General features: G+C 40.1%; 2 protein-coding genes across 5 annotated transcripts in view; one reads left to right on the forward strand and one right to left on the reverse strand.

Moving 5' to 3' along the window:
* ptgis (prostaglandin I2 (prostacyclin) synthase) overlaps nt 1-344 on the reverse strand; it is an 11,552-nt gene extending 11,208 nt beyond the window's left edge. For both annotated transcript variants that reach the window (XM_077602389.1, XM_077602388.1), the window contains exon 1: nt 186-344. Coding sequence is in view for 1 of the 2 variants with exons in the window: in XM_077602388.1 (XP_077458514.1) it covers nt 186-256 (71 nt within the window). In the remaining variant the exon portion in view is untranslated. The remainder of the gene's footprint in view (nt 1-185) is intronic.
* A 4,896-nt stretch (nt 345-5,240) lies between these two features.
* Nucleotides 5,241-54,168, forward strand: LOC144076113 (SLIT-ROBO Rho GTPase-activating protein 3-like). 3 transcript variants are annotated; one of them, XM_077603689.1, is made up of 22 exons: nt 5,275-5,676; nt 18,007-18,202; nt 22,903-23,065; nt 26,331-26,393; nt 28,100-28,291; nt 28,473-28,601; nt 28,692-28,913; nt 29,011-29,112; nt 32,137-32,334; nt 32,428-32,512; nt 35,860-35,887; nt 41,779-41,881; nt 42,615-42,675; nt 42,925-43,002; nt 43,239-43,373; nt 46,004-46,109; nt 46,191-46,418; nt 47,008-47,081; nt 47,162-47,342; nt 48,328-48,471; nt 48,553-48,829; nt 51,174-54,168. In XM_077603689.1, exons 1-22 carry the CDS (start codon nt 5,610-5,612, stop codon nt 51,636-51,638), a joined length of 3,297 nt encoding a protein of 1,098 aa, XP_077459815.1. In that variant the 5' UTR covers nt 5,275-5,609; the 3' UTR covers nt 51,639-54,168. The 3 variants fall into 3 exon arrangements, 2 of the variants coding, with proteins under 2 accessions (XP_077459815.1, XP_077459816.1); XM_077603690.1 differs by lacking the exon at nt 41,779-41,881 and adding an exon at nt 42,352-42,382 and having other exon boundaries at nt 5,285-5,676; XR_013300736.1 differs by lacking the exons at nt 42,925-43,002; nt 43,239-43,373; nt 46,004-46,109; ... (4 more) ...; nt 48,553-48,829; nt 51,174-54,168 and having other exon boundaries at nt 5,241-5,676; nt 41,779-42,382; nt 42,615-42,674.
* The last annotated feature ends 1,579 nt before the right edge of the window (nt 54,169-55,747 follow it).

The following is a 55,747-nucleotide window of genomic DNA, read 5'->3' on the forward strand; positions in this document are numbered from 1 at the left end:
ATGAAATAAAGTTCTAACCTAACCTAAATCCAAATCAGATTTTCACTTGCTTGGCAGCTACGCACAACAATATGCTCTCTACACCCATTAATCATTTGTCCTGTCCTACAACATGTTGTAACCTGTTTCAGGAAATTAGCAAGAGAATGTACAGTAAAAAGTATGTTTAAGAATGAATGACCTACCTGCAGCGACGGTAGTAAAAGAGAATTGTTATGAATACACATAAAAAAAGTGTGAATGGCACCCATAACATTTCTGTCAAGTGATACTTGTCCTTCCTCAGGGATACTTTACTCCATAGTCAGAGGCAACTGAAATATATATGTTCTCAAGCTGTGTTTCTTTCTCGTCAGAGGGTGTGGAAAGGTGTGGCTGATGACAGAGACAAGTCTTACACAATGACAGTAAACCACCGACAAACTCCAAAAAGGTGACACAGTAGAATGACTGATGAATAAATAAATAAATCAATACATAAAGTTATGGGGTTCAAATGCAGTTGGCCCTCACTGTGTGGAGTTTGCATGTTCTCCCGGTCTTGCGTGGTTTTTTTCCAGGTCCTCCGGTTTCACCTGACATCCCAAAAACATGCATGGTAGGCTGGTTGAACACTCTCAATTGCCCCTAAGTATGAGTGTGAAGGGTGTCTCGCACCTGGTGCCCATAGTTAGCTGGGGTAGGCTCCAGCACCCCCATGATCCTTGTGAAGATAAGCGGTTCGGAAAATGAATTGATAAATTTAGGGCCATCTGATCAATGTTTACTTCTTTCAACAAATATTACCAGTGTTTATCTTCTCTTATGTTATATTAGAATTTTCCATGCTTTTAAGGTCATTTTTCCCGTGTGTACAGACATCACCATCATCATGAATAGTATCATGTTATACGCTCACAAGGGTAGATGTTGGGACATGCATATTTCCAGGGTAATGTCATTCATAAGATTCTGTGACGCAAGCCAATAACGTAGTGAAACGGACTATATTTAGGAATTCACAGTGTAGATGAGAAGGAAGTAAATACTTGATGACACACTGAATGGCCCCTCAGGGAATCTTAGCCAATTCTAAACTGTATCCAAGGAAGGTTGTTTTTGTTTCTACTCACCTTCCATGCATAGTGAGAGTGAGTAATAGTATTTGATAACATCATTTTAAACGACAATATCTGTTTAAATGATGCTGCCGGTAAATTAATTAAGGTTTAATTGCAGTTCTGTCCACACAATGGTTCTTGTTGTATACTGTACACTGCACCAGCAGAGGGTAGTAACGCACTTCAAAATCAGTTTTGTTTTTGTTGTTGTTTTTAAAATTACCATTATTATTATTATCATTATCATTATTATTATTTGTATTATTATTATTATTAATGTTATTATTGTTGTTGTTATCATTAATGTTATTATATTTTAAATACATTACTTGAACAGCAAACAAAGCTTGCAACACTACAGAAGTTTAGTTCATGGCTGCCATAAGTAATAGTACAGTTTACAGTGTTACATATTACAGTACAAGACACAATAACCAACCATTTATATGCAAATTTTATTCTTTTATTTTTTTTTAATGGCAATTGGAAAAAATGGTGGGCATTCATTGATTCATTTTGCATATCGAGCATATCGGGGTGCTGGAGCCTTCATTCTTTATAAATTATACCATTTAAAATTGTATTTAATGATCAAAAATTATTTCATATGTACATTTTAATGTAGTTCATCTTTTTAAATGGTGAAGTGTATGGTTTCTTTTTGCTCTACTGATGACCAATCCAGGATGTACCCACTTTTCACACAAACTCATCTGGGATATGCTACACTTCACCTTTAATTCAAATAAGGAGAACCAATATATTTTTTAAAAAAAACAGCTTGCCAGATTGATGATTCCTTTTAGAGATACACTGCAGAAGTGTATTTTTCCACAAACACCACACACTGTGTAGTCTGCATATTCTCGCCGGGCTTGTGTGGATTTTCTCCGGGTTCTCCAGGTACTCCAGTTTCCTACCGCAACCCAAAAGATGCAGGCTAGGCTGGTTGAACCCTCTAAATTACCCCTATGTATGAGTGTGAGCGTGAATGGTTGTCTGTCTCCTTGTGCTCTGCGATTTGCTGGCCATCAATTCAGGGTGTCCCTTGTTTTGTGCCCATGATTAGCTGGGATAGGCTCAGGCACCCCCCCCCCCCCCCCCCCCCCCACGACCCTTGTGAGGGTCAGCGGTTCGGAAAATGAATGAATTAAAAAAACCTTCCTACTGTTTCTCGAGGCCTTGCAAAACTAAGAAGCAACATGCCAAGAGGATCCTTTTTAAAGACTTGTCAGAGGAAATAAAGTGTCATGATACCAATAATTAAGGATATATGCTCCATGTGTCGTGGTCAGTAAAGAAACTGTTTGGAACATTTTTAGGACGTGGTGATAATACACAATTCATGAAAGGCATTGTCAAGTTGACTTTGATGGCAAATTTTTATTTGATTATGTCGATAACGGGCAGGCGTTTTGAGGTGCTCGTATGAAAGAGATTGTTTTAAAAGGCACTGTGATGGCAGGATATTAGGATGAGACACAGAGTTTATGATCTTGGAGCAGTGGTACTGCAATAGGCCAGACGATGCAAGTAATTGCCAAGGAACCCCGAGAGATGGCCGACATTGGCCCATATGAACGACAAGACTATGGGACTGCTTTATTAGATACTGCAGCAGCAAGGTGTACAACAGTGTTTTGTTTATTTTACCTGTAACCACAGCTGACTTCTATGGTGACAATTTCAAGTATATGCTACTTACATCTAATAGACTTATGGCATTTGGAGTATATGCATTGAAGAGGAACAAATATAATAGCAGTGGCGGTCTGTGCATTTTCTCGTAGCGCCTTCAACGAATCAATCCAACCCTCAAAAACTATTTTATGGCTATAAAACCTCGACTGCAGCTACAGCTGCGACACATAAAAATAATCAATAAATCAATGCACAAAAACTGGGTAAAATCCACTTCCTAGTAGCATTTAGTGATTAAATACAAACACTGGAGCTTAAATACAAACACTGGAGCTTTTCAGATATCAGAATTGAAATATTATTTAGCAATATAGCCATATTTTACTCACCAAAAATCATTTTTAACTGTACACAATATCCATTCTCCTTTCTTTCTTCCTTCTTTTCTATCGCCATCGAAGCAAATGCTGAAAGTCGAACCTGTCCTGTCGTATTTCTGGCATAGTCCGTCTTGAAAATGGCTTTAAATCAACACAACAATATATTTGCTTGTGCAGCTAGCTCCAGATACAGTTTGGTAGCTAATCATAGTTGGTGAAAGCGATGACGTATCCCTACGCCGGCGACAAGGCAATGACGTATCCCTATGCCTGCGACAATGCATTATGGTGTTGCCAACTCGAAATCTGATTGGTTAAAGCAACAGTCTTATCGACGCTTGTTTAATGCAGCAGAGCCCGCAGAACTGATTGTGAAGGCTTTGAGGCAGATTTCTGACCCTGGCAACAAATAATGGCTGAAATGTGATTGGTTAAATGCTTCAATATGAAAACACACATCTGGAAGCAGTGCAACCAGGGGGAAAAGCAATGAAAGGAAGCTAACAGACAATTTGGAATTATTTAATAAGTATTGATGGACAAAATATAATATATGATTCAGATATAGGCCAGCAGAGAAGGACTTGAAGGCCCTGACGGCCCGCCACTATAATAGTAATTGTAAATTGGGAAGTTGAGTGTTAGTTGCAGGTGTAGCCAGACTATGAAAAAAGCGTGACTTATACATGGTCGCACAAGTCTGCACTGAGCATGCATATGACTTGTACTTGGTTGTGATTTCAATTAACCAAACACATCAGGACTCCTTTTAGGTAAGAGTGAACAAATAGAGACTGCGTTTTAGAATGACTCACAAAGGGCAAATGATTGTCACATATTGTGTATTTTGGCTTTTTCTGTCATTTTAATGGATGCAGTGCATGGATGGCTAGGTAGGCTTGAGTAGGGCAGTAGGTTGTTGAATACAAATGTGTGGAGGGAGTTTCAGGCGGTGTTCTACATTGATTTCCATGTTCTTTCAGTGTTTTTTTCTCAATACATTTGAACTATTTGACGAGGGAGAGCGAGGGACAGAGAGAGGAGGAAGAGAGGGAATGAGAGAGGGGAGAGAGAGAAGAGGGGGAGAGAGAGGATGAGAGAGAGACAATGAGACAGGGGAGTGAGAGAGAGAGAGCGGGGAGAGAGATAATGAGAGGGGGAGAGAATGAGAGAGAATGAGATAGAATAAGAGAGAGAGAGAATGAGATAGAATAAGAGAGAGAGAATGAGAGAGAGAGAAAATGAGAGAGAGAGAGAGTATGAGAGAGAATGAGATAGAATAAGAGCGAGAGAGAGAGGGAAAATGAGAGCGGCAGAGAAAATGGGAGAGAGAGAGAGAGAAAATGAGAGCGACGGAGAAAATGGGAGAGAGAGAGAAAATGAGAGAGAAAATGGGAGAGAGAAAATGAGAGCGACAGAGAAAATGGGAGAGAGAGAAAATGAGAGAGAGAAAATAGGAGAGAGAAATGAGAGAGAAAATGGGAGAGAGAAATGAGAGAGAGAGAAAATGAGAGAGAGAAATGAGAGAGAGGAAATGAGAGAGAAATGAGAGAGAGAAAATGGGAGAGAGAAAATGGGAGAGAGAGAAATGGGAGAGAGAGAAATGAGAGAGAGAGAAATGAGAGAGAGAAAATGGGAGAGAGAGAGAGAGAAAAATGGGAGAGAGAGAAATGAGAGAGAGAGAGAGAGAGAAATGGGAGAGAGAGAAATGAGAGAGAGAGAGAGAAAATGGGAGAGAGAGAAATGAGAGAGAAAATGAGAGAGAGAGGAGGGAATGAGAGAAAGAGAGAGAGAAAATGGGAGAGAGAGAAATGGGAGAGAGATAAATGAGAGAGAGAGAAATGAGAGAGAGAAAACGGGAGAGAGAGAGAGAGAGAGAAAATGGGAGAAAGAGAGAAATGAGAGAGAGAGAGAGAGAAAATGGGAGAGAGAGAAATGAGAGAGAGAGAAAATGGGAGAGAGAGAAAATGAGAGAGAGAGAGAGAGAGAGAGAGAGAGAGAGAGGAGGGAATGAGAGAGAGAGAGAAAATGGGAGAGAGAGAGAGAAAATGGGAGAGAGAGAAATGAGAGAGAGAGAGAAAATGAGAGAGAGGAGGGAATGAGAGAGATCGACAGAAACAGAGAGAGTTAGGATTTCCCCCCTCCCTCTCGCTTTCGATTCTGAAACGCGAGTCAAACGTGACTCGCCTTTGTGGAGGAGTCCTTGCAGGGAGGAGTGGTCTAGACTGCCAGTGCACTTCGAATTCGACGTCGCCTTGAACGCAGCACGGTTGCAGAACGGCAGAAAACGCAGCAAGACGGAGCAGAAAACGCAGCAGGACAGCAGAAAACGCAGCAGGACGGAGCACAACCTGAGGCCGCCGCGTCTTTGCTTTATCGGAACTTGAGTCGGCAATGACGGGTCTTTGATCGCCGCCTCAGAAACGCGGCGACTGCAGACGGAGTAAAGGCGCAGTCTCTTCTCGCCTCGCCCAGCCTCTCTCCAACCATGTCAACGCAGGCCAAAGTGAAGAAAGACAAAGAAATCATAGCCGACTATGAGAGCCAAGTGAAAGGTGGGTGCCTATTTGGATCAATTATACAACTTTACATCACGCTTAATTACTATCTCTCGGTCGTTAGCTGTATGTCCAATGCTGTGGGTGGGTCTGACTCTGACTGCATACAGTAGCCTCTTCTAAACGTATCCCTATGGAAATGAAACCCCTCTTTAGGATGTCTTTGGCGGTACACTTTCGATTGACTTGACCAAACCGGTTCCTTTAGAGGAGGCATGAGGCATTCAGCATGCTGGCTGCAATGAAAAGCTTCTGCAGATGACTTTCAAACTGCAGCTTTTAAGCTGTATACACCAAACTGGGAAGAAAACAGAAATAACTCCTACCTTCCCTAAAATCTGTCATCCATTGCATATATTATAAACAATACTAATGATAATGCAGAGGGACAAAAAGAAAGATCGTGTTTCAAGAGAACCTCGGAAAGGTCATCCAGCAAACAGTTGGGAAAGTGCATCAATAATGGATGGTGTCTGCATCAATTATAAACCATGAAAGGATTTTCCTTTCTGTGGCTAAATGTGTGGGTAAGAAGGAAAAGAGCTAACATTGCAGGATGTGAATGCAGAGAACTTGGAAGTTTTTCTACAGCAGACTGCGCATCGTCCTCCCAATGTCCTTTCTCAGCAGATTGTCACAGTCTATTAATCAAGAATGTTTTCCCCTAATTGTTGTTCTTTGTTCATCACAAAATGGGCACTTTAAAGAAACTGTTGTTGACATAGTCAATACAGCGAATTCTCTGTTGCAGGGTCAACCTATTCACATCGTAAAACCTTTATGGTGCCTTTGAGTCTCACGCACAACCCAAAGAGACAAGATTTTTCCAATTTCTATTTGGCTGCTTTGCTTTTTCCAGCCATGTTAACATGGCCAAAATAGAAGAACAAATAGATCATAGTTTATATGATCACTTAATTCATTCATTTTCCGAACCGCTTATCCTCACAAAGGTCATGGGGGTGCTGGAGCCTATCCCACCCAACTATGGGGACACCCTGAATCGGTGGCCAGTCAATCGCAGAGCACAAGGAAATGGACAACCATCCACGCCCACATTCATACCTAGGGGCAATTTAGAGTGTTCAAACAGCCTACCAAGCATGTTTTTGGGATGTGGGAGGAAACCGGAGTACCCGGAGGAAACCCATGCAGGCCCGGGCAGAACATGCAAATTCCACACAGGTGGACCGACCTGGATTTGAACCCAGGATCCTAGAGCTGTGAGGCCGATGTGCTAACTCGGAGAAAACCCATATAAGCCCGGGGAACATGCAAACTCCACACAGTGAGGACCCACCTGGGATCAACCCTCGTCCCCAGAACTGTGAAGACCACGTGGTACTCACTTTCCACGGGGCCCCCTGAGTACCTCATATTCATTGTATTTAGTCAGTGAGAAACCTGTCTGTCACAAAAATGAAAGAGTAGATTTTTACCGAGAAACTCTTGATTGTGATGAATGCTGACATAATATTCATTCATTCATTTTCCATACCAATTTTTTTTACCTCACGAGCCTATCCCACACGTTGGCTGTCGACAGGAGGACATCCTTAATTGGTCGGCAGCCAATTGCAGGACACACTGAGACAAACTAGAATACATGCTCACACTCATACCTAGGGACAAAAAGGGTCTCCAACTCCGGTCCTCAAGGGCACTTATCCAGTATGTTTTCCATCTCTCCCTCCTCCAACACTCTCCCATCTGAATCTGGATCATTATTAGGCCTCTGGACAGCTTGCTGATGAGTTGATTATTTGATTGTGTGGTAGAGAAGGGAAATATGGAAAACAATCTGGATCGGGGCCCTCAAAGGTACCCGGACATTTCGTCGACGGGCAGTTCGTCGCTGGACACTTTGTCGCCAGACAGTTTGTCGACCGGACATTTCGTCGACGGGCATTTCGTCGACGGACATTTTGTCGACGGACAATTTTCGTTTTATTTATTGCCTTTTATTTTAATGTCAAAGTTGAAGTAAAAACTCTCTCATGATTATAATTTTGAGAGAGAGAGATTACCTGGTTGATAATAATGATTTATGCAACAAAACAATCTTTCGCGAGGTTGAGGTTAAGTTAACCCTAACCCCTAACCCTAACCTTAACCACTAACCTTAACCACTATCCCCTAATCCTAACCATTAACCTTAACCACTATCCCCTAACCCTAATTATAACCACTGACCTTGCGAATTGTCCGGCGATGAAATGTCCGGCGACGAAACGCCGGCGACGAAATGTCCGGTCGACGAACTGTCTGGCGACAAAGTGTCCGGCGACGAACTGTCCATCGACGAACTGTCCATCGACGAAACGTCCGGTCACGCCCTCAAAGACTTGGTGACACCTGATTTAGTTTTCAAGCAGCTTACCATGCATGTTTTTGCTATGTGGGAGGAAACCTTAGTACCTGCAGAAAAGCCACACAGGCACAGCGAAAACATACAAACTGCACAGAGGAAGGTCGGAACCCACCGGGGACTGAACCCTTGATCACAGAAATCTGAGGCTTACATGCTAACCTGAAGAGTGCTGCATTAACATAATATCTCATCTCAACTCATTTTCTGAACCTGATACCTAGGGGCAATTTAGAATGTCCGATCAGCCTACTATGCATGTCTTCGGAATGTGGGAGGAAACCAGAGTACCCAGAGAAAACCCACGCAGGCCCGGGGAGAACATGCAAACTCCACACAGATGGACTGACCTGGATTTGAACCCAGGTCTCCCACCGTGAGGCCGACGTGCTAACCACTCAGCTGCCGGGCTGCCCTGACATAATTTGATAACATATAAATCAATAATCACCGAAACAAAGTTTATGAAATATGAGATACATGATGAGCCATTTACCTTGATTTTAAATAGTATTTGTATTGCATCTGTAATGGAGTTGAACTAGATCGATTCCAAAATAAGCATACACCATTATTCTATGTATATACAGTTATGGGCAAAAGTTCACATACACTTGTGAAGGACATCATGTCATGGCTCTCTTGAGTTTCCAGTTATTTCTACAAATCTGATTTTTCTCTGATAGAGTGATTGGAAAAGATACTTCTTTGTCACAAAAAACATTCATGAAGTTTGGTTTTTTTATGACTTTATTATGGGTGAACAGATAAAAACAGTGGTGTGCCGTCAGGGCCTTCAAGGCCTTCTCTGCTGGCCTAAGAAATATCTGAATCACAGAATGATGTTAATTATATTTTGTGACTTTTATGACTTTATTATGGGTTAACAGAAAAAGTGATCAAATCTGCTGGGTCAAAAATATACATACAGCAATACTAATTAGCAATTTTGGTGACTTAGAAAGTTGTGTCAGTGAAATGAGCTTCATAGCATGGCCTCTTAACTTCTTGTGAGTGATTATGAGTGACTACAGCTGGTGACTTCTCTGAGGCCATTTAAATAGGGCCCATCGGATGCAAACGCCCACAAACGCTACAATGGGAAAGTCAAAGGAGCTCAGCATCGATCTGAAAAAGCGAATCCTTGACTTGAACAAGTCAGGAAAGTCACTTGGAGCCATTTCAAAGCAGCTGCAGGTCCCAAGAGCAACAGTGCAAACAATTGTTTGTAAGTATAAAGTGCATGGCACTGTTTTGTCACAGCCACGATCAGGAAGAAAACACAAGCTATCACCTGCTGCTGAGAGAAAATTGGTCAGGAGGGTGAAAATTCAACCGAGAATCACCAAAAAGCAGATCTGCCAAGAATTAGAAGCTGCTGGAACACAGGTGTCAGTGTCCACAGTCAAGCGTGTTTTGCATCTCCATGGACTGAGAGGCTGCTGTGCAAGAAGGAAGGCCTTGCTCCAAAAGCGGCACCTTAAGGCTCGACTGAAGTTTGCTGCTGATCACATGGACAAAGATAAGACCTTCTGGAGGAAAGTTCTGTAGTCAGACGAAACAGAAAATCGACCTGTTTGGCCACAATGCCCAGCAATATGTTTGGAGGAGAAAAGGTGAGGCCTTTAACCCCAAGTACACCATGCCTACCGTCAAGCACAGTGGTGGTAGTATTATGCTGTGGGGCTATTTTTGCTGCCAATGGAACTGGTGCTTTACAGAGAGTAAATGTGATAATGAAGAAGGAGGATTACCTTCATATTCTTCAAGATAACCTAAAGTCATCAGCCCGAAGATTGGGTCTTGGGCGCAGTTGGGTGTTCCAACAGGACAATGACCCCAAACAGTACACACATCAAAAGTGGTAATGGAATGGCTAAATCAGGCTAGAATTAAGGTTTTCTAATGGCCTTCCCAAAGTCCTGACTTAAATCCCATTGAGAACTTGTGGACAATGCTGAAGAAACAAGTCCATGTCAGAAAGCCATCAAATTTAACTGAACTGCACCAATTCGGTCAAGAGGAGTGGTCAAAGATTCAACCAGAAGCTTGCCAGAAGCTTGTGGATGGCTATCAAAAGCGCCTAATTGAAGTGAAAATGGCCAAGGGACATGTTACCAAATATTAGCGCTGCTGTATGTATATTTTTGTCCCAGCAGATTTGATCACTTTTTTTCTGTTCACCCATAATAAAGTCATAAAAGAACCAAACTTCATGAATGTTTTTGTGACAAAGGAGTATCTGTTCCAATCACTCTATCAGAGAAAAATCAGAGTTGTAGAAATAACTGGAAACTCAAGAGAGCCATGACATTATGTTCTTCACAAGTATATGTAAACTTTTGACCACAAGTGTATATATATATAATGTTTTTTCTTCTTCATGAATTTCATTCATAGACATCAAAATAAATGTTGTTTAGCATTTTATCTGTTTATCTTTTCTCTATTTTTAAAAAAATGACCATATCGGCATTCGCTTGCGTCGTGATGTCACGGCGGACGCACGGGTGCCATTTTGAATGACGCCATTGTGTCACGGCACCAGTTTTTTTGCAAGTCGTGTTTTTATGCGCATATAAGCAGTACCCTCAATTCAATTCAGTTTTGGCCAACAAAAGCGGCTTATATGCAAGTAAATATGGTAATTTAAAGTTAGTTGTTAAACAAAAGCCCCGTGCTCCTATAATTGATGGTTATCTGCTCTTTGGCCTTGGTGACCACTAGAAAGCCATCACAGCCTTGTCTAGAAAGCTTGATTGCCTCCATTTCATGAGAAGCTTTTAAACTGATATGTTAAGATCATTTTGGAACCGGGATTAGATCAACTTGAAGCAGGGAGTAGGATCATTTGACACACATGCTTCAGTAATGCTGACTTACTGGCAGTGCAGCTACACAATTTGCACACATGCACACGTACACACACGCACACCCGCACACACGCACACACGCACACACGCACACAAACACCGAACTAGTGAGTGACTTACTGTTGCAACCGAAGAATTACACACGCTTAAACTTGAATGTGTGAATATTGCCAAATATTTCATCGATGAGGTAATATTTATTCATAAAATGGAAAAACATGTTAGTCATCTACTTTTCTGAAATTGATTATGGCAGTTTCTTTAAACTGAACTGAAAACAAGTTTCCAGTTTATAATAATAACACGAATAACCATAAAGGAAAAACATTTATCAAGCATGAGGCATTTTTTTAAGTTAACAGACTTTTTTGAGGCTTTGAATGCAATTTAACCAATAGTTTTCATAAACACAAACATCTCATGGCCATTTTAGTGTGTTCTTTGACAGCATTAGACACTGTTTTTACTAGTTTTTCAGTATACTATATTTTTGTATCCTATGTGACATTGTCCTTCTTTAAACACCATTTCATCTTTCGAATTTTCAATTAACTTGACATTATTCCATTTTAGGGTTATAGATAAGCCAGGCACTAGCCCCTGAACCGTTATAAACCTACCTACACAGTACAATACGTCTCAGGAGTGATGTTTTTTCCATAGATTTTCTATGAATGACATTTAAAGTTTCAATTTAAAGATGATCACAACAAAATATAGTAATATTGTGTAGAAACTTACCATATTTTGTCACATAAGCCGTATTTGTAACAAAAAAAATTATGACTGAATCAAGGGTACGTACGGCTTATATGCGCACAAGGCTTACAGCGTTGTAATACTCTTTCACTAGTAGATAATGGCAAATTAACATTTGTATTTGTTGATTATTTTCTGTTTTTCAGTAAGAAAACAACCATTACTGGATGAATTACTAACTTCCTTATGATGTTGACCCCAATAATGTGCTTTTGATTCATACAGTATCTCAGAAATACCATGTGCGATAATTTTTCTCAAGATTTTCCCTTCAAAATAACACATTTGTACTCCCTATTAAAATCATGAATATGGAGGTGAAAATTGTGAATCAGAGGGTGGCTTGTACACGAGAAGTTGTAAAATTCAACAATTTTAAGGGCATTTTAAGGGTGCAGGGGCAGCTTAAATGCGAGAAAATTTTGTAAGTAACAGAACATTACCCCATACTTACACACCTTTATCTGTTAAAAATATGTTTTTAAATTAATTCTATTCTGAAACTGATCTTTCATGTAAACCTCCATTTTGCCTTCTTAAATGAAGTGTATAAATAAATACCTGCAAAAGCATTATGGTGAGCGTTCAGTCTACCACCCTGTTGTGTATTGATCACAATAAAAAAAATTGGCCAACGTGACAAATCCTTGAAATCTCAGGGCTAAATTATGATGGCGAAACTGCGTCTTTGTTGCCAGCATGTGAACTTCAGATGTTGAGTTGTTTTGTCATACCATTTGAGTAAAACCAGCTTGAAAAGTCAGTACAGTACTATGTGGATTTTCCTGTCCTGTAGTTGCCCAGACAACATTTAAAGGACTCTAATGAAGGGAACAACACGTGTACTCATGCACATATAGGCCCAAAAAGCGTTGCATGGCTGTGAGTGCATTCAGACGCTCATGGCCTTGATTCGAACCAAATGATGTCAACATGTCAGTCTGGGTTAGGACACATATGACTAGCCAGGCATGGCTAACTGCAGACACAGCCCCAGAGAGCGCCACTAGCTTTGGCGGGCTCCCACGACAATGACTCCTCAAATCTGGGATTTTTTGCACTAGCAGCCTTGCCTTCAAGACAATTTGGGAAATTCTATTCTGTGTACAGCAGAAGTACAGACATGCAATTACATGTGATTGCACAAGAGCATGTTCGTATTACCTGAATTGTGTTTTTTCAGCACAGAAGTGGTACTCAAAAAGGGCTGCTGGCTATTGTTCAAACACAGGAGCCAGTTCATGATGAAACCTTTGTGCTAATATTCGCAAACAGAGCAACAGAGCAAGATGGACGTACAAGATAAAAGAATATGTAAAAATTCAAATACAAAACTTTTGCACATGGGTGTCAAATTCAGTTTTGTTCGAGGGGTCACATTAATGCCAACAAGATCTCATCAAGATCTCCCAGTTTTTGGGGGGGCTGAGGGGTTACCGTATTCGCCGCCATTGGTGCTGCTCGACGTCAATGGCACTGAAAGATGAGCATCCACAGCCAGTTTAAGTGCATTGGACATCTATCACTTTAGGGCGCTTACAGGTCAATTCCGGTAAATTTTGGATCAGTTTCTATTGATTTTGAGAGAAGCTATCTGTTGGTTTGTCGGTTCCTGCAGATTTGCCAGGTTACTTCCTTTTGGTTTTGGGGCATTTCAAGGTTCCTTATTAACTCATTGGCTACCATTGAACACAGTTTTGATGGCAGGGGGCAAATGAACGAATGTGATCGCGGATGGGAAATTGAGCAAGGTGGATTAGTAGACGCACTTGATCATACAACTCACAAACATATTTGGGGCATTCTTGTCGCAAAAAATGGAAGCATTTAATTATATATGTCTAGTATGAATGAGCTTCAAAGTGTCTGTCAGTGAGTTGAGAGTGAGTGAGACAATAATACCTTGAAATACGAGCTTAATGCATTCCAGGAGTGAGCTCGTATATCAATTTATTCGTATCTCAAATCAATCTTTCCCATAGAAATGAACTAAATACAAATTAATCCATTCCCACCCACTTAAAAAACACCAAAAACAGGATATTACAAAGGATTTTTTTAAATATTTCTAATTGGATATCTTTTCTAATTATATATCTATAGGTGTGAAAATATGGTATATACTATTTTCTAGACGTGAGGTTAATGGAGCCCATGATGCTTCCGTGTTGGGCTCTTCTCTTTTTCTCAGTCATGTGGGCTGTGTTATGGTGCTTCAGCTTCCATTTTGAGCTTTGATTCAGTCATTCATCTTCAACTACACTCATCTTTGTCAGGGTCACGGGGCAAAAACTAAACTGGTCGCCAACCAGTCGTTGGACACACAGAGACAGACAACTATTCACACTCACAAGAACACTGCCACCAAGTAGAATCAAACCCATTTTTCCCACACTTAACTCAAACAATAGTCTTTGGGCACAATATATGAAAGATTACGTGTGCAGTTAATAAGTGGTTTGTGACAATGAAACTTTGAGCTATGAACAAATGAACTGACCTTAAATTTTTTTAGGTCCCACTATCATATGTACTGCATTGTAGACATTTCTTTCCAACCTCGTTTTTATGAACAAAAACATTTTTAAAATGTCTGAATCACACACGGACGTTAAGCACAGGGTTGACAGACAAAACAAATTTTAAATAGTTACATTTAGACAAATTAGTCGTCCTTGTGTTTTTGGGCACCTTTATCTTAACTTGAGTTTGGGAACCCTATTGTTACGTGTGATGTAGAGAGTAGCTTTTTTTATTGAGCTGAAATGCGAAACGCTTGCCCATATCCTCGTGTGATTATACACACTCAGTGAAAGCTTGAATCTTTCATTGCTTTCAGTGCAATACTGCACCGTCCCTACTAACAGTTTAGCTTCTAAAAATAACCTGCCCGCAAGAGAGCGAATGCAAATAGTCTATTTGATGTCTAGCTGATGACAATGTGCCATTACAGCAATCTCATTCATCCTCCATACTCACTTACTGTTTGCAAAAGTATCCCACAAGTTGTGGTTAATTTCCGGACAATAGCATTTTGTTCTATTTTGGAGGTGATTGCTACCTCGTTGCTCAGTATAGTCCTGGTTTTATATTGGGCAATTCTAAGCAGAGAAAGTCACCCCTTGTCCTTGACCAAATGCCAAGTCGAGCGACTGGTGCACATGTCAAAAGAGAGGGGAGGCCGAGAGAGGTTTTCTCTGGCTCCAATGCCTCAAGCGGCATGTAACCAAGCAACTACATGGGGACCACGAGGATTGCATCTCCCCTCACATATATATATATATATATATATATATATATATATATATATATATATATATATATATATATATATATATATATATAGTATATATATATGTGTATATATATATATATATATATATATATATATATAGTCTTTGTTTATATTCCTCTTGTATCATTCCCATCTTAACTCACGTGGCCAGAAGCATTTACAAATACAATTTGTCCTAGTTTCCAAAGATTTTCAGCAGAATAAAACCCCTTTTCTTCATTGATGCCCCACAAAGTTCTTTTATATGTAAAGTAATCATATGCTTTTTTGTAAACGGCAAACATCTTTTGGGCCTTTTTAATGCCCCTCAACTGTTTTAATTTCTCATCCAGACAAACTGTACAATAGGGGTTTGTTCATTGTATGTGTAGACATGCGTCAGCAAATGTGCAATCAACATACACTCCGGTTCAAAGTTTGGTCAGTCACTCTGACAATTTTGTGTTTTCTATGAAACATCACACTTTTATTTATCAAAGGAGTTTCAAAATTAATACAGGTACATTTTTTTTATCTGAACACTGCATTTAGGAAAGAAGGCTCCAAGAAGAGAAATTTCACCCCACGTTTCCAGAAGTCCCTCCCATATACAGTCATATTTAAAATTTGGGCTGCCCTGATCATTTTCAAGATTTTCCTTTATAAATCATTGTTTTTTTGAATCAGCAATTTCAGTTAAATATATAGCAAACAAACACAGTGATATTTGAGAAGTGAAATTAAGTTTTGTAGGATTAATAGAAAGTGTGCAATAATTACTTAAACAAAAGTAGGCAGGTGCATAATTTTGGACACCTCTACAGTAAAATTAGATCAATATTTAGTAGATCGGGGCAGCCCGGTGGAGCGAGTGGTTAGCGCGTCGGCCTCACAGCTCTGGGGTCCTGGGTTCAAGTCCCGGTCGGTCCACCTGTGTGCAGTTTACATGTTCCTGCGTGGGTTTCCTCCGGGTACTCAGGTTTCCATTCCAAAAACATGCATCGTAGGCTGATTGGACACTCTAAATTGCCCCTAGGTATGGGCGTGAGTGTGCATGGTTGTCCGACTTCTTGTGCCCTGCGATCGGGTGACCACCGATTCAGGGTGTCCCCCGCCTCTGGCTGGAAGACAGCTGGGATTGGCTTCAGCACCCACACAACCCTAATGAGGATAAAGCGGTTCAGAAAATGAGATGAGATGTTATACTTAACTGAAATTGCTGATCCGAACAACCATTTCTTTTCTAAGGGAAAATCTTGAAAATGATCTCTCTGAATCCCTCTGCAGATTAGTGTTCAGTTGCTCCTTCCTGAGTACTCTCGGGAAATGTAGCCAATGAACTACGGATTCCCTCACCCAGACGCGGGTCACCGGGGTTTCCGCTCACATGGGCTCACCACCTATGAGAGGGGCCAAAGAGGTCGGGTGCGTCGAAAGTTGGGCGGCAGCCAAAGGTGGGATCCTTGGCGGTCCAATCCCCAGCTACAGAAACTGGGTCTTGGGACGTGGAATTGTGCCCCTGGTTGGGAAAGAGCCTGAGCTAGTGCGTGAGGTCGAGAAATTCCGTCCTGATGTAGTCGGGCTCACCTCTTCGCATAGCTTGAGGGGGGGTTGGACACTCTTCCACTCTGGAGTCGCCAACGGCGAGAGTCGCACAGCAGGTGTGGGCATAATTATTGCCTCCCGGCTCGGTGCCTGTATGTTGGGGTCTACCCCAGTAGACGAGAGGGTAGCATGCCTCCGTCTTCGAGTGGGGGGACGGGACCTGACTGTTGTTTGTGCATTTGCAACAAACGGCAGTTCAGAGTACCCACCCTTTTTCGAGTCCTTGGAAGGGGTGCTGGAGAGTGCTCCTTTGCTGGAGGACTTCAATGCTCACGTGGGTAACGATAGTGAGACCTGGAGGGAAGTGATTGGGAAGAACGGCCCCCCTGAATGTTTGGCAACAAATCAAAAGGCTTGATAAAACAGTACATAAATATACTTTCTTCTAATGGCTGGAAAGTAAACAAATAATTAAATAGAGAGAAAACACTACAATTTTCAAAAAAAACACTCAGGAGGTTTTCCAACCTAGTATTAATCTAAAATGCTGAATGCTAAAACTGCAGGAATTAATTAAAAGAATTCTTCATCTTGCTGTTTTAAGACAAATCTTTTTGAAGACCCTCACAACATAATACATGCTGACCCAGTTTAAATTTTCTCTGCTGTCTCCAGCAATAAACAGACATTCATGTCACAATGTACGCACCAGTGACGGGCGGTGCATTTTCTGGTAGCGCCTTCAACGTATCAATCCAACCCTATAAAACTATTTTATGGCTATAAAACCTCTACTGCAGCTACAGCTGCGACACATAAGAACAATCAATAAATTAATGCACAAAAATGGGGTAAAATCCACTTCCTATCAGCATTTCATGATTAAATACAAATACTGGAGCTTTTCAGACATTAAAACCAGGCCAGGGGGTGATTTTCCCGGGAAAAGACAGCAAAATGCTAACGCCTATGAATAATCATTGTGGGGTTGCCAACTCAAAATCTGATTGGTTAAAAGCAACAGTCTAGTTTAATGCAGCAGAGCCCGCAAGAACTGATTGTGAAGGCTTTGAGGCAGATCTGATCTGGCAACAAATAATGGCTGAAATGTGATTGGTTAAATGCTTCAATATGAAAACACACATCTGGAAGCAGTGCAGCCAGGGGGAAAAGCAATGAAAGGAAGCTAACAGACCATTTGGAATAATAAGTATTGATGGACAAAATATAATATGATTCAGATATTTCTTAGGCCAGCAGAGAAGGCCTTGAAGGCCCTGACGGCCCGCCACTGGTACGCACCCACACCAACACGTGTGCTCAGATATGCACACACACATTTTTAAAAGACAAATTCTGTTTGACACCTTTTTTTTATCCAATTAGGATGTATTTTTGTGCTAGTTGGATAGTTTCCTGTGAAACTGTGAAATAATAACAATGAATCCTGGCCGTCATGTATCACCACTGGTTCTTTTCCTTCTAAGTGTGATCTTGTTGATACACAGAGATCCGAAACCAACTGGTGGAGCAGTTCCGTTGTTTGGAGCAGCAGTCAGAATCCCGACTGCAGCTACTGCAGGACCTGCAGGACTTTTTCCGCCGGAAGGCTGAGCTTCAACTGGAGTTCTCCAGAGGCTTAGACAAACTTGCAGAGCGCTACTCTTCCAAGATTCGCACTTCCCGAGAGCACCAGCATTTCAAGTGAGACTTTGCACATGTTGGACTTGGTGTTATTGTTTTATAAGGCACTGTGTGTTGGCATCACTGCAGAGCTGTTGTTAGTGTTTAAGATACTTGGTCAGCTATACTCTGTGAGGTTACGCTCAGGTAATCCGGGTTGCTTCTCAATGTAAAACATGTTCAAAATTATCATTTCCATCCAATTGTGTTAACCAAAATTCTGACACAATATCTGTATTTGGTCCTAGGGTTTCTACATAGTAGTTCTGGATCTGAACCTGGGGTTCTGCATAGTGTTCCTTCCTCGTTCCTAAAAAATTTGCATCGTGCACATTTTAAATCTGGGACAAATGAGAGCAAGTAATAACATGAAAAGACACATTTATAATCTGAATTAGAAAGCAATTTCCTGTTATTCCCAACCATACAGTCACACAGAAGTGATGCATCTCTTTCAGCCCATGAAAGACTCTAGTCACGGTTTAGAGTTAGTTGTTTTTTCCCCTGTAGACTCAACAATATTACACAATGGAAATCCATTAAAAAATAGTATAATTAAACTTTAAACATGACAATGCTGGCATTGAACAAAGGGATGAACAATAATAATTAAAAAAATGATACAAACAGAGAAGAATTGACCCTAAATGCAGCCAGGGCCAAGGAAGTATGTGGCCTAAGGCTCCCATGTTCCTCCCAACTAGGTCAGATGCTCTTTACTCACTGTACCAACCCCCGCCAACCTCATCTTCTATGTGTGCTTGTCATTTCATCTTTTATTCTCAAACAACTTTACACTAGACAAAGACTCTACAATCCTCTAATTTCTATCTTTATTGGACTGACCATTCATTGGCATCATTACAAATGTTGGTCATTCATTGGCATTGGTGGTCAATCCAAATCTGTATCAGTCTGGTAAGGAGAGATGGCCATGGAGCTGTCATTTTTGGGATGTTGATTAATGGAGCATTCAGTTAAAGGGAGACCCCTGGAAGATATTTCCATCACTTCACTTCTCCTGTCACTCGGTGACCCACCCCCTTTGCCCAAACCTATCAGTTAAAATGATCATCATTATAAATATCTGTTTTGATTTCCTTCTCAGTTACTCCACTGACTACAACATAGCTAGCCTTAGTTGCACTTTTTATTTTGGCCATTGTTGTCATAATTATTATAATTTGAGGCACCAAGACTTAGAGAACACATCTGATTGTTATAAATTATGTGAATGATATGGTATTGATTGGCAATATGTTGACACAATGGCTGTTTCGGTGTGTATAAAAGAAACTAAATAATGTTAGTTATGCAACAGTAAAATACTTTCACACAGGCCAAACAGGACTACTCCTATGGGCAGAATTAGTCTTCCCAATACTAAAATTATAACAAAATAAGATATTCCAAGGATTGATTCTCCCTTTTAAAAATCTTAATGATATAATCGTCAATTAATTCAAGGTCTCTAGAATTCATCAGTGAATTGACCAGTATATTAGGCAACACAAAAACATTTTTTCTTGAATACAGGGATTGAAAATTTTATATTGCCTGCATCACTTTTTACCATGCCCGAACCACCCATTCACATACACATTCACAAACCAATGGCCCCTCTGCCAGGCACTGCCAACCCACTGAGAGCAAATGAAGGTTCAATGCCTTCCCTAAGGGCACATGGAGAGTGGGCAGTCATAGCCTGTAATCGAACTGTTGACCCATCTATCCCAGAACAACTTGAGCTACCATCTGCTCCATTAAGAACCATCAAGCATTAAAGACAAGCATTTAACAGAAAAATAAAAGCATGTATATCACCAAGTTTTTATTCATTCATTCATTTGCCATATGGTCCATCCTCAAAAGGGTTGCGGGGGTTGCTGGAGCCTAACACAGCTGACTTCGGGTGAAAGGCAGACTACACCCTACACCGGTTGCCAGTCAGCCGTAGGGCACACAGACAGACAAACAACCATTCCCACTCACAGTCATACCGCCACCAGCAAGAATTGAGGCCGCGCCTGCCCGGACCGAAGTCAGACGAGTGAACCTCTACACAACGAGGCGGCTTATTTTAAATATATCCGAAAGAATAGTTGTTGTACAATTAATAATCTGTTCACATATTTTCTACTCTGCTCATGAAACCAGCCTACTACTTCTACACTTTTGGCTTGTCTCGTGAGAGATCGCCACACCAAATAAACTTTTTTCACTTCATCCTGTCCTATGCATCATCCTCGCCTACAACAGCCACTTTTATGTACTCCCTGACCACATCCATGTAGTTTCCCTTATCCCTTTTCCCTGGCAGTTTCACTATCGACATCTTTTTATCGATATAGTCACTATCTCTTCTCTGGAGATTTTCAAACCATCGAAATCTGGTCCCTCTGGCTTTGTCTCCAAAATGTCTAATTTTCACTGTCGTTGTTATTGTCTCATTTTCTTAATCCTATCCAACCTGGGCACTCCTAGGGATAACCCATCTTTAACTCTGCTACTTCTAGCTCCGCTTCCTGTCTTTTCCTCGGAGCTACTGTCTCTAAGCCATACATCATAGCTGGCCTTACCCTTGTCCTGTAGATCTTTCCCTTCATTTTCGCTGACAATCTCATCACATAAAATACCTGATATTTTCCTCCAGCTGTTCCAAGTTGCCGGCACACAGTACATAAAAATGGTTGTACCGTGTATTAGGTGATAGCCATTAAACCTGCAAAAAGGAAAAGCAGTTCCACCTTCTAATTGCACTGGGAAGAAAGGAATATAAGAAAGATGGTGATCCTCAGCACACCTTACTTTGCATCTCATCTCATTTTCTGAACTGCTTTATCCTCATTAAGGTCACGGGGGGTGCTGGAACCTATCCCAGCTGACTCCAGAGGCGGGGGACACCCTGAATCGGTGGCCAGCCGATCGCAAGGCACAAGGAGAGGGACAACCATGCACACTCACACCCATACCGAGGGGGCTATTTAGAGTGTCCAATCAGCCTACCAAGCATGTTTTTGGAATGTGGAAAGAAACCTGAGTACCCGGAGGAAACCCACGCAGGCCCGGGGAGATCATGCAAACTCCACACAGGTGGACGTGACCTGAATTCGAACCCAGGACCCCAGAGCTGTGAGACTGACGCGCTAACCACCGCCTAACTTTGCATTTACATTAATATTTTTTTAACCAAATTTAGACTTTTTCCAAGTTGTGTTCATTCTAGATGCCCCCCATTGAGGCTAAAGGAGCCAACTTACTGCAACACATCAGATGTTGCCATTGATCTCAACTCGTGTTTCCTTGTCAGAATAGTATTGAAAAGAATATCACTCCTTACAGTATGAATACAAGTCCTTATTTGACACAACATTGTGATTTTTAGTTGATAATGATCTATTACTTGCTCCAAAAAGTTTATTTGGATTAAAATTGTTGTTCAGTTATCTTGATGCACTCATACATTGTTTACAGTGTACTGATAGTTACACAGCTTTGTAATTTTTTTAAAGTACAAAGTTATAAATGTGACAATAACAATTCAAATACTAAATACAGTATATACAATTTATAAACAAAGATCGACCAGTGTCTCTCCATCACTTAAAAAGCCAAACAATGCCTCGCCAGTGGCAAGCACGATCAAAGATGTTAAATTACTTGACAGAAATTCAAAGTTGACTCTTCAAATGCTTTTCAAAAGCAAGACAAGGTCCAAAAATAAACCATTTGTTATTTATTTGTCTGTTAGTACACAAGAGTGTATCTTACAAATGTTTGATTCATTTTCTACAACGTACTTTGAAAATCAGCAAAATAGTGGTGAGAAAACATCCAGAATTTTTGTTGTATCACTTTAAGACATAACAAGGCGATAGAAGGTATTAAATAGTACTGTAATGCAAAATGCAAAGCCTTCTTTTAGGCCCAGAGCAACATTCTTGTCTAGTATGGAGATAAACGGAAGTCATGCTGTTTATGTTTTTTAACCTCCACTTTAGTTTTCTGTCACGTGTAAAATCCCATTTCCAGTCATCTGCCACATGAGTTAAATTAGTAAGAAAACTAGATTTTGAGTGAATTCATGCCATTGATTGGGCGTCAGTGAAATGTCTTGAAGATTTCATAGCAGTGCTTCTAACAGTGTCTCACCACACTATGAAATAGCAGTTGCATGCTCCCTAAAGACAAAAAAAGATGAAGTCTTCAGTGTAAACATAATTAAACTCACATGCTCCCTGGAGCAAAGAGCCCACCGCATGTTACCTGTTTGTGAGTTTGCGTGTTCTTGTTTTTCTCTGCGTGCGTGTCTCCTATCTCTGGTGATACCAAGTAAATGTATATATAGTGAATATATATATATATATATATATATATATATATATATATATATATATATATATATATATATATATATATATATATTTGTAGTTAACTGAATATCTGTACAAAGGTGATGGTTTCACTGGGCAATATTTCAGAAAGCAGAGATCATTGTTAGGTGTGTTGACCTTTTCTCCAAGAAACCGAAAGAAAGCACATAGTGCAAAATGGTTTTATAAACCTTGACTCTTAAAACCTACAGTAAACATTCAAACCGTTAACCCACAAATGCCTAGCCCTAACAACAACTACGAAAACAGTCAAAATAATAACAATCAAGACTGCATGTTTACCCCTACTAATTTCCTATGTTCTTTTGTTGTCGTTTTTTGTCTCAGGAAGGATCAAAATCTCTTGTCCACTATCAATTGTTGGTACTTGGTCCTGGATCAGACCCGACGGGAGAGCAGAGACCATGCCACACTCAGTGACATCTACAACAACAATGTCATTGTCCGTCTGACACACGTGGGCGACGATGTCCTCAGACTTTTCAAAAAGGTCAGCTTTGGAATGAAATGTGTGAAGGCATGTAAGCGTGACTCTTAATACGTAGTATGATGAATCATTACAAGTCATTTGTTTGCTACATATTCAGAACTGATTCACGTAAATGTCACAACAAAAATCTGGATCCCCTTGCTATTACCATGGTTGACTAATAGGTAAGAGTCGTTATTATTGGGCCATCTTTTCAAATAAGGGATGAATTTGCATGCAATGAACCCCAAAACATTCCTACTACTATGACAAAATCTGAAGAATTTAGTGTTTTAAAAGGTGTCTTCTGCCTATGAATGAGGTCCGAGGGTGCTGTGTTAATTGTTTTTATTGTACATTTTGACACATTATTCATATCTGTCTGTATTCATTTAAGGAAACAACACTTATTGACGGGTACTTATAGGTCCTAGCAAGATATAAAACATTATAATCGTGTGTCATTTTAATTTGAAAGATGATATTGAAGTAATTCCCAAACAACCAGAATATTAGATGGGTTAATAATTTGGAGCTTAACTTTGTATACCAATCTTCAAAGCAGGAATTTGTGTTGGGTCCATTTGGCTCTCTAACTTTATAATACAATATAATTCAACATGAGATCCACTTAAAAGCAAGTAGTCATCTGAAAAGGTGGAAATCCCAGAAACGGAATGCCATTCATAGCCATATGTATCACAAAAAACTACCGCTTTACAATATGACTACTGCCAATTCAATTTTATCCAAATAACTGAATTATTGGTCTGGATCAGTCCATATTTTTGTAGACAGTCCAGCATTACTTGAAGTTGTAGACCATTATTGATTAAAATAAACATGTCATTAAAATACTCATTATTTATATTATTATTGACAATAAATTCTGATCTTGCTTACGAATCTTATTCACAATATAAGTGCAATTGGGTATTTATCTAACATGGTCACTCTTAGTTACGCTGTCAAAACAAATGACCATAATGTATGCTTTGTGTCAGGATAGTAAAGTGGCCGTGGTTCCGGACTCTGAGCAGTATTCTGTCCAAGCTATCTAAAATCACTATCGGTTGACAGAAGAGGGAATCAAGTATAATTTATGCCCTCTTGGGGTTATGCAGTGACACAATCGCAGCCTTCATTAGTTGGCCTTCAGCCAGCTAGCACAAATTCAGCCATTAGTAAGAGCCTGCAGGAAGACAGTCTTCTTCTGTAACAGTTTAGTGTAACTCGAGAAGTTGTTGAAAATTAAAAACCCATTATGGTGCTCTTTCACTGCTAATACATTACATCTGTGGGGCTGGAATCATCTGGATGTTTACTGTGGGAATAAATGGAGTGACTGCTGACGTTTAGATTTTTGGGGAAACACAAGATTGTTGTTTTTGACAAGTGGTCCTTAGGATGTGAATTGCACAGCGCCCCTCAACGTTGAACCTTATCTTGTTCAAGGCCTATTTGCACTACAATTGGACATATGTCTGGTATGGTTCATGGTAGCCCCCGTACAAATGTAACTTGAGCTTGAAAATTCCAATGTTTAGTTCTCAGCTAGATAGTGCGGATATCCTACACAGTGATCAGTTAGAAGAATATTAATTAATATCAGACATGGTTGAAGAGTACATGCAGTGCCTTGTGAAAATATTGGTCCCACTTCAACTTTCGCCACTTTTCAGGCTTCAAACGCAGATATAAAATTATTTTGTTTATTGAAGTGGAACGAGATTTATTGGATATTTTAAACTTTCTTTTTTTTTTTTTACAAATGAAAACCTGAAAAGTGGGCCGTGCAACGTTGTTCGGCCCCCTTGCATTAATTTACGCTTGGGGTATGTATCTTTCATTTTTGCACATCGAGAGACTGAAATTATTGCCCATTCTTCCTTACAAAACAGCTCACGTGAGGTTAGATGGAGAGCGTTGTTAGGTGTGTTGGCCTGGAAGAATAAAAGCAATCATTAGGTCTGCCCATTTTCGATTGGATTCAGGTCTGGAATTTTACTTGGCCATTCTAACACTTGGATACGTTTATTTGTGAACCATTCCATTGTAGATTTGGCTTTATGTTTTGGATCATCGTCCCCTTGGAAGATAAATCTTCGTCCTAGGCTCATTTTTTTTTGCAGATTCCAATAGGTTTTCTTCCAGAATTGTCCTGTATTTGGCTCCATTCATCTTCCCATCAATTTTAACCATCTTCCCTGTGCCTGCTAAAGAACAGGAGGCCCTAACCATGAGGCTGCCACCACCATGTTTGACAGTGGGGATGGTGTGGTCAGGGTGATGAGCTGTATTGCTTTTATGCCAAACATATCGTTTTGCATTGTGGCCAAAAAGTTAGATTTTAGTTTCATCTGACCTGAGCTCCTTATTCCACATGTTTGGTGTGTCTCCCAGGTGGCTTGTGGCAAACTTTAAACAAGACCTTTTATAAATATCTTTGAGAAATTGCTTTCTTCTTGCCACTCTTCCATAAAGGCCAGATTTGTGCAGTGTATGACTGACTGTTGCCCTAGGGACAGACTCTCCCACTCCAGCTGTAGTTCATCCAAAGTGATCATGGGCCTCTTGGCCGCATCTCTGATCAGTCTTCTCCTTGTTGGAATTGAAAGTTTAGAGTGATGGTTGGCCGTGTCCTGGTAGATTCGCAGTGGTCTGATACAGTCCTTGAGATGCTTAATGCTTGGAAAATCTTTTTGTATCCATATGTGGCTTTAAATTTCTCCACAACAGTATCTTGGACCCCCTGGTATGTTCATCTGTCTTCCTGATGCTTTCCCCACTTTAAACAGAACCCTGAGATTATCACAGAGAAAGTGCATTTATACAGAGACATGAATACATACAGGCAGATTATATTTATCATCATCAGTCAACATTGGATTCAGAACTCTTCATTGACCTTCTGGAGTGATTCAAAGTAAAGGGCCAAATTATATTGCACGCCCCACTTTTCTATTTTTTACTTGTAAAGAGAATCACTCCATGGGACAATATGCTACAACAAAGACACACAAGGCAAGGAAACCAAAGTGCCTACAGACACAGGGATTGCACGGTATGGAAGATGAATGATTGAATGAAAATATTAGTAACATTTAAGAATTTAAAATTATTAATAACATTTAAAATTGTAAATATTAGTATTTTTTTTAATTTACATGCACTCTCTTTATTTTAACCTTCCATCCAAACGACTTGAGCAGTGTTTTTCAAATCAAGGTTGAGCAAAAAATCTTCCCACCCTCATTCTAAAGTCTACTCCTAATGTCTTTTACAGAGCAAAGACATTGGCGTACAAATGCATGAAGAACTTGTGAAGGTCACCAATGAGCTCTACACAGTGAGTCAAACCAATAAAGCCCTATTGTCCTTTTTGTTTAATGTCCATAACAGGTTGTCTGGCCTTGCGCGTGCATTTAAGCTGCCAGTCTTTCACCGTTGCTACATCCTGCCTCCTCTTAATTGTCAGCTCACAACCTGTGAAACAGCTGGCCGGCCTGACACTGCACACGGCAGACTTGCTTAATCAGCAGTTCCTCCTCTAACTTCTCCTGAGGTCACACACATTTGCATTCAACGATTGTGAATTTCTCCCCGGGGTGGACAGGAGAGTGGCTGTAGTTCTAACTGCAGCAAAAATGAGCAGCTGCTGAAGGTCGGACACATCTGTTCGTTGAGGAAGCTTGTTCGTTTGTGTGCATTCAAAAGGCGCATATACTGTTCGCCTTTATGTCTCATATTCTGAACCGCTTTATCCTCACCATGGGGTGCTGGAGCCTATCCCAGCTGCCTTCAGGCCAGAGGCGGGGGACACCCTGAATTGGTGGCCAGCCAATCCCAGTGCACAAGGAGACAAACAACCATTCATGCTCACACTCATACCTAGGGGCAATTTAGAGTGTCCAATCAGTTTACTATGCATGTTTTTGGAATATGGGAGGAAACCGGAGTACCCGGAGAAAACCCACGCAGGCCCGGGAGAACATGCAAACTCCACACAGATGGACTGACCTGGATTCGAACTCAGAACCCCAGAGCTGGTAGGCTGACATGCTAACCACTCATCCGCCGAGCCGCCCAATGATTCATGTTGCCTTTAAATTTTATGCTAAATTCTCTAAGTGGCTTTCTTTCAGTATTTGTAGCCACGGTCCTTTCAGACATCAATATATTGTGAGAAAACCACACTGTACTTGTAAGAACTGCATTGTTGTGATATTTTGTTGGTTTGGCATTCGAAGGGAAAGACAAACAGGAAAACAGAGACTTAAGTAGTATAGAAAGATACACCCATTTTAAAACTTCAAGATTAATAATAATAATAATAATAATAATCGGACATAGGCCATGTCGTAATTACCACAACACAAAAAGCCTACTTGTCATCACACGCAGAAACTGCGTGTGACGAAATTGATGGTGCTTCTCCATAAGCTACGTTTAATCGGCAAAAGACCTAAATAAGTGTAAGTTACGGACTTGTAATTAGTCATTCCGCTGTTGTGGATTAGCTACATGATTAAGTTACATTCTGAGGCAGCATGAATAGTAGTACTTTAGTTAGTAAAAGAAGACAATAGATCTCATGAAGAAAACAGAATCACATAGCAGCTCAACAGAAAATTCACATCAACTATCCAAAGGCTGTAAAACTGTACTACCGTACCTATTATACACTCTCTGTGGATAAAGTACTTGATGGGATAGAGAAAAACTGAAATTAGTTTTGAATTCATCACCCCAAATATTTTAGAACCAGTTTTTAGACCTAAAACAAACAACAATAATTTTCAAATTGTTGCCCAGTGTAATATACTAGGATGTATAGTGTACATGCTTTATTTAGTCTTCCATCCCTTTTAAAAATAAGATTTCAAATGTAATAAAAGAGCTTTTATTAAAAAAGGTTGACTCATGTGTGCGATTATGCGACAGCAAACTGTTGATTCTGAACATTCTTTGGATATTTGTCTCACAAAACCCCTTTCATCAATCATTTGACAGTACGCCTGACAGTACCGGAAGTCTGTGTGTGTGTTGTGACAGGTCATGAAGACGTACCACATGTACCACACGGAGAGCATCAGTGCCGAAGGCAAACTCAAAGAAGCTGAGAAGCAGGAAGAGAAGCACATTGGCAAGGTCAATGACATTAGCTCCGCCTTGATGCGATACGCTCATGATGAACGGCCACAGCGACGGAGCTCTGTAAAGAAGATGGAAAAAATGAAAGAGAAAGTATGTCTTTTAATTTACTTGTTATTAATAGAGTTAAAATATTGTAACATATACATATGATGACACATTTTCTAATCCTACTGAATGGCGAAGTGTCTTAAGTCTTTTGACTGCAGGTGTCAAATTGTATTGAATTATGTTTCCCTTTATAAACGCTTTAAAATGTTTCTCTTTCTCATAGAGACAAGCCAAGTATTCTGAAAACAAACTCAAGTGTACAAAGGCCCGCAATGATTATCTTCTCAATCTGGCAGCCACTAATGCTTTGGTGGCAAAATACTATATCCACGATGTATCTGATATGATAGATGTAGGTACACCCACTCAAAGTATAAAAATACTGTAAGATTTTTATTAATGCTTAAGATTACATTTATTAAGTTTAAATTCATGTTCTCAGTGTTGTGACTTGGGGTACCATGCAAGCCTGACGCGGACCCTGAGAACCTACCTGTCAGCCGAATACAGCCTAGAGACGTCTCGGCATGAAGGTTTAGACGTTTTAGAAGGAGCGGTGGATGCCATGGACCTCCGTGGAGACAAGCACAAATTCATGGATGCACATAGTCAGATGTTCTGTCCACCGACACGCTTTGACTATCAGCCGCACATGGGGGACGAGGTGAGCGGGAGTTAGCAAGCTCAGGTCTTTTTTGTTTGTTGTTGCGCATTTCTTATCAATTCATCACAGAAGAGTTTGTGTTCCGCTTTGCGTTCAGGTGTGCCAGGTAAGCGCGCAGCAGCCAGTCCAGACAGAACTCTTGATGCGCTACCAGCAGCTTCAGACTCGCCTGGCAACGCTCAAGATTGAAAATGAAGAGGTGAGATTTTGTTTTCTAACTGGGTATGAGCTATAAAGCTGTCGCCCGCCTACTGCCCACAGTTTACTTGGTTCTAGCAGCCCTAATTTTGTTTTACATTTTTATACATTCCTCCCTACTGGGTTGACTCTGTTTGCCCCGCCTCCACTCCACACTGACTTTCAGTCAATATCGAGGGTTGTTTGAGTTTGTATTCCCTTCAAAATATTCCGAAAATGATGCACACAAATGTCCTCACAATAGTATAACGCATGACCACTTGCCAACGAGAAGTAGTCTTGATTTAGCGATCGCTCCGCCAACGAGAGCTAACAGGCTAAGGGGGAATACAAAACACTGAAAAAATGCAACGCTCCCCCCAGTGCTCGCAGAGACATTACAAAGAGGGAGTTGTGACCAGAGACATTACAAAGAGGTAGTTGCAACCAGAGACATTACACGAGAGAGTTGCGGGAGAGAGCCAGTGCCCCTGATGTTCTTATGAGCAGCCAATGAGAAGTAATATATACTGCTCGTAGCGATCGCTCCGCCATTCGCGCTGAGTGACGAAAAAAAACACTGAAAAAAATGCAACGCTCCGCCCAGTGCTCGTAGATATCTGTTACACACGAAAGAGATGCGGCAAAAAAGACAGTGCGCTACAATGATAAACAGCCTCTCATGTCTTGGCCACCTGGCTTTCTCGTATCTCAAATTTTTTCTCGTATCTAGAGATAATTATTTGCTAGAAATTTTACTCATATCTCGAAATGCTCGTATGGATGGGTGCTTGTATGTCGAGGTACACTGTATATTGAAGATTAGGTCAAGTGTTCTCTGTTGATTAATTTGTGTTTTTCAGAATATAATTATTTTTTGGTTATATCATGTGCTATTATCACCACTTATTTATGGACTTGTTAAATTTAAAAAAGGGAAGTTTTCAACCATTTACTCCTAACCATGGATGATTAAACGTGGAATACTTTAAAAGAATGGATATCCAAATTTTGCCATGACATAGCTCCTGGCTGCTACACTGGCGTCAACAAAGCTTCACCAGCCTGCATCAAAAACTCTTTTTATAATGTTTTATGGATAAATGGGACTCAATTTGATGCAATATACTGCTAGAAAGGAAAGATTTTATAGGTATGGATTTCAACTGTTCCTTAGAAGAAGTGGATGCTATTCTACTACCTATTATCTATTTTCAACCAGAACTCATGGGACTTTATTGCCCATGATGGATCTGTCCATTCCTTTATCCAATTACAGAAGCTTAAGGTTTTGTTTTGATTCGGAGAGGACTGATTACAAACTATGACAGATAGGCTTGATCCTCATGAGGATAAGCAAAACATAAGATGGTGTATGGCCATTAGCTGACCAAGTACTTGAAAAATTGCTATTTAAAAAATAGATCAGAGATATAATATACAAACACTTACAGCACTTGGTATTCCCAGGCAGTCTCCCATCCAAGTACTAACCAGTCCAACCCCTGCTAAGCTTCCAAGATCGAACGAGATCAGGCATTTTCAGGGTACTATGGCCGTCAGGTGACCATGTGCTTGAAAATCAGCTATATTTAGAAATAGATCATACACATTATATACAAAAGCCTATAGCACCTGGTATTCCCAGTCGGTCTCCTATCGAAGTACTAACCAGGCCTCAAACCTGCTAAGCTTCCGAGATCGGACAAGGTTGGCTATTTTCAGGTAGAATGGCCGTAAGCTGACCAAGTGCTTGAAAATTTGCTATTTAAAAAATAGATCCGATACATAATATATAAAAGCTTACAGCACCTGGTGTTCCCATACAATCTCCCATCCAAGTACTAACCAGGACCGACCCTGCTAAGCTTCCTTGATTAGACAAAATCAGGGGTTTGCAGGGCAGCATGGCCGTAAGACGACCAAGTACTTTGAAATTAGCTGTTTAAAAAATAGATCACACTCATAATATACAAAAGCTTAGAGCACCTGGTATTCCCAGGCGGTCTCCCATCCAAGTACTAACCAGACCAGTTATAGAAATGGAGGAGTACTTCCTCGCCACTGTTCTGAGATGAAGGGTTCAATCTCGGGTTTAGGGTTTCCACTTTGGAGCTCCTTCCCAATACTTGGCTCATCTCTAGTCTCTAATTTGCAATGTTCTTCACTCCTTGTCCTTTAAAATATTAAAGGCCCAAAAGTTGTTTTCACATAATAAGGAATGTCTCAAGTCTCTGGAATGTGCATTGATGAGCAAGCCAGAAGTGAGGAGCTTCCTTGGGCTATCTTAGATCCTCAACAAAAGTGCCATAGTTACCCGATGGTGACAGCAAACACTCAGGATTGTTGAAAGTTGTGAAGCTATATAGTTCATTACACTTGACTTGGAATACCAATAAAAATATAACCGGACAGTAAACATTTTGTTAACAGTACCGTAGTGATACTGCCATTCTTATGATTGATTTATGACTAGCCCATGAAGTGATTCAATAACGTGACATCATATGTATTTGCTGCTAGTTCTTGACGCATCGAGAAAAATTTGTCCCAGTTCTATAAACATATGAACCTTCCCCTGCCGAGTTCATCCGGCAATATCCTTGTCTCAATGGAATTTTTGGTGGCCAGCATGTTAACTGAGGAGTGAGGACCTGGAAAGTTGAATTCTCTGTATTGTTGAGGCGGGAGGAAACATGGTAGGTTGGTTATCATATATGAGTGGTCCCCAACCACCTCAACTGTGGACCGAACAGAAAGAATAAATAATTATTATAATGTATCTTGTGATAATTATGATCATATAAAACGTGTTCCATTTTGAATAATGGGTTGAATTTCTCTGACTGGGCTCTGGTATTTCCTCAAGTCATCTCAAAGAGATTTGAAAAGGCAGAAAATGGGAATATCTGCTTGGAAAAAACTAATTAGCACTTCTTTTTCTGAAACAAAAACCTTCCGAGATTTATTATATGATAGATGAAGTATGGAATGTTTATCAAGTAGTAAATGTGTGTGTGCCTGTGTGTGTGCGCGTGTATGTCAGGTGAGAAAGACTTTGGACGCCACCATGCAAACCCTTCAGGACATGCTCACAGTTGAAGACTTTGATGTGTCCGAAGCCTTTCAGCACAGTCAGTCCACAGAGTCGGTCAAGTCAGCCTCATCTGACTCCTATATGAGCAAGGCCAACATCTGTAAGAGACGAGCCAATCACCAAGAGACAGAGGGCTTCTATTTTACTGTGAGTTATGAATATGAAAATTAACCATTTGCGTACAATCTGTATACTAATATACATTTTTATTTTTTTTCTAACAACTTTTTATCCTTTCAGAAATACAAAGAGTACTTGAATGGAAGTAATCTTATTGTCAAGCTGCAGGCCAAGCACGATCTTCTGAAGCAGACATTGGGAGAAGGTAAGCACTGAAATGCCTTGAAACCTTAAATCACTACCACCATAAGTTGCTCCTGAGTTCCCCAATTCCATCAATGCCTAAATGTTTCCGTTAAACTTCTTTCTTTGTATTTAGATATTTCTAGTAATGCACATTGCTCAATTTCTTAACCTTTCATTAAAAACAAACAAAAAATACAGTATTTATTTCAAACAGACCATGTCCATGCAAACAGCAAATTATTAGACAACAAATGAGCACATGTTGGACCTTCTCTATTCTTTTATGTGCAAGGTGACTTTGTACAGTTGTGGAAATACTAAGACAAATTTTAATAGGCGAAATATTGCCTGATAAATTATTGCTGATATGCAATATTATTGTCAAAATAAAGAAATTAGCCAGTTTAATCACTAATATAGTCACAACACATCCTGTTAAACCATCCATTTGTTAGGGTAAGTTGGGGTTTTGGTTGGTTTGTTTGCTTTTCGCCTCTTGTGTCCCTGCGGGCTTCCCTTCGTCTCGTACCCAGCTGCATGTATACTTGGTAATCAGCCCTTGTGTGTCTATTGAAACCCTGTGTGTTTGTTAGCCTTTGTTGGATCGTCGGCTTTGTTTACTTCATGCCAAGTTCCATGTTCCTCGTTTCCCCATGTCTACTGTCAGGTTTTATTTTGTGATTTGATTTCTAAGCGCTTGTTATTTTTTAAGATTCCTGCCTTAATTAATTAAAGTTTTGTTAGAACACTCCACGTCCTTGTCCCCGTGATTGCTTCCCTGCATTTGGGTCCAACCAACTACGTACTACGACCACACGCAATACGTAACACCATTCAAATCCAATAAATGTTTGTTCTTATATAAACCACAGCTGTATTAAAAAAATCATATTGCATAAAGCTAGTTTAGTGAAGAACAGGGGTCGGGAACCATTTTGACCAAAAGATCCATTAACAATTCATATTTTTAAATGTAATTCTTCAAGAGTCATGCTTAGATTTTAAAATTAAAATAACACTTTTAAAATACAATAAGTATCTAAATTATTTTATTAACTTTGTTATGCTGTCGCTAATCAGTGAGTATCAATGAGAGTATGCATGCGCAAGGGAGTCTAACGAGAAAATACTAAATGACTAAAGCAGCCATAGTTAGTGTGTAGAGATAGTGGTGTGCCAGCGCCACACTCCCGATTATGGGGTTCTAGAGGTCTTGTCAGCACCACAGTGATAATATGCATTCAGGATTCATTTCTCTCATCAGCGGGTTCCACATTTTAGCTTACTGGTTAGCAGAGAGCCATAACGCGAGCCATAGGTTCCTGACCCCTGAAGTGGAATATAAAATAGTTGAGTCAATTAGAGGGCACCCTGTGTGGAGTTTGCATGTTCTCCTGTGTGGGTTTTCTCCAGCTGCTCTGGTTTCCTCCCACACTCCACAAAAACATGCATAGTAGGCTGGCTGGACACTCTAAATTTCCCCTAGGTATGAGCAATGTTCCCTCTAATTTTTCATATGTTTGGGCACACAGACAACCTCCTTGAGCACACAGAGGACCAGTGTGAGCAACATTATAAATTCTAGCTATGGGCACACACCAGTATCTATGACCCAGAAATGATCTAGTCATAATAAAATGTAATTATTAATATCTATGAATAAAACATCTTAATAAATGACACTAGAATATGCACAAATCTGACTTAAAATGTTCCCTTATTTTTCACGTCAGTCCTTCTCACTTCTCATTCTCGTTCAAATGACTTTTCTGCTGAATCTGCCACTTGCGATAGTCAAGTTTCCATTATATGCTATATTTTTCCATCAGAAAACTCGCTTACAACTTTTGCTTCGCTGCATGTTTTGTAGAGGAGACACCTTTCTTTTGTTTGTAATTTGTTTATTTAATAAGGGACAGCACAATATTTATATTCATGTTTATGAACATATAAATATGTATGATTGTAGCCGAGGGCTAAATTCAATCGTTAGTCCCTTGTGTAGGTTGAAGACAAACGATAAAACATACTAGACACACACTGCACAGCACAGTTTTAGACAGTTCTCACCAAAATTCACCGCTTGTTCTTCTATTTGCACATACTCCAACAACCATTCCATCTTAAAAGAACCGCATTTCATTTCTATTTTGACTCGTGTGGCCATGATTAAGGCTTGGCAGCAGCTCCACCGAACCGTTGGCTATATGGTAACCTGCACATCAGAGGCACCTGCACATAATGCGTTACTAACACAGCCAATCAATGTCGTTAACATTTACTCATGCCATGGAAGTAAACACACGTGACGTGAATTGCATCATATCATTGGCTGGACACAGTTTTAGTCATAGCTTTATCCATTATTAGCGTTTTTCGTCGTTTGTCAGTGACAGGTTGCCACTCTGAGTTTTTTTTATGCCAATGAGATTTTTCATGCTAGATGCTATTTACAATAATAAAACCTTAGTGCAGGATCTGAAATATATGAGAGTAACTGCAGACATCTGAACTTGTAGGATGAACATGACGTGATTTTACTTTCAAATGTTAAGCAGAGGCTTTGATTTGTTGCTGGCTGAGTTAGGCTCCAGTACCCCAGGGAACCTAGTGAGGATAGGCGGCTCAGAAAATGAATGAATGAATGAATGAATGTTTGCCAGCTAAGCTGCTAACTGTGAGCTTTACTTCAGAGATAAAAATGTCTCCATATATTTTGCTCATTCTTATCCCCTGCACCATTGGTTAATGTGAAGAGGTCATATTTCACTCTTATATGAATGGTTGCAAACCTAGATTCTAACTCTAGCAGAAAATTTAATTAAATCCGCATGAGGGTTCACTTTTTTACATTGGCCTGATCTTGTACCCAAATAAGAATTGACAGCATGCTGTGACTGCAAAATCGTACATGTCATCTGCTGTATGGTTACAATTGTGGGATATAAAGCAGGATTTTGGTTCATTTACACATGATAGGCTGCTTAAGCTATTCTTTCTAAGCGACTGATCAAAGTATGAGCGTGAGTACACGGTATTATGAAATCACCCCCTGTGAAGCAACACCCCAATGCTGCCCCTGGATATGCTTGCACTCTAAAGAGAGAGCAGTCAGGCTATCCGGGGGACTTCGGGAAGCTCTTGTACGTTACTGGGGCAACAGCTGAATAGCCGGTGCTTGGCGGCGTGACAAATGCAGCCATGGCGTTCACCCTATTGAGTGCGCCTGAATAGATGCCTGTTTTCTCATAACACCCCTTTCTGTCTCCATCTGCCAGACTCACATATTTTGGCTGCCACTCAACTGTACCGTTTGAAAAGCAGCGAATAATAATTCAACTCCTTCTGTGCTTTCTTTTCTTTTAGGAGAGAGGTCTGAATATGGAACAACAAGGTAAGATGTCCGGCGACAACAGTATCAATACCGAGTCAATCTATACAGCAAATTTGGAATCCCTTTGTTGGAATGTCAATGTAAACTTCGTACAAGAGATGGAAAAATTGTATTTCCTCAACTATTAGGGGTGGCTAATCATAAGGTCTAGTAAATGCAAAAATGTTCTTTTAGCATCATTGTTTTATTTATTGATGTAAGTATTTAGATCTCGCCGATAAAATGATAACGATAATCATCGTCAACAATAAATAGAAAAACTTTGATAAAATTTAGAGTGCAATTAAACCACCGAACACCACAAAAAGCGGGGGCGCTGATACAATGTGAACGCTAGTTCCAGACCAACATTCAGTAGACGAAGAAGATGGAAAGGCACAAACAGCTATTTTTAGCATGGTTAACTATAGAGCGGGTACCACACAGCATGAAAGCAAAAGGACTATAACACAGTCAAAATGAGCGATTATGAGATGCAGGACAACACCGAGCTTACCCACTAAAAGACCCAAGTAACGTCTCCCTGTAATTTTCAAAATAGACTCCAGCTGATTGAGCACAGGCTTCTCCATTCTCACGCATTTTAGGCCATTCTCAAGACACCTTACATTTCTCACACCCTGCAAAAATATAATTTAATCATTGTCATCATCTAAAAATAAATGAGTTGCCTGAGCTGAAAACTGTTCCATTTAAATTTTGCTGCACAACTTTCATACCCATCAACCGAACTTAATCTGTCAGTACAATATTATCCGCTACAGAAACATCACATATTTAGGGCTAGAGGTCTAAAGCTAGCGTAAGTAATGGGGAGCAATCTCGTTTTGGGATCCGGGGGATTCTCTGGGGTGCTCTATTGTAGCGAACGTAAGGTGAGTGATTTTCTCCACTCTAATTCACTTAACTTGCTGGATTCTTGGTTGACAACAAACCATTTAATGTGGCTATGGTTGTAGCAGGATATTTAGAAAATGTTAGGAATATTCTTACATTAGTAGTAAAATTTGTTTATCTCTGAAGTTTATGATGAACCAAACCATTTGAAAATCGTATGGAAATTGAGCATTTGAGCAATTATTTCTTATTACTAGTACTCCAATGAGTGTAATGTTATGTTTATCAAATGGCCCTGAAGTAAGATATCTGATGAGTGATGATTTTTTTCTAGTCTCTGAATAAGGGACGATTCTGTTTTTCAAGGCAAGGTTTGCAACCCTAATTCCAATTTACTTTCGCTAATCTGAGTACACTATTAATAGCATTAGTCTAATGTTAATAGCCACACACTATTATGGTACTGCTGACTACATTTTTTGGATGACCTTTTAGAAATATGAACAGAATGACAAGATGAGGCAAGTCAGGTATCAGCAGCTTTTTGTGGAGTCACGTTTTTTTTCCTTTTATTTATTTATTTATTTTTGTGTATAATGGTATATTATAGGTATACTATTATATAGAATTTTAGGTAGGTGGTGTGGTTGAAGAATAGTTAGCTCGTCCGCTTTACAGTTCTGAGCTCAAGGGTTCAAGCCCGGGCTGAGTCCTTCCTGTGTGGATTTTGCAGGTCCTCCCTGTACCTGTGTGGGTTTTCTCTGGGTACTCCAGCGTCCTCCCACACCCCAAAAACATTTGTGGTAGGCTCATTGAACATTCCAAATTGTCCGGAGGTATGAGTGTGAGCGCATTTAATTGTTTGTCTCACTGTCCTCTGTGATTCACCAATTCAGGGTGCATTCTGTCTACTGCCCGTAGCTAGCTGGAATGGGCTCCAGCATTTCTCTGACCCTCGTGAGGTCCAGGCGACATGGAAAATTCCTTAGTTAAGAACCCAAATTAGCACAACCAGAATTCGAACTTGAGGTGCACTTGATTCTAATTCTGTCATTTTGGGGGCAAAATAGAGAATTTTAAAAAGCGTTTTTCTCAAGGTTTCCAAGACATTTGCACATTGTCATCATTACAAAATCAGATATATCATTATGCCATTTTATTACATTTAAGTCTTTGTTAATTTTATGAGCCGTTAAAACCTAGTTTATTGTAATTTGTTGAGATCAAGTGCATTTTATTACGTTAAGTTATAGTTTTTAGAGTATTCAATTTACAATACGATTAATACTCTTAGTCTGCATGCTAGGAGGCACAAACATCAAATAAAAAAGTAAAGCAGTGGTCCCCAAACTATTCCAGAAAGGGGTGCAGTGGGTGCGGGTTTTTGTTCCAACCTGTAAGAGGAAACCTATCCACCAATCTGCTATCCTAGAAGTGCAATCAGTCGATCGCAGTCAGGTGCTTCTTTTTTGAGCAGAAATCTCATTGGTTAAACTGTTTGTGTTGGATCGGTTGGAACAAAAACCTGCACCCCTAGCGGGCCTCGAGGACTGGACCCGTTTGGAGACCTGTGCAGTAAATCTCCAATTATCCAAGACAAGCTAGCTTCTGTTTGTTTTCTGCAAGGATAGATTGGCAAAGATAAGCTTTATCCAGTAGATAAAATCTCACTCTTTTTATATACTAAATGTTGCAAATGGCGTATGTACCTTATTTCATAAGAATATTGGAAACAAGGATTTTCGAAATTCCCCAAATGTTGTTCATGTAGCAAAAGCGTGAGCAAGTGCTGGCAATGTTGATGCCTATTAAGACATTCTATTTACATCGTACCTATATATACTATTTATATTAGATGTTGCCCTTCATTATGAGATCTTATATTTTTGCTGTGACCAACAATTTTTGTATACGATTGCTTTTGGCATCATGAACACCTAAAATTTCCAGGCTATTGTAATGCCAATTTTGTTTACATGCAAGTCTCGTACAAACTGATTTTGCTCGAACAAAAACGATATATGAAAAGGCACTAGTCTGTTGAAAAATAAGTGATTAAGACTGTGTTGTTGTCGTCGACAACCTTTCCCTTTTTTCTCATTTTAACTGGAACATGAGATCTATTTTTTCCTAGTTTCATAAATGACATGAGTTTAGTAGTCCTTTAAATTCAAAGCTCGTAAACCAGGGGTCTCAAACTTGCGGCCCGCGGGCCAACTGCGGCCCGCGGGACGATAATTTGCGGCCCCCGTCTTAATATGAAAGATCGATTTTTTTTTTTTAAATTTTTTTTTTTTTTTTTTTTTTTTTTTTTTACCCCTTTCCCCATGATGGCGCCGTTTAAGTGGCAGCCAGTGGCAGTAGCTCTGTCCACTCATGTTTTTCTTGTTTTACAGCATGTTTTACATGAAAAATTAGAGGGAACATTGACATGCACCTGCTTGTGGCAGGTGTGATACTGGTGTGCCGATAGCGAGCAATGATGATGTCGTGACCGGATGATTCGCCTAAAGACGTTTCGCCGACGGACGTTTGACAGACGGACAGGTCGTGCTAGTATTTGTTAGTTTAATGATTAAATACAAATACTAGTATTTGTATTTAATCATTAAACGCTGTTTTCAGCTGGATTTGACCGAATTTGAGAGCATTTTGAGCCGTTTGGCGAATGGACGTCTATAGACATTTTTTTGCCTCCATCGCGATATCATCCAGTATTTGTATTTAATCATTAAATGCTGTTTTAGGATGGATTTGACCCGATTGCTGTCATTTTACGGCTCGGTTCTGCTACATCTGCCTGCCCAAGAGTGCTTATTCCCGGACTGCCATTGATGGTAGACGAACATTGATTTTTACTATAATTTGGACAACACCGGCGGCGGGCCGGATTAAAAATCCTAACGGGCCGTATATGGCCCGCGGGCCGAGGTTGAAAAACTTGTACACACACGATCCGGTGGGGCGAGCGTTCGAATCCCGTTTCGGCGAAACCTCTGTTCGGCCGAATGAACGTTCGGTGGAACGTCCATTCGGCGACCTGCCTGTCTGTCAAACGTCCGTTGGCGAAACGTCTTTAGGCGAATCATCCGAGTACCGATGATGTCGCTCACACTGGTACTCAGTGCGCTCAGGGAGGTTGTCTTTCTGCTCAGACCAACAAAAAATTAGAGGGAACTTTGGTTCGGAGCTGAATGAACCAATCACGGTGAGGTATACGGCTCTGGAGGGCGGGACATCGGCCGGGCTGTCCAGTGCCTCGCTCACTCACTCATTCCTCCAATCAGCTGGGCGGAGGAGAAGCCGTGAGGCCGATCACTCCGCTGGGCGCGCACACTCCTCCGCTGCTCTCAGCATAGAACTGAATGAGGCGCTATGATCCGTGATCCAGCCTGTGTCAGTGTCTGTAGCCATATCCGCGATTGAAACGGAGAGCGAAAGTGCACATGCGCCACAAACCCGCGCGACTGAATGTGAAAGATCAACCCGAGACTCATTCCAAGTGGAAAAACATATTACAGAGCCCCAGAGATGTCTCTTTCAAAGCCTGCCGTGAAGAGAAAGGTCGGTGATGAGCACAGACAGTTTCAAGAAAAGTGGGGAGTGCAATATTTCTTTGTTGAACACAGGGGCACCCCGACGTGTCTCATTTACACTGAAAAAGTTGCGGTGCACAAGGAATACAATTTGAAACGTAATTGTACTATGAGACATGCTGAGGAGTACGAAAAATACCAGGGAGATGAGAGAGCCAACCAGGTTGCCAGTCTTAAAACACGTCTTCTGAGGCAACAGGATCTCTTCAAGAAGGCTACCAAAGACAGTAATGCAGCAGTCAAAGCTAGCTACGCCGTTTGTGAGTTGATTGATCCTGTGCTAAGTGATCCCAAATGGCTCATGGACTTGGCTTTTCTTGTTGATATCACACATGAGCTTAATGTACTGAACAAGAAGCTACAAGGCCAGGGGCAACTTGTCAGTGCTGCCTATGACAACGTGAGAGCATTCTGCACTAAACTTGTGTTATGGAAAGCCCAGCTCTCTCAGACAAACCTTTGCCATTTCCCAGCATGCAAGGCTCTCGTGGATGCAGGCACACCATTCAGTGGTGAGGAGTATGTTGAGGCCATTTCGAAGCTACAGGAGGAATTTGATCACAGATTTGCAGACTTCAAGACACACAAAGCCACATTTCAAATTTTTGCGGACCCCTTCTCCTTTGATGTGCAAGATGCCCCTCCTGAGCTTCAAATGGAGCTCATTGACCTGCAGTGCAACTCTGCACTCAAAGCCAAGTTCAGGCAGGTGAGTGGAGAAGCAGACAAGCTTGGGCAATTTTTGAGAGAGTTGACCCCCAGCTTCCCTGAACTTTCCCGAAGGTTCAAGCGGACCATGTGCCTTTTTGGGAGCACATACTTGTGTGAGAAGCTCTTCTCCACCTTGAACTTCAATAAGTCCAAGTACAGGTCCAGACTTACTGATGAGCATCTTCAAGCTCTACTGAGGGTCTCCACTGCTTCCTCCCTCAAGCCAAATGTGACTATGTGAGAAGAAGCGCTGCCAGGTCTCTAGCAGCAAGGAGTAGGCAAGAGAAGCCGTGTTCAGAATATTTCATGTTCAATGTTCCATTCAAGTTCAGAAAGTTAAAGGTTAAAGAGCTGTTAATACAGACATTTGAAACGGAATAAAAATAATTCATTTTCTCTACTTAGCCAGCCAGTGTATATCTACTGTATGCTCATTAGTATTATTTGGTTTTGTATTACTGATTGATTTATTTTTTATTCATCTTTAAGTTAATTTATTTAATTCATTATTTTTTGTTAAAAAATAAAGATATTTGATAACGTTGGAATGTTTTATCAGTGCTTTTCTTGTGGAAATCCTGATGCGGCCCAGTCTCACCCAGACTCGGCCTCTAGCGGCCCCCAGGTAAATTGAGTTCGAGACCCCTGTCGTAAACGTTCCGGTGCAGATGTGTAATCTATGAAGTACTTTAGCAATTTTTTTCATAATTGTCATACCAACAGTGCAATCCCCCACCCTCTCCTCAGGCCCCCCAAACTTCCCCCTAAACCTCAGAGAATCCGGAAGTCTAGACCTCGCTCCATTTTTAGGCATAAGCTGTTTTGCGGCAATATGGAGGCCTTCATCCAGGTATGAGCCCATGGTGTGCTCTTCGTCTGTTCGTAAGCGCCACTGTCTCGCTGTGGTCCTTTTGGGTTGATGTTTTTGTTTTCCCTCACCCTTTGGCCACTCTTTTACCCAAGCGTTTGGCTCGCTCCCACTTTGACTTTCCTCTTGCTCGTCGCCTTGTCCTCATCGTGTCTTTGTCAAGTCAGACATTGGTGACTTGACCGGGCGTGGAGGTAATTGTCAGTATGATGCCAAAAAGAGTAGCTCCAGGATTTGAATTGAGGCGCACATTATTCTTCTCTCACTTCAATATAGCTCAACTAAGCCCAATGTCCCCATGATTCGCACAATTATAAGGCACTGAATCGATGCTTTGGCATTTCCAGACCTTCGCTTTTGTTTTCTCTGTATGAGTTCTGTCTTCCTCACTAACTTGTTTGTGGTTGTCGCCTCTCTTTCACTGTCTACGTGCCTTACTGCTCTCTGCCCAGGGGAAGACGGAATGTCCGAACCAGGACTCAGGTACTCTGTCCTTTAGCTGGGTCGCATCACCATTTTTGCTACACTTCTGGGCCTCTTCTGTTGATACTCCTTTATGTTTACATACTGTAATATTAACATTTATTGCATTTCATAGTCTTTCTCTTTAAATGCTATATTTGATTTGATAGAAAACAGTGAGTAAATAATTGAGTTTTTTTAAATCTGCATTTATCGTTCAAGTCAGTCTAATAATGAATCTTTCAATATGCAGGACTCAGGTCAATCAATACCAGTGGTGGTTGAGAGTTGCGTCCGATATATCAATCTTTACGGTAGGTTCTAATGTTGTGTTCATTATTTTTGGCTGGAAATGGACAAATAACTGTCTCATTTTCTAAGACTTCTTGGTGATTATTGCCCATATTCGACATTACGCAATAACATTTTGTGATATTTGCTCTATTTTTTAAAGTACTGGCCAATGGTTGTGCTGCGATCAATTTGGCTGCTTGTTTTTTTAAATTAATTTTCCATAACCATCTCTTTAAAACCTGTACTCAAATGGGTCTGTTTATTCACAGGTCTTCAGCAGCAAGGTATATTTCGAGTCCCAGGATCCCAGGTGGAAGTAAATGACATTAAAAACGCATTTGAAAGAGGTCAGTGCCAGTCATTTCGTCCATCCTAATTAAGACCAGATAACATTTCATCCACCTTTAAAAAAAACCACTTCAGTGCCTTACGAAAATGCCATATATAAATCTTTAATGCATTTACAACTCACTGTGCATGATGAAGAAGATCTTAGTGTCATAATAAATGCATAGATTAAGTATTCCTCTCACAATTATTTTTTGAGACGATGATAAAGATGAATGCCTGATTGTGTCTTTAGGAGAAGATCCACTGGTGGACGATCAGTCGGACCATGATATCAACTCTGTGGCCGGTGTTCTTAAACTCTACTTCAGGGGCCTGGAGAAGTCGCTGTTCCCTGAAGAACATTTCCTTGACCTCATATCCACTACAAGTGAGTCTTCTTATGGGAAACTTGTCAAATATTAGGCTTACTTTCAGAGTCATTGTTTGTGAAGCATAACTCCATAAGGAGTGAGCAAGGAGTTCAACGGAGGAGGGGGGGTTAGTAAGGAGTACATTTATATGATTAGGGTTGAAATAAAAATTTAATTTGATTGATAAAAGTTCAATTAAAAGAATATAGTTGTATTTTCCATAAGAAAGGATGATTTTACAGAGTCAACTATTTTCTTAACGGTTGATGCTGTACGAAACACACAGTCTGTTCTCATGTTATTCACTTGCAGAAACTATTTATCCTTGAATGACACCAAGAAGGTCCACAGCTCGCTTTTTTTGATCCAGACAAAAATAACATTTGGTATTCTAATATGAAAATTATGGCTCAAAAATGTTTTATGTTGCAAACATTGGGGTTAAACAAACTTTTTTTCTTGATCATATTTAATATTTAATATGATTATGAAATTTGGTACAGTGAAAATATGTTCTGTCTGAAATTAAACTAATGAATGAATATATACACAATTTCCCACCAGTGAGGATTTTACTTTCTAAGAACATTTGTGTTTCCTTGGTACTTGCAGGTACCAAGTTAGTAATCCCTTCTCAAGGGACAAAAAATAGCAAAGATAACTATTAACAATTTAACTTTGACTCCCAGCGGGCTAGTGGTTAGCATGTCCGCCTCACAGTTCTGGGATCGAGGGTTTGACCCCAGCTTGATCAGCTCTGAGGAATTGATTGGGTTCCATCTGCATGGTTCCGCACATAACCTGGCCCATTATGGAAATTGGGTTGCAATGCACAGCTAATGGTCAAAGTAGAAACTCAGGCATGTTTGTGATTGTCCAGATTTTAATGCCTTCTTTTTTCCTTTTGCATTTGTGTAACTCACCAGTCCCCTACCATTCTAAACCTTTCCCATTGCTGCCGCGCAGCTCTGCTCATTAACCTAATAGAGACTGCTAATTAAGTCTGCTTTGCATCGGCCAATCATATTGAAGGTTCCAGAGAGCAGACTCCAAAAATAACTCATGACACCGATAGCTCACCCGAATCACCTGACTTGAGTGTGGGCAAGCATCCGATCGATTCCAGCTTGTTGCCGGTATGATTGTGTGTGTAAATGGTTTAGTCTCACTGTGTGCCCTACGGCTCACTGGCAACTAGTCTAGGGTGCAGTCTACTGCAACTGCCTGGCTGACATCTGCAGAGTGCAAATCAATCTACTGGCCAACTCAGAATCTAGTCCGCACTTAATTAATGAGCTCTGAGATAATACATTTAAAATATGTCCCTGATGATCAATGTATATACATCCCAAGAATATAATGACCACATTTCATGATGACCACGATTATTGGAGGAGCAGCCATTTTAGTTTGTGTCTCCACCAAGAAGAACAAAACGAGTGACGTGGAGCGCTCACTATTATTATTGTTCAATGTCATGCAACAGAATAAGAATGATTGGAATGTTAAAGGTGCATAGAGTTGTTTATGGGTTAAATTAGGATTGGCGCGTTCAACAGGTCTGGCACCCCAGAAGTCGGTGAACCCCAGGAAAATTTTGATTTCGTTTCTCTAATCAGCATATGTTCAGTCTGTAGCACTACTGAAAAAGTAGTACAGACGCTCCCCTACTTACGAACGAGTTAGGTTCCGAGCGATTGTTCATAAGTTGAATTTGTTTGTAAGTTGATTCAGTGCTATATTTTGTATTATAATTTATGTTTAAGGCCTATATAAGTATATTGAAGGTTTATATAAGTGCATTTGTATGTTTAAGGCTTGAATAAGTAACACGCATTGGTTTGTACTGAAAAAAACATTTAATAAAATGGAGAGAATATGTACAGTACTGTATAGAGAGAGAGAGAGAGATGTATGTATTAGAAACTGGCCGAAAGAAGCGATCTAACGACGATTGCACAGTTTTCTTCTTTTTTTCATCATAAATGATGCGGTAGCACTGTATGGCATCATTCAATTGATTTCCAAACTTTGTGCAACGTTCAATATTTGCTTCCTGCTGCTCGATCTTTCTGTTTATAAATGGTACTGACGGTCGAACGATTCAAGTTGTTATATGTGCAACGCTCACCACTCTCACGCGCATCAAGCTTCGTTATTATTGCCACTCGTTTCAAATGAAATGGCTTGCCTCTTCCTTGCAACTCCCTCAATAGAAGCCTTTCACTTTTTACCAACCATATTCAATAATGGATGCACGAGATATTTAATGATACAAATGAAAAAGGTTCTTTGCGCACTGGAGATACGTCACGCACTTCCGCATTGCAACGAAGAAGGTAGATGCTGGGTGAGCTGAGCCCTCACAGCGCCAGGCGTATTAGCGGCCGGCGGAAAGAAGCACTACTCGGAAAAAAATACAAAATTGGACTTACGAACATTTTTCGACTTAAACGCAATTTGCAGACATGTTCGTATGTACCGTTGTTCGTAAGTTGAATGTTCGTAAGTAGGGGAGCGTCTGTACTACCAAATAGCTACATGACTGCAGTCAACAAGGTTGGAAAAAATCCTACTAACCATTCACTCATTGCTGTTGCTTTGTGGAGTACTATGGTCACTGACTACTTGTTGTTGTCTTTTTTAGAGTTAGACTTTGGTTCTGACAGAGCTCATCACCTTCAACAGATTGTTGCAACTCTCCCACAGCCTGTGGTCATCGTAATGAGATACCTTTTTGCCTTTCTGAATCAGTGAGTGGCCCCACAGCAAGTGTCTTCCTTCATAAATAAGTGGCAGCTCTGCTATGCCACTAATTGCCTCTGTCCCTCCAGTCTATCCCAGTACAGTGATGAAAACATGATGGACCCTTACAACCTGGCTATTTGTTTCGGTCCCACACTGATGCCCATACCTGAGGATCAGGATCCTGTGGCCTGTCAGGCGCATGTTAACGAGGTCATTAAGAACATTATAATCCACCAAGAGGCCATATTTCCAGCCCAGCGTGAGTTAGAGGGACCTGCGTATGAGAAGTGCATGGCTGGAGGCGAGGAATACTGGTGAGTTCAAAGCTAAATGTCCAGTGTTCGGCAATCAATTATGTAATGCTCAAAATGAAGCAATACTTACATTGTTTTCAGAGAGTTTATAATAGAAGTAATAGTAACAACCGCTTTTGCAAGTTAAATAATTCTGCAAATGGTGGATTTTGAAATTGGTCACAGAGTGAGGTCAATATGGGATTTATTATACAAGGACCTGACCTCTTTGTTCTTCCTCCACACCCACGAATATTGGGAATTAGTGAATACCGTGAAGCCATCTGGAGTTTGCCACTTTCTGGTTATAAAATGTGCCCATAAAGCACAGTATCATATTACTTGCAAATTGCAAATTAATTTCAGTCTTTTTAATGCTCATATTTAGAAAATCTCTTCAAAATCTTACATTTGTACTTCTTTAACGCTGCAAATATTTTATCATTGAATATAAATTCAGACATTTTATGCATTAAATGTTGTGTTCTTTGCTTTCAAAACTTTGAATGTAGTTACTTTCCATAACAGATGTTGCACATTTTCCAACTAAAAAATATTGTTGTCTCTGTTTATGTGCAGCAAAATTATTGTGTATCTTTTTTTCTCAAAGTGAGAGTCCACACAGTGATGCCGGCGCTCTTGATGAGGTGGACAACGGCACAGGGCCAAACACTAGTGATGATGGTAAACTGCAGCGGCATTCAATATATATCTTAGATTGTCAACCATTTAATCTCACTTGGTTGAACTTCATTTTTTGTCAGAACTGGAGCAGATAGAAGCCATTGCAAAATTTGACTACATGGGTCGAAGTCCCCGAGAGCTTTCTTTCAAGAAAGGCGCCTCGCTTTTGCTCTACCTGCGAGCTTCTGATGACTGGTGGGAGGGCCGACATAACGGTGTAGATGGCCTCATTCCACACCAATACATCGTGGTGCAGGACATGTATGTAAAATACTTTCCCTTTAAATTAGAGGAGAATGCCATTTATAAATGTCACAACACAAGCAGTACAGAAATACAAAATATATTGTAAAATCCCTATAAATGCTCTGAATCAAATATGAAACATATGAGCAATATGTACATAAAGCTCAAGTGAATAAAATATAAACCTAGTCACAATTTTATGTAAACATTAGAACAGCATTGATCGTTCTAATATGTACAATGATCATACTGTAAGTATGCACTTATAGATCTAATAAATAAATATCCTGCCTTAAAAATTATAATTTTGTTTCAAGACAAACTAATTTAACACTAGCTCCCTCTGGCTTTATAGTTTGCAGATATTGAAAAAAACGTTCCTGCTATACTGTGTTTTATCCTACTGTGAACTTTTAATTAAACCTATTTATCCATTTATTCATCGTGTATTTCCTGTGTGGCGTTTGCATGTTCTCCTTGTGCCTGCGTGGGTTTTCTCCCAATACTCCGCTTTCCTCCCACATCCCAAAAACATGCATGGTCGGCTGGTGGCAAAACTCTAAATTGGCCCGAGTTGTGAGTGTGGGAGCGTGGGAATAGTTGTTTTTCTCCTTGTGCCTTACGGTTAGCTGTAAAGCAATTCAGGGTGTCCCCCGCCTACTGTGCATAGTTGGCTAGGATATGCTCCAGCACCCTTGTGAGAAAAAGTGAAAAATTATTAAATGAATAATATTCAAATTCATTATTATTTGTTTTTGTAAGATCCAAATCAGAATAATTAAAAGCCCCAGTAAATCCAAATTTATCCATATATGGACAAAAAAGTTGAATCTAAATATTTGTGTCTGAAAGGTGCCTCAAACTGTTTTAAATTGCAGTGGGAAGTTTCCAAGTGAAGTATTTTGTCGCCTTTTGCAGAAAATTGTTAAAATGACAACAAACAACTTGACAAAAAAGGATCATCTTCTGAAAATTCTTCTTTTTTTATTATTGGAAACAGAGATGACGCATTTTTGGAGAGTATTCCGAGGACTGACAGTGAAACCAGCAGTGGATACCATGAGGAACGTTCCTCATCCAGGCATGAGCATCAATCTTTTTCAGAACACCCTTTGGAACGCCGCTATGGGGCCCCACTGGCAAGGTAGATCACATTCTGACAAATGCTCAAATGCGGTCCAACCGTAACCGGAACATTCAAGTAATGTTGACCGCATCCTTCTAGGCCTAGAGTACGTTCAGATGGAGCTCCATTGCAACGTCACAGGAACGGCAACAGCCACAGCCCCACCAGATCCACCGACGGGCCACCAAGGGTCGCGCCTCGACCCTGCAGCCCTCACAAAATAGGGGTGAGCAGGGGTACCACAGACAGTCCGGAAAAGCGTCGACTCGCCACCTTTGGGGCTGCCGGACACCCGCCTCAGCGTTCATCTCCCGGCACAACTCGGCATGCAAACGTGGGTGATCATAAAACACTGGAGGCAGAAGCTCTCGCTGAGGTAAGTGCTGATAAAGAAACCAGGTCACAACAAAAGATTTACCTAAGTAAAACCATTATTTTATGCAGTGAATGTCAACTATTTATGGTTTAGTGTTCTTAGTGACCAAGCACTCGCATGAATAACAAAAATCTGTTATTAATGGGTAACAGTGTGTTTTACTACTCAAAAAAGTTGTTTAGGTAATAAACTTATACACAAGACTCTAGGATCCTAAAACATTTTCAAATCATTTCAAACAAATCTTACAATAAATTTCCCTTACAAAATAAATGCCCCTGCCTAAATAGGTGCATTAAAAAATAAAAAATAAAAAAGGCTCAAAGATAATTGTGTGTATGCCATAACTCTGCTTCCCATAAATGAACGAATACTAGTATTCTTTTAGAGATGCAAATCTTCCATACTCTGGCAATTCCAGATTAATTCAGTTTTTTCATGTTTCATCTTTTGTTTTTAAATTAGAAAATATATTAGATTTAATATCTTTAATTAATTATGATTTGAAGATACTGAACATTAAGCTAATTTCGATGTAAACGTTGAATTTATAGTAAAATACTGGGAGCTAAGGGAGAAAAAATTATTCATTCATTCATTTTCTGTACCGCTTATCCTCACAAGTGTTGGGGTGAGGTGGGGGTGGGGGGTGACTTCGGGCACAAGGCGGGGGAAAACACCCTGAATTGGTGGCTAGTTCATGCTCACACTCATACCTAGGTGCAATTTAAAGTATTCAGAACCAGAGTCAATTGCTAAAAAAAATTACCATGATAAAAATTGGGAAATCGTAAAACGTTCATTGTCAAGCAAATTACCGTAAAAATAACTACTGTATTTTCTTGCATATACACTGTACCGTATTTGTCGCAAAAAAAAATTATGACTGAATCGAGGGTACCGCTTATATGCTCACAAATTAAACTTGACATGCACGAAACTGAAAGGTGACAAGGACGAAACGCCATAACGCAAGACAAATTCATTTTAATGTCTATGAATGAAATTAAAAAAAAAAAGTATCTTGCATAAAATGTGAAAAAAACTCACCTGCCATTGCTCACGCAGGGCGCCGTATCTCAGAAATACCATGCACAAATGTTTGTCTTAAGTTTTTCCCTTCAAAGTAACACATTTGTACTCCCTATTAAAACCATGAATATGGAGGTGAAAATTGTGAATCGGGGGGTCTTACACGAGAGAAATTGTAAAATTAAACGATTTTAAGGCAATTTTAAAAGGTAGGGCCTATACGCAGACGCGGCTAATATGCGATAAAATACAGTATATTTTATTATATTCATGCATGTATTAATCTACTATCTAATTGGTGTTTTACAACAAACAACTGGATAAGTATGCATGTCATGTTTTGTTGGGGTTTAGTGGTTGGGTGTGTTTTGTTGCGTGTCCTGTTCCGCGTGTTTGTATGAGTTTCACCTGCTGTGTCTTTCCTGGCTCTCCTTCCCTTGTGTGACCCAGGTGATTGTGATTGTCATCAACCTCTTCCTGTGTATTTTAACCCTTTGTTTTGTTTGTTGGGGGGCAAATATTTTCTGTCAGTCGCTATGTTGCCTTTTTTGTCGGTTTACGTTCGCTTCTCATTATGCTTTCCCGTTCAGTTTTTTTTTTTGCCAATTTTCCCAGCTTTGAGTTTGTAAGGTTTTTTTTCAGTTGTTTGTTTCCCATTATTAAAGTTTTTTTCACCAGCACTTTTTTCCTTTGTTTCCTGCTTCCTGCACATTCGTACAACTCCCCTCCGCGGCCAAAGCATCATAACTTAACAATGCGCTAGCCTCTCGTCCAATCGTCCATTAATAATAGTGACAAAGTTTTTTTATTAATATGTCAAATAAGTTTTCCTATAATTTGTTAAATATTGTTGTTTGAAATAAATATATGCAAAAGGGTGTTTTTTAGGCACAGATAGTCTTGTAAATGGTTAAATAATTTACATTAAGTAATGTATTATTTTTAAAGTGTATTCGTACAGTACTTACAGGGGAAGGGTACGACATTTAAAGCAACATAATATAATATATTATAATATAATATTATATAATATAATATATAATATGATACGATACGATACGATACGATACGATATAATATCTAATATAACAAGCAGAATCAAGCTACCATTTAAAATAAATACAATAGCCTAATGGCATGGCGGTTAGTGTTTAATTGACAGGAAAATTGAAAATATGTATCTTTCTTGGACTCCAAAAAATGAGAAACTCTCTCAGGACTTTCCTACAAACTCATTGGCTCAATTTAGGCCAGCTGTTGGTGTCTGCTTCTAAATACTATCACTACCTTGTCCCCTTCTTTTCTTTTTCAGGACATAGAGAAAACAATGAACACGGCCCTCAATGAGCTGTCTGAGCTAGAGCGACAGAATGTTGCCAAACATGCCCCCGATGTGGTCCTGGACACGCTGGAGCCCCTCAAACACCCAGTCGGCAGCCATGACGTACCCGGAAGCCCCTTGCATACCATGGTCATCAGAGATCCCGAGGCGGTCCAACGGCGGACCAGCAGCAGCTCCTCCTCCGAAACCATGACTACGTTCAAACCCGCCCTAGCCGCACGTAGGCCCAACGCACCCGTCAGGCCACCCCCCGTCAGACCAGTCCGGCCGGCTCCTGTGCTCACGCAGAGCCAGGGACCGCACCGTTCAAGCAGCTCCAGTTCGTCAGGTCTCGGCAGTCCGGGCATGACTCCCACTGACAGGGTTTTCCCCAAAGCTCCTTCACCTTCACCGTCCACTTCCTCCTCCTCCTCAGACAAACAGGGTAACATGTAGCATTGGTCAGACGCAAGCCAAGTAATAGAGAATTGCGTCCAATTGTCTTCACTCAACCTAAATTACAAACCTGTCGTTTGTGTTTCCGGCTGCAGGTTCTTATCAAATCTTCACTCACATCTTGACTTTTAAACAGTTAATGCACTTTCTTAGCATAGACTCTGAATTTTAAAAGGGATGCACTGGAAATCCTCGTGGTCACCAATAATATGGACCCTGTCAAAGACTTTACGTTATCTTATTTGGGAATTTTCTGCCTTTGCCAGTGTAAGGCAAGGGAATAGCACACCACTAGGTTTAATTTTGTTATTTTTTATTTTATTTTTTTAATATTCGGGCTGCACTGATTGAATTGAAGGTAGCTTGTGTGAAGATCTGCAGCGTTTAATGAAGCTGACTGGAACTGCTCGAAGCAATTAGGATGCTGCGGATTAAATCCAGTTGTAGTAAGAAATATTGTACTAGTTATCTTTATATAGATGAGAGCTGAATGGAATATTACAGTTTTGAGATTGATGATTCAATCCCTGGTGGGTTCTGACCTTCCTGTGTGGAGTTTGCATGTTCTCTCCGTGCCTGTGTGGGTTTTCTCCGGGTACTTTGGTTTCCTCACACATCCCAAGCAGTTGAATGCTCTAAATTGTCCTTATGTATGAAGAAGAGCGGTTGTTTGTCTCAATGTGCCCAGCGATTGGCTGGTGACCAATTCAGGGTATCCTCCGTCCCGCCTACTGCCCATACTTAGCTGAGATACGCTACAGCACCCCCTGGACCCTTGTTAGAACAAGCAAAACATAAAAGTTAAGGGAAAAGGCTGTTTATTTAGCCTCTGTCGTTAGCTTAAACTTACCTTAAGAGAACAAGTGTGTCCTAGTTTATTTTGCAGACTTGTAGCTGGGAGTGACAGCATATGTCCACACTTTTAATCAATTGTAACCTTGTTGTTGTTGTTGTTGTTTTTTGTGGGGGTGTAGTATTCCTACTGATAATCTCATCGGGTACCTCTAGGGTTGCCATCTCCCCGAAAAATAATAAATAAGAGGCATCTCATTGGTTGAGCCAGCCGCGCAATGAAAAATCACCCTTTTTGTTGTTGTTATTTTTTACATGAAAAGTTTTTAGTAATTATTTGACCCCAACCTGAATTAGTTAAATCCATATTTGAGTGTTGTAAGCCTGTGGAAACACAATTAATATTAGCTATCTATTTTAATTTTAAAAAATAAACTAGAATATCTGTCTTGCTTAGTTTAAAAGTGTGTAACAATGCCCTAAGTGTCTTACTTGATATAATTCTTCTTCCCACAATGTCATCTATATGAATTTTTATGATTATACTACTTTAATCCCTCGAATATCACAGTTAATGTAGACCAGACATGGCCACGATAATCGAAAAATGGCGAAGTAGGGTCACCCCTATTATAACTTTTATTTCCTCCTTCAGTGCTGAGTCCTAGTAGCAAGTGTTTCAGCGTGGATTTTCACATTTTTTATGAATTAAAAAAGTGTTTTTAAAAATAATTAATTGTGGGAAAAATGCAAAGTAGTGCATTCGCGATAAGTGAAGACGCGATAATCAAGGGGATTCCTGTATTACATTACGATAATAGGTCAATAAACACAAAAATGTGTATTTATGATGTGAAACGGTCTGTCTCAAGAACACAAGTGTTCTTGAGTGCCTAGTCGGCACGTTTTTCTGTAATCTATTGGTGCCCACAACCAACTGTGAGAAAATTCAAAGGCCTCACATTGATACATGTTGTTTTCAATGTAAAAGTTTTTCTTAGTGCACAAAATGCTCTGCTTTGTATATTAACCCTCACGCGTCCTATGATCAATCACGTGGCATCTTTAAATCACTAAGATTAAAAAAAAAACTCTGAGAAAAACTTACAAACAAATTATATATGTATCTACATATACTACTATGTATATGTATAAATTCTAGGACGCATTATTTTTTGGTCATCCATGGTTGCCTCTTGTTATCTTCATGACCAGCAAGAATTCCTCCACCAATAAACATAATAATAGTAAAAGTTCAATACGGGACATATACATTTGTTTCTAAATATGGGACGTTTCCGTTTTTCAAGGGATGGTTGGCAACCTTAGGTAAATTGCGTCCGATTTTGATAATTCCATAGACACATTTCTTCATCATTTTGAAACTCCACAGCTTCTTGATCCTTTTCAGCGTCTTATGTAAAGTTTTATAGCATCTCAAAACCACTAGATGAATCAATTAGACAAGGATCGTGCTTGCTTAAAGACGTTGCTAGGAAGCACAGTTGGTTATTTGCCATTTTGGGGCAGGTTTCATCAAGTGAAATTTAAGACTTTTTCAAACCACTTAGTCTTAGAATATGAGGCCAAATTCTAAGGCAACTCTCAGAATGCCGGAATTTTTTTTACACAATTTCATACATTGATTTATTTATTTTCTGAACCGCTTTATCCTCATTAGGGTCACGGGGGGTGCTGGAGCCTATCCTAGCTAACACCAGAGGTTGGGGACACCCTGAATCGGTGGCCAGCAGTGGGATCGATTCCTGATGTTTGTGACTGTGGATGGTTGTCTGTCTATGGCAACCAGTCTGGTGTGTAATCTGCCTTTTTCCCAAAATCAGATGGGGATAGCGCAGTACGGATAATGGGATAAAGACCTAACGGATGAAATTCAATGCATTTTAAAGGCACATGATCATGACTAGTGATGAAATGATGATTTAGGACTTTTTTTAAAACCCCACAGGAAGCCCTTAAAACTGCAGCTTGTTCACTATTAAAAACTTCATCAGTCATCTGATTTCAAAACCAGATACCACTCATTCATGCTCTGTATGTAATGACATGAGGCAATTACACATTTAAATGGGTTGGCAGGGGTGATAGCCTTCTGAAACCATGAGTAGATAGAATGTGGACTGCAAAAAAATAACTGACGCATCTGATCTAATGCATTAATGTGCTCGAATTGGTGTAAACACCTTTTTAATCATCTCAGTGTAATAGGCATCAGTGGGCTGCTACCTTTGAGCCTTTGATCAAGTACAATCAAATGATATTATGTGTGTGTTTGCTAAAAGTATGCTCCAGAATTTTGGCACTTTGTAAAGGATTAACCACACGTCATTCCTGTAATCTTTACATAGTAAATGAAGAAAATAGCAATCTTATATAAATATTGTTAAAAAACAATAACAATTATATGTAAACCGTCGAATTAGTAGACTTTCTGCAATGATGTAATGCACTTAAAACATTTGCAGGATTTGTGCTGAGTCTGTGTTGTTGATTTTGTACTAGAAACTTGATATTAGCACATCAATGAAGCTTGTTCTACAATGCACATGGTGTCCTTTCTAGATGAGTTTGTTTATGCTTTGTGTTCTTGATCATCCGTCTCACCAGGATGAATAATAAAGATGTACATTTGAGCGATTGCATATATGCTCTTAAAATGATGACTTGTACAAATAACCATGTACGATAGAAACAGGATATAATATCGAGTCTGTAGAGTTTTTGCAACACTTATCATTGCACAAAACTTTAATTAAAGAATACAACAAGGGGAAATTGTCACGATCGATCATGTCTCAAACACTAACAAAATGCTATAAACGTTGTAAAAAGCTGTTTTCAATCACCTAGCTTGTATACTTTATTAATTACTAGTTGTGTTGTTTTGTTTTGTTTTTTACATTGAATATAATGATGAAGATAAGATTGTACTTTACTTTTTATGATTGCGAATGGCTGTCTGTCTCTGTGTGCCCTGCGACTGGTGGGCAACCAGCCTAGGGTGTAGTCTGCCTTTTGCGGCGAAATCAGCTATGATAGGCTCCAGCACCCTGAGACTTTAACAAGGATAAGCGATGTTGAAAGTGAATCAATCATTTTTTATGTACCCACTTTTATTTTCAGAATACTACAAGATCAATTTCTGCTGAAACACGTGTTTACGAATCGAACAGATGACAGTAAAACACAGAATTTAGAAATAATACAGTAATATCTTGAGACACTAACTTAATGCGTTCCGGGACCGAGCTCGTATGTCAATTTACTTGTATCTCAAATCAATATTTCAGGTTGTC

The sequence above is a fragment of the Stigmatopora argus genome, chromosome 6 (genome assembly GCF_051989625.1).
Source record: "Stigmatopora argus isolate UIUO_Sarg chromosome 6, RoL_Sarg_1.0, whole genome shotgun sequence".
Lineage (NCBI taxonomy): Eukaryota > Metazoa > Chordata > Actinopteri > Syngnathiformes > Syngnathidae > Stigmatopora > Stigmatopora argus.

Coding starts and splice junctions, on each gene's coding strand:
- LOC144076113 (XM_077603689.1), top strand. CDS start 5,610: ATGTCAACGCAGGCCAAAGTGAAGAAAGACAAAGAAATCATAGCCGAC. Junction 35,888..41,778: donor TCTGAATATGGAACAACAAG/GTAAGATGTCCG, acceptor CCCTCTCCTCAG/GCCCCCCAAACTTCCCCCTA. Junction 47,082..47,161: donor GCCAAACACTAGTGATGATG/GTAAACTGCAGC, acceptor ATTTTTTGTCAG/AACTGGAGCAGATAGAAGCC.